At 46.1% G+C, this 64,009-nt stretch overlaps 1 protein-coding gene across 1 annotated transcript; it reads right to left on the bottom strand.

The window, feature by feature from the left end:
• Nucleotides 1-12,684: 12,684 nt before the first annotated feature.
• LOC149328416 (lipase lipl-1-like) lies at nucleotides 12,685-55,341 on the bottom strand. Its single transcript, XM_089558993.1, has 9 exons — nucleotides 55,317-55,341; nucleotides 53,658-53,933; nucleotides 39,336-39,450; nucleotides 35,087-35,237; nucleotides 33,090-33,182; nucleotides 23,758-23,910; nucleotides 21,719-21,790; nucleotides 19,514-19,582; nucleotides 12,685-12,939 (listed from the first exon to the last, which is right to left on the bottom strand). The coding sequence occupies exons 1-9, from the start codon at nucleotides 55,339-55,341 to the stop codon at nucleotides 12,685-12,687; spliced, it is 1,209 nt and encodes a 402-aa protein (XP_089415119.1).
• Nucleotides 55,342-64,009: the final 8,668 nt, after the last annotated feature.

A 64,009-nucleotide genomic window follows, 5' to 3' on the forward strand; every position in this document is an offset into this window, starting at 1 on the left:
TAGTACCAATTCAGAAAAAGGGTGATCTAACATTGATAAGTAACTATCGCCCAATATCGCTAACATCATCGTGTTGTAAGATGCTAGAACCCATCATGTCCAATTGCATTACTAAGTTCTTAGTGATAACAGTGTTCTTTCACCTGCGCGGCACTATTTTCGAAAAGTATTTTCGACTGTCACCCAATTAACATCGGTTATCCATTACTTTGCGTCTATTCTTGACAAATATAGCCAAGTGGTTGTAATATTTTTAGATTTCACGAAAGCATTTGACCTTGTCTCCACTCCAAACTCATTGAAAAGCTTCTATTAATTAACCTTCCTTCCTTCGTTGTTAATTGGGTTTCTGCGTATCTCACTAATCGAAAACAGTTGATAGTATCGACACTCACCGTTCCCGTGAACTCTAGGTTACCTCGGGTTTCCTCAGGGTAGCGTTTTAGGACATTTTTTGTTCTAAATATATAATAATGATACTGTGAGCATAACTACGGAACCCGTTCAGATCTGACAGTTTGAGGATGACTGCATACCGTTCAGTGAAGTAGCCGGCCGTGATGATCAGATATCCCTGTAGAAAAACCTTCAAAATCTTCGTTCTTGGTGCAGTCTTTGTGATATAGAACTGAATGCTAACAAAACAGTGCATATGAAAATAACTAAGAAATTAAATACTCTATCTTTTCCTCATATACTCGGGTCCTAACTACTAACCGAGGTGAGGGAATACAAATATCTTGATATCACAATAACCAATACCATCAACTGGAACACCCACATTATTAACGTATGTAACTCGGCTTTTCTTAAACTCAGCCTTCTGCGCCATAACCTTAAACAAGCTCCTCCCAAAACTAAACTTTTAGCCTCCACATCACCAATAAGACAAAAACTTGAGTACGCATGTAGTATCGGACCCTTACACCAAAACTAACATAGATGCACTAGAAAGAATTCAGCGTAATGCAGTCAGATTTATGTTTCCCAAGTACCACATTACAGATTCCCCGACAGCTCTAATGAAGCAACATGACATGCAAATGCTAGAAATGAGAAGAAAAATTCAAAAGCTGAAATTTCTTTTGCTTCTCAAAAATAACCTCCTCGTAGTGTCTCTCGAGCTTTATGTCACGCCAGTGACGACACGCAGAGCATGACATCGTCACGCTGACTCTCCAACTCTCTACAATGCGGGAACTAGCGTCTTTAAGTATTGTTTTTTCCACGCACTATACAAGACTGGAACAATGTACCTAAGTCGATACTAGCCAGTATTGATTCTGTTGAGCATTTTAATTATTGTCATGATCGTGGTGTTGTGAATTATATATCGTTTTGTATCGTAATATTCTTCTTTAACTTTACTCATATTGTATTGATGAGTAATTTCTACACATGTTCTCTGCATTATTTGTTTTGAGAATGTCTTTATTTTATGAGCTAACCATCCTCTTCCATGACTACTTCTTACAGCTGGGTGACTGGTTTGGTATTCTGTGCTCTGTTTAATAATGTTTTCTATATTTCTGGTTGTATTGTTCCGCTGTATTATTACTATTTGTATGCCCCTCCTGCTTGGGCCACTCCTAGCCTGCAGTATTGTATAGATAGATAAATAAATAAATAAATAAATAAATAAATAAATAAATAAATAAATAAATAAATAAATAAATAAATAAATAAATAAATAAATAAATAAATAAATAAATAAATAAATACATAAATAAATAAATAAATAAATAAATAAATAAATAAATAAATAAATAAATAAATAATCGACAGGACTCAATTTTTGCTGTAAGAGCCAATATTCAATTTATGAAATCCAGGAAGAGGAATACCAAATAACAAAGGCGATGTTCCCGGCCCCAGGGCGATGGTAGGCCAGTTAACAAACGCTACACGTGTTGGACTCTGTTGGCATTGGGACGATAGAAAAAGCCAGTAGGACAACACTAACTAAAGCTAAGTGACATCAGCACTCAGGACCTTCGGCATAGTCAGCTGACTAACTTTTAGGACAGGATAGAAGAGTGGAAGAGGGCATAAAAAGCACTAGCTAACCACACTCATCCACTGGAATGATTTTGAAACCAACTTAGACAATTTTTAGGGAGCCTACGCTACTCTTTAGCAGTGGAATCAGATTTGTAGTAATTTATGGCATCGTACGGGGTACTCCTTGTAGGGATAGCGACATGAAATTTTCCTCTTTATTTCGTCACAAAACGTCCACAAAATGACTAGTGCGCCAGAAAAAGCTGTTTATTTGGAGGCGTTCGTACTTCGTCGAAGGCACTGAAACTAAAATGATTATTTTAGTGCAGCATGCATTTTGCCACCAGACTTCACCATGCAGGACCATTATAACCGTTAAACGATACATACGCAAGAGACGAGAGCGTTATTGGGCAAATGCATGCTGTCGATGCCTTGTGTAAATAAACTCCATGGCGGAATACCTGAAACCACAGCGGCTTGCACATCAGCATCAATTAACCTGCCAATTAAAAGTGCTTTGTCAGATGAAGGTACAGATTTTCACACTTCAAAAAGTTTCCCGTCTTAAAACACATAAATATTAAAGCAGCACCGCAATGGCATCCTCCGTACCGATTAACAGATTCCTCATGCGTTGCAGAAACCAGTGAAGGAAGAAATATTCAAATCGGAGCACGCAAGCGAAAGTTATTCCTCTTTGAAACTTAAAAATAAAAAGATCAGATGAAAAAGCTTTTTACTCACCCAGGACTTAGATTGGGCGCTACCAATCGAATCGCGCCTAGAGCACACGCAGCAGAAGCTTGCATGAAATTCTTGTTTTGCCGGAGCAGCCCACTGCAGCGAATTTGAAGGTGTCGTCCCCCCGTGTACGTGGCGCCGTAAACAGGGAAAGAGTGACTAACAGCCACAGAAGCTCCCCGATGCTTCTTTCCTGGTAGCATTGGACGGGTGTCGGCTGTCCTCCGTCTGCTGTCTGGCCTTTGTGTTCACATTTCTGAGCAAGTCTTGTTGATTGGCTTTTTTTGTTCCGCTACTTTCTTGGTGTGGTTTGAACAGGTTTGAAGCGGAATATATGGAAAGTGTCGCCCTATAGCGTTATTCTTATTGGTATTTGTTCGCTTTTACTGTTTCTTTCCAGTTTTTATGGCATCCGAAAAGCTTTCAGTACTCGGAGGCATAATATTTTGGATGTACTTCTCGAGTATACGGCAACAATATTCAAACTGGACGCCCAACCAATGAGAGAGGCAGCGCTCATTATGCATGCCACTTCATATCCGCTACCGAGAAAAGCCGCAGCGTTGCGGCACCATACGCTCAAACGAGCATTCCTGGAGGTGATTAAAGTATTAAATGTTACAGTTTAGGCCATCTAAAAGTCTCTAACAAAAGATCCTCAAGCCATCCCTCACCCTTTCCCTAAGAGTTCTGGATATACTAATTCGGAAATAAACATTTCGACGTAGAATATTAATGACTGGCTTTATGGGCCTGCGCTCATCTTTGCATAACACTTTCCTCTCCAGGACTTGTCTCGCACCAATGCCGAAAAAAAAAGCGCGCAAGTAGAAAAGAAAACAGAAACAAAACACAATAAAAAGAAAAAGCGTGGAGGTAGCTATGCCCACTATCGAGCACGGAAGAAAATTAATCATGCCGCTATCTGAAATTAAATAAAGGTCCAATGAAGAAACGCTCACAGGGAAGCCATCTTTTAATGTCATCAGGAATGTCCCAATAGTTAACCTCGCTATACGGTCCCTGCAGCCCCTGAAGTTGTAGATGTTTCTTTCTTTTTTTTTGGTAATCTGCATGGACTGCTGTCTTCTAAGGTGGCCCCTGGGCCGTCGTCAAATTGTTTAGTGCAAATTCAGTCCAGGGGATCATTCATAGTTTGCGCCTGTACCGGTATGGAAAATAAACGAATTGAATTGAATTATTTGTTGATTATTCCTCATAGGTCCACAAGGAGCAATACATGAGGGGTGGCCTGACAAAATGGTATTACTTCAGACGTAGATAATCTTAGACGGCAGATGAAGTGAACGAAATTGACAATGGTCGCCACTTCGGATGAAAGGCCATTCGAGTGGACTGTTTTAAGGAAAAAAGACTGCTCATATGTTACAGGGCGAGACTGGTGTGGCTACACGGCATCAGGGAAGGAATCACTGGATATCTGATGAGCGCTTGTGGCACGGGGGGCATCGTGTTTAAAGTTGTGGGCTTATCTCTGACTGAAGTAAAGAAGGTAGTTCTGCGAGGGCAGGCTCGCGTGAGGAGATGGAGCTGAGATTTTAGTGCAGAGAGACTAGTGTGATAAGAGTGGTCTCAGAAAATGAATATGGCAACACATTTCTGGACCGATTCAATGGTTGTGATAAGGTTAACATAGAAGGGATCAGAGGCGGTACATGCGAACTCACGTTTTCGACGTATAAAGAGACGGGGTGCTAATGAAAGGTTACGCCGTAAATACCCTAGAACTTGATTACCATAGAACTTGGTTTGCGGAATTAGTCACATGATGAATATGAAAGTACTGTGTTCCACCTTTCTGAAGTGGAAGCCAACGGACTTGGAGGAGCAATCTGGTATGATAGGAATAGTGCAAATTTTGAAACATGTCGCAGTGATTGCACCGGCGATGGAAAGAATGAAAGAATGTTTTAGTACTGTTTAGTGACATAAGCCAAGTGGTGCACCATTGAGAGAGGGACAGATAGTAACGGTGTGACTATGAAGCAAAGAGTGCCGCCGATGATTTCCCTAAAATTCCCTTAAGAGGTGCAACTCTCGTGCTATTTTTTGCTCATTCACAACAAAAAGGAGTAGTGACGAGAACATCTCCCGAATGCTTGTGTTTACAATCAAGACAGCGCCGAAAAGCGATGGCGGCTGATTTCCAGAGGATCCTTCGGGGTGTTTGCGGTGGCTTACAGTAGACAGAGCCCTTTAGTGTTCTCCGTGGTCGTTCATCTCTAGTACGAAGCCATTGTGAGGTTGTTTCGCACGTACCTGTAAATGTTCTGCAACTGTCGCACCAGCCCTGACTGTCAAGCCAGAAAGTGATTGACAGTCATTCGGTACATTTATGAAACTTCACATATTTTGAAAAAAAAAGAAAATATGTCGGAGTGGACGCTGGCTTTTCTGTTCTGGAAACACTGGCAAGTTTTTATATGCGCATCACCAACCGCGGGGAAAAAAATCCGCAATTGCCCGCAGAAACGTTAACTCAAATTTCCGGTGTCCAAAAGTATTGCGTATTGAGTTCCTCTCCCATGTAACAGTTTTTATATTGGCCAGACTGGGCAGTGCCTAAATCAAGGCTCAGGCAGCACCGCAACAATGTTGAGAGTGGAGTTGCTCGTAACCTTAGCGTCCATTGTCAGGATTGTAAGTTCATCCTGCACTTCTAAAATTGCTGTTTTGTTGCAAGAAACAAAGATAGGCTGTGTCGGGAAATAATGGGGCCGCAGAGATAAAGAAGCAGGGTAATAGGTGTGTAAGCAAAATTAGTAAACTGGCAAATTGATTCTTGAAGCAAAGCAATGGCGCAGTATTTGTCTCACATATCTCGGTGGATACGTGAACCGTGCCGTAAGCGAAGGTAGGAAGGTGGGAGTGAAAGAAGAAAGAGCGGAAGAGGTGCCGCAGTAGAGGTCTCCGGAATAATTTCGACCACCTGAGGATCTTAACTGACATCGCACAGCACACAGGCCCCTTTTGCGTTCCGCTTCCATCGAAACACGGCTGCCATGCGTATGCCTTCAAACATGTTACAGAATCGTGATGGAGCAGCGCAAAGGACGGAAACAAGAAACAAGGAAGGACGAACACAGGCGCTATCAACTGAATTTTTATTTCGAAATACCATGAACATGTGTTCGTCCTTCCTTGTTTCTTGTGTCCCGTCCTTTGCGCTGCTCGACCACGATGCAACAGTACCAACTAGCCCAGCAACTTGCTCTTCTGATGTTACAGCCTACTATCAAGATCGCCATCGCCTGTACCCTCGACCATGTAAAGGCCTCAAGAAGGTAGATAAGCGGCTCCTTCTCCGCCTTCTCACCAATACATTTCTGTGCCCGGCAGACCTGAAACATTTTGCCCCTCCTCTAGTGGCAGCTGTACGCAATGCGCATTTTGCGCTCCGCTTCCTTCGAAACGTGGCCGCCCCGTCTATGCCTTCAGAGATATTACAGCCTACTATCAAGATAGCCACCGCCTTTACCCTCGACCATGTAAAGACCGCAAGAAGGCGGATGAGGGGCCCCTTCTCCGCCTTGTCACCAATACATTGTTGTGCCCGGCAGCACTAAAACATTTGGACCCCTCCTTTAGTGGCAGCTGCACGCACTGCAGTGTGGTGTCTTCTGACACCTATCACATGGTGTGGGGCGGCCCCTCCAATCCGGCCATTCCCCCCATCCCAAACCCAACCCGGGAAGACTGGGAGGCCCAACAAGCCTTAGTCGGGTGCGCCAGGGCGGCGCCCTCCGCCATTGGCGTGCCATTCCAGTGATCTCCATCTGGTGCTTCTAAGGATCGGTGCCTTACGGGCTGATCCAAATATACCTCTTGTCCCTTCCATATAAATGTTTTGACCGCCACCACTCCGACGATATTTTTCTTTGAAAAGTTTATTTACTTGATATGTGATACTTAGAAATTGCTGTCCGGAGAGTTTTCGGCTGCACATGAGAGAGAGAGACATTACCGTATTTACTCGCATATAGGTCGACCTTTTTTCAGACATGTTGCGCCTAATTAGTTATCGATCTATATTCATGACCAAAGAACCTCGACCTATATTCATCACCAAAAAGAGAGAGAGAGAAACTATATAATGAAATACAGAGAATTTATCCGGCGTTTAAAAATCACTGGCATGCTACTCTGCGTAGGCAGGGGAATCTGGGAGATAAAGACAGAAGGAGAGCAGTGTGGAAAAGGTTAAAAAAAATTACCGACGATTACGTTACTTCCTATCGCGAAATTTGAGCGCAGCAAATAAGCTGTTTCACCTTTTCGATAGATTGAGGCAAAGAAATCGAGCAACACATGTATGCGCTATCACAGATTTTTTTTTTATTTTTCACACGTATTCGCAATTTCGGCTCGGGCGGTGCACATATACAGATCCGCCGCCACCGATCTGGCTCTCTGATTGCCACCGCACAGGGATTGCATTGGAGGAGGAGCGAAGAAAGGAATTAAGTTCGAGCCGGCGCTTTGACAACCGGAGACTCGCAGGAAGAGGGGGGAGGGGGGCGGCGTGTACACCCAGCGGCAAACGATGGGGGCAGAAGCGCGCGCAGCAAGCGGACAACACGATAAAGGGAGGAGAGAAGAGATAGCAGCGACTGACTGATGCCGCTGACGCCGATAGCGCTGGGGGGATGAAAGGGGGGCGGAGCTGGTTACGAGGCCGACGCCGACGACGACGCGTAACACTGGAACGGACGCCAAAGAGCTGCGCTCTAAAACGAAGATAAAATGCAGCCATGGAATGGGTACTAAGTATGCAACGGTGAGTATTAATGTACCCTATGGAATGATGGAGTGTATAGTCAGGTGAATGGGCTGACGAAGTGCACTGCATGAAGAATGCATGAAGGTAAGGTGCAGGTGAATTTAGAGCTTATCGAGATGTCCAATGTCTTTTAAATGTGTAAATAGAAAGTTCATTGCAAGTCTCTGTTGCCTAAGGCTGGCTAAGGGACCTAAAATTTTGTCCATTGTTAGGGGCACCGGGCAGAGCTTCTGCATGCAATGTTCATAGTACGCACGCTCGTTAGCATACGCAGAGCACTCAAGCAGGATATGTTCCACAGTTTCTATCGAGGCACAGTTGTTACAATGCGGACGGTTCATTTGTCCAAAACTGTATCGCAAGATGTTTGTATATCCAGCATTGAGACGAAGTCGGTGGTAAAGTGTTTCCAGATGACGAAGAATTCTGGGTGAGAGTCTTGATCCAAGATGTGGGTCGATTGAGTGAAGAAATTGGTACTGATGAGTCGGCAAACTCAAAAGCCGATACGTTTCTTCGGAAGCAAATCTTTCAGCCATTTGGGACGCATCAGATTTCGTGAAAAAAGGTCGAATGAATCTCCGATGTTGATGGGCCTTACGGGCCGCTTCATCTGCTTTTTCATTAGCCAGTTGCCACAGTGAGCAGGTACCCACTGAAATGTTATGCAGTGGCCTGCGGCAATAGGTAAATGATGTAGATACCCGATGTCCAGGAAAACTGGCTGGTGATTCGTTTTCTTCAGCAGGTTGGCCAGGATTTGCAGAGATGCTTTTGATAAAGCAACCATAACCCAACGGAAGGTGGTTCGGCGCAGGATGTAAGAAACAGCTTCCTTAATGCCGTGAAGCTCAGCTGTAGTAGAGGATGTCCTCCGCTGCAGCCGGTAAGAAAGGGCATGGCCTGTTGAGGGCACATAAAGGCCACAAAAAGAGGTTTCTTTAGTAGTTGAACCACCGCTGAAGATATGGGTGTTCTGCATATATTCCTCGGTTAAGTAGGCGAGAGTAGCTTGCAGAAGCGCTGCCTGTGGCATGCGGCTCTTTGCATTCACACCTGGTACAATCTTCTTCGCCTTTAGAGGAGAGAGTGTCCATGGAGGAAAGGCCAAAGGTAGTTGTTTCTATGTCTGATTAATAGTAGCGAGGGGCAGGAGCTGCACTGCCTGGCCAAAGCTAGAGTTGCTGTTAGTTAGGTGGACACGATGTAGGAACTGCTTCTTCCCTTGCAGGACATGGCAGAGATGGGTACGCATAGTTTTCTGGGCGGCAATAACCTCTAGTGAGAGACATTCAGCCTCCGCTACTGTTCCTGATGTGGAGGAACCCTTTGGGAGGCCAAGGCATAATCGCAGGCAGTTGTACCGTGCTGCAACGAGAGTTTTTTTTCTTGATGTAGATTATCTCTGAAGCACAGTAGCCCAAGGTTCCCTCAACGTAGACTTTTTCAAGCAGAAGCAATGAGCAGCAGTTCCTACCCCACCGCATTCCCGCCATGAACCTGAACACTTACGATGCTGCAGTGATCCTCTCGCGGAGTTTTTGATCTGAGGTGACCATGACAGATTATAGTCGATTACAACACCCATGAATTGCTGATATCTTACATATGGTAGCGATCGTCCGCCTAGGAGCAGCGGATGTCGGGTCATCGTTTTTCTTCTAAACGCCCTTGCAACACTATTTTCTGGCGAGAGACAAAGACCTCAGGAAGCTAGGTACATCGAAACGTGCAATAGCGCTCGCTGAAGACGTTGCTGGGTAATATAGCGCGAACGTGATGCGGTCCAGATGCAGATATCATCAGCATAAATCGTTATGCGTACCCCTCGCGGAAGGTTTCTTCTTATGTGTATGAGGACAATATTGAACAGGAGACGGCTGAGCACCGCTCCCTGTGGTACGCCCCTCTCCACTGCGTGAAAGCGTGTTGGACCGGCTGGAGTGGCCATAAAAATTTGCCGTTCTGTTCTTTTAAACAATGCCCAATCCTATTGTATAGCTTTGCTCCACGGCCAAAACTAGCAAAGGCTACGAGAATGGCATGATGAAAGACAGAGTCAAAGGCAGCCTTGATGACAATGAAAACGACTGTCGGGATGTACCCAGCCTGAAGGTACTCCTCAAGTGATGAGACGAGGGTGATGATATTGTCAGTCGCAGACCTGTTTTGACAGAACCCTTTCATTTCCTGGGGGAAGTCATTTTGGCTTTCCAGAAACCAACCAAGTTATGCGTTTGCAGATCATGTGCTCCATGAGCTTACCTACGCAGCTCAGTAGGGCAATGGGCCGGAATGATGCGTAGCTTGTTGGCTGCTTACAGAGTTTCAAAACGGGCACAATTTTCGCCAGCTTTCATTCCGTGGAGACCTCACCAGCCATCCAGGAAGAATTGTAATACTCCAGGAGTCGAAGACGGGAGGTGTGGGGTAGCTTTGCAATGGCGTTATAGGTCACCTTATCATGACCCGGAGACGTCTGTCTGTCTGTCTCCGCTATAGCTGTGGATAGTTCTTCAGTTGTGAAAGGCAGGTCTAACGCTGGCACTGCCGCCTTTGGGATGCCTGATTGACCATCTGCAGAGAGTGCCCTGACCCTGCCGACAGTAGCCTGCAGTATTCTTCTGAGACTTCTTTTATAGATTTTTGTTCGTGAAGGGACAGTGGGAGTTGTTGAAGTGGCGTACGCATACCTCTAACTATCCGCCAAATATTGGTTACTGGTTTGCTCACATCCAGCGTAGAACAAAAGTCACGCCACTTTTGCCGACTGAGTTTATCCATGTATCGTCGAATGTGACGTTGTGCCCGTCGGCATGCACGTAGGTCATCGAGGCTTTTTGTGCGCAGAGATTTCCTTTCAGCTCGCCTGCGTATAGCGCAAAGCCTTTTAAATGTGTCATCATTTGAAGGTAGGCTATCATTTTTAGCTGTAATTTGTGTACTCGCTCTCAGGCAATACGCCATTGTCGGTGCTAATTCCTCATTGCGAGTTGCCGCAGTAACTCCTCTGCTTACAGCGTCCTTGTATGCGTCCCAGTCTGTAGATTTTATAAGGAATTTCTTTGGGTTCCTCTGCGCACGGAAAGCCGATATGAGGATTGGGTAATGGTCGCTTCCGCGTGTCTCCAAATCAGTGCACCAGCCAAAGTTGTGGGCGAATGAACTTGTGACAAATGTCACGTCGATGCTGCTGGTAGTCGTCGGGCCTCGGAGGTAGGTGATGCAGCCGTCATTTAATGGCTGAACTGAATGCTTGGAGAGAGGGTTTGAAAGCTTGGCACCTTGGGCACATGTATGTGAGCTGCCCCAAATTTGATTATGAGCATGAAAGTCTCCGCAAATAATATGCGGTGAGGGCGTCCTTGCTATCAAGTTTTAAAGTCTCAAAGCATCAAATGGCGTGTCTGGCTCAAGATATACTCCAATAAGAGTGTACTGTTGTCCGGCAATAACTGTGACAGCGCACATGTATTCATTGTCGATGTGAGGCGGGACATCAACCGATGAGGCCGGGATATCCTTGCGAAAGCCTACCAGCAATCCGCTGACGTTATAAGGTCGTTGCGAATGATAGAAATAGTATCCGTGCAGTCGGAAAGTTTCCTCGACGCGCGATTCACAGATGATTATGAAGGGGAGGCGGTACGCTCGCACGAGCTGTCGGAAATCTGAGAGTTTAGAGCGTAGCCCGCGAGCGTTACCAAAGAGAGCAAAAGTAGCGAGCTAATGGAGTTCTGTTGTCACACCCACCGTTTCAAGCAGCGCCGGCTACACTGGCACTATACTTTGTATGGTCGCTTTGAATGGCAGGAGATGTTAAAAAAAAATAAATTGTTGTAAGCGCCGAACCCGAACTTTCCATGACCCAGGCGGGAATGCACTTCTAAATGCACGCACCGTGTCCTCTGCGATCAGCTCCGGCTGCGAGCAACGGTGCGCTTGATCGCGGAGCGTTTGCTCGCGGAGGCCACCTCGGCGCGCAGGAGCTTCCAAGTGCCGTCCATGGATGGCGCCCGAAGTCGCAGTCTTCATCATCATCATTCCGGTGCACACAGCAATTCGCTGTGTGCACCCGCATTGCTCTTTCGCTCATTTCTGCGGTCTTATCGTGGTAGACAGCATAGGAAGCAATATATTTTGGCGTATAAATAGGTACCAAAACCAGTGTAATATAGTTTATAGAGAGGTCGGGATGAAAACAAGAGCTCCGGCATCCATGTAGAAGCCGTAGTCACACATAACACAAACATAAAAAATGAAAAAGTTGCGTCAGTTAAAATACAGCAAAAGTGGTAGTTCAATGGGTCGACTTATATGCGTCGACTCTTATTTGAATATTTTTTTTTTATTTTTTGGCGAGCACAATGCATAGGGGTCGACCCATATTCGTGATCGACCTATATGCGACTGAATGCGGTAATTAATAAAAGAGAGGTCTGCCTGGTTATGGCCAGAGCATGAAACTTCAGATGGTGCATATGAGTGTGCTCATTGCGACACTTTCCATTTAGTTATTCGATTGCTTTACGTTTATTAATACGCGTATATTTATTTATAAACTCTATTTGCTAGTTCACTCTTCCATTGTTCCCTCTGCTTACTGCTTTTTCCGTGTGCCGTTGCACTGCTTCACGTCCATCATGAGTGCATGTTCAAGAGGAGCTTAATCCCCCCGGCTGAGGTAAAATACGTAAAAAACATAAGTGTTCACTGCGCTCGCGACGTTCTCTGGTTACAGCTTTATTACTTGAAATGCTGGCGGAGTGCGGAAAAAGAGTGTCGCAGTCCCAAAGCAATCATTTTAGAGACTCAAATAGTGAAAGGCGACAGCCGTGCATAGGAGCTGACATCACGGCAAATGCAGGCGTTGCGGTAGACTGAGGCGGGCAGCATTGTTGACACCGGTCGAAGCGGGCACGCTGACTCTCATTCAGCCCACCTCGCAGATTTGCCCCAAAGCGATGAGCTGACCAGGCAACTGGACATCGCGGATTTGTGAATGGACGTATTTGGAGAGGATTAAGCATAATGTTTTATTATTATCTTCAACATGCACCAACTTCTGCGAACGCTAGGCGACTCACTTTAAAACGGCAAACTCTCCGAGTGCACGGGCGGAACTTTAATGTCCCCTCTCAGGATCCTCCTTCAGCGCGACTTTCCAGAGTGTCGATCATTGGCTGGTGGAGGAAATTCGTCGCTCGGTAGCCGAAGGGAAAGTCTATGTGGCGGAAGTCCGCTTGCGGTAAGATATTGTTGAAGAGCAGCCTTGAGCCCAACCTCTCTACCAGGCTAGCTACGTCGTCTGGGTCAGCGAGTGTGTCTCCTTTGGCCGAAAACAGTGCCACGGGAACGGTGATGTGCTCCAGAGGGTAAGCAGGAGGCCTGGTCTGAAAAAATAACCACGCCCAAAGTGTTTCATTAGGCACAGTCGTTACCTATGAAGAAAAAAAAGATTTCACGAACCAAGTAAATACTTAAGACATGCAAAAAAAAACAAAAGGGCATCCATCCAAAACCGTCACATTTCCTGGTTCATATCTAAGAAGCCTATCTCTTTATTCGGTACATTTTTGACATTGACATTTGGTACCACCTATGTCACACAGATTGGTCGCTGCTTACATGGCGGATTAAGAGAGCGCGCAAACAATGTCCCAGATTATACCAGCCACGCAAGAGACAGCATGGAAATGCAGTCCTCAGTGCCAACAACGAAAAATGCTTGGCACGTACGCAAGTCAACGAAAGCGAAACCGAGCGCGCCATCGCGTCGCTTATCGTAGAAAGAGATACGGTTCTTAGACATGGACCAGTAAGCGTGACTGTATCGGATTAATGCTGTCTTTCGCGCCTAATAATGTGAGGTGTAAGTTCCGCGCTCTGTATGTCGCTTCTTACCTTCTTGTCTTGTTTTTCACGCCATTTCCTCGGTATCATAATTAGCCTTGTTTGTGTAATTCACGAAGCTTCAAGGCAGCAGTTGTCTGGTTTGGTTTATGCGGTTTAACGTCCCAAACGACTCAGGCTATGAGAGACGCCGTAGTGAAGGGCTCCTGAAATTTCGACCACCTGGGGTTCGTTAGCGTGCACTGCCATCGCACAGTACACGGGCCTCTAGAATTTCGCCTCCATAGAAATTGAACCGCCGCGGCCGGGATCGAACCCGCGTCTTTCGGGTCAGCAGCCGAGCACAATAACCACTGAACCACCGCGGCGGTCAACATTTGTCTACTGGGACAGCAAGGACGTGCAAAATGGTCAATAGAATCGATCACGGCTAGATGGAATTATTTTGTATATCGGGAAGTGCGAACATACTCTTTGAAATTTCCGTGGAAAGTATAACACTATTGTTCACGTTTATCGAGCTCAGGTTCAGTGGGACAATCAATACCTCGTGGTCCTGCAATTTACGCTTTCCCTAACGGCGCTCATTGATAATTTTCAGCGCGTGGAGAAGGTTCGGTGGGCAACCTTGGGCACCTACTGGCAGAGCTAGGGCTCTGAAACTGTGGAACGAGGTGAAGTTGGGGTGTGGCGGAGAATGGCCTGCTGTCTGTGCCCCTCATTTTCCATGCCACATCACCGCCATGAGGTGTAGCGGACGTACTAACTAAAGAATAGCACCCATCTTCACCTGGCGTGCTTCATAGCTTTCGTGAAGCAGAAGGGCAGAAGACAACTGTAGTTAAATTTTAACTATAATATTGTAGTGTTCGTTGTATTCCCTATTGAAAAATCCGGTATCGCGGGAAACCGAATTTTACCGCAACATATCGGTTTCATACCGGTCCGGTATCACTCTCATACCGGCGAGACCCGTCCGGTTTGATGGCTAAACCGGTTCATACCGGTCCGGTATCGATCCCAAACCGGACAGACTGCTCCGGTACGGAGCTCATACCGGACAGTCCATTCCCGGTTCGAAGCTCAAACCGAACAGACCAGTCCGTTACGGAGCTCAAACCGGACAGACTAGTCCGGTACGGAGCTCAAACCGGACATACCAGCCTGTATTCAGAGCGATATGTGCTGCGGTTTTGGTGCTTGGTCTGCAGATTGACTGTTGTATGCCAGCAGATATTTTTTTAGGGGAAAGGGGGGGGGGGTTCAGCGTGCGCATAAGTGCGATAATCAACACATACATGGTTTTGTTGAAAGGGCTAGGAATACAAAAGGGCTAATCGTGAGCTTCGCAGTGGCAAAACATGCAGTTTGTGCATGAAAGGTGGGGGCTGCATGAAGGGGATTTGGCCGGCAACCGCCATATTGGTTTCCCGTGCAGCACCCTGACAAAGCCAGGGCGGCTGTGTGTGGGTAAACAGCTAGTATACATCCGTCAGCAGCCTTCGTAAGTCCTGCGCAGATTACTCTGGATTTCACAGTGCAGAACTTCACGACTGGCTGATAAACATGGCGAGCCTCCGGTGACTGCGCCAGAGGCTCCAAAAGGTTTGTTACTGTCGCGTTCATTGCAGCAGCTTTCTTAATGTTCACTAGCGGCAGTCTGTAGCGACGCATCGATGAATAAAGAAAATTCTTGGTTTTCGTGCAGGAATTCTTTGCACTTCTTCATCAAACGGTAGTCCATTGATAACGCAACTTGTCCAAGCGCCATCGCGAGCGGCCCCACCCTTCACTCTATCAGGGAGACATACTAATCAAAAATCGCCCAGAACATTCCTATCGACGAAGAAAAGGTTTATTCAACGGAGCCGGCAGCTTGGGGTGTTCCCTTAAAGGCGACGCTTCGTGCTAGCTAAAATATACAGCGCTCGAGAGAACAAAATAAAAACAAAAACCACCTGTAGAAACCTTACACGAGTAACCCGTCGTTGCGCAATTTTTTTTTAAACTTTTTTCTTTTCTCTCATCACCGCCTTCTCTGCTTTTCCTGGGTCCGAGTCGGTCGCAACCAAAAGCCTGCTCACCCCTGGTTTTTCTGTCGGCCTTTGTTCCTTCCCCTTGGGCTCCTCTGTGTCTGTCCTACCCCTCCCAGTGCCGTTCCCCGAAACGGCGCGGAGGCGCTCGCTCTACAACCCACGACCGAACATTTTTTTAAGCCGCCCTCCCGACCATGCTCCCCGAGAGGCTTCCATGAAGTGGCGAGGAAGTTCCGATTCTGCTTGTTCACTGTGCCAGGTCGCTGCGCGGTATGCAGAAGTGCTCCCCCACCTTTCCTGCGTTTGTTTGGAACACGTTTTTACTTCTCTCCTGCGGCTGGGTTGAGTGTCAAGCGATGAAGGTATCTGCGAAAACACGCTGGCACTCGCTCGTTGGCGTTGAATTTGTGTTATACAATTTTTTGCGCCTTTCTTCGTGTTGCCTTGATCAATCCATGATCAAAGATGACATCGCCTTTTATGCGTACGTCCAGTGCAAATATGGTGGAACCCTAACATCCTTGTCTCAGTGATGAATGACTTCGCTCCGAAAGACGTGAGTGGTGAACATTTGACCGGTGGAGGGCACGGCGGTGAAGGCGGATTTTATGACAGCGACGTCGTGCTGCTAGGACGTAAGTACGCATTTTAAATCACTCTGTTCTTTAAGTACTGCCTCCGTCTCGGTTATATGCTCGGCGTCATTAAAAACGTTCTAACTGACCAGTGTCTTTTTAACTAAAACTTTGTAGATTGCACAGCGTAGAGGGACGAAATAGCGCAAAATTTTCTTTCAGTTACATACCGAAATTGCTTGTCCTTCATGATAACACGACTAAACTAAGCTTTATAGTTTGTATTCTTTCTTTACAGAGGCATATGGTGTATACGTGCGAGAGCAATCATCGATAAGCGTCCTGAGGGGGAGCGGCTCAAGACTTTGAACAAACATCACGCATCGCATCGATGCTGCGGTATGTGCCGTAAATAATGGAGGATGACCACGCAAGCATCGGAATCGTCCGAGCAACCTGTTTACACACCAACAATGTTACGACGCAGATTTGCAATACATTATTGACTCAAATATGGAAGGCGTGAGGTACATTCACGATACTGAGCATTCCCAATGCTCAGGGCCTGGCGTCTTGAGACGCCTGGCTTGTCTGTGGCTTGTGTGGGCCCACGAGGGCCCGCAATTCAGAGCCGCGTTTGTGCTACTGGGGTATGCATTTGTAATTATTGCATACAGGTCCACCTCGGGAATGAAATTTTTATTCCTTCGGCAACGTGGGCAGCAGCTATGGTGGCACCCAACGATTCGCGTTTCTACAAGGACGCAGCCATTGGACGACTCCACAACTCCTCGAAAGGAGCGTTACAGGGCAAGCTTGCCATCGGAACCTGAAGTCAGAAGCCTCCACAGTGGGCAGAAAGCCAATGACCCCTGAAAAGCTACAAGCCATTGGCCGCAAGTTGCATGTCACAGTGCTCAATGCATTATGTTGCGTGTCAGTGCCCAATTAAAAGATAAGCTGGGGGCATTATGTACTACCAATCATATTTCTTTTCTGCAGGTGCTTTTGACTACTTCATTGGCCAGCACCCTGTAGAGACCCCAGCGCCGGTAGATTGTCGCGAAGAGTTAAATAATTACCTCAGTGACCTGGTTCAAGACATGCGAAAAAAATAAACATCTTTTGGAGTTTTTGATGCATTATAATACTCACGAAGCTACCAATACTTGGTAAAAGCTGGGAGCAAATTACACAATTGCACATCGACTGCAATACGAGTCGCTGATAATCGCAGATTACCAGTTTCTGAGGCTCTGTATATTGCAGCATTTGGCATATACACTTATGGCCCCAGTTTTTGGGCAGATTTAGTCCAAGTGGGATATATTTGAAGCATTTTATTCCTGCCTTTGTCCTGTGATACAGGGCCCTCCTGTATAATACGGGCCTAGCCTGTAGAATACAGGACTGTCCTGTATGCCTGTATGAATTTTAAACCGGAACCGCATACCGGGTTATTGTACAGGATTTGCGATACCGGATTACCGGAGTATCCTGTACAAAACAGGAGAGTCCTGTATTATACAGGACTGTCCTGTTTTATACAGGATATTCCGGAAATCCGGTATCGCTAATCCTGTACAATAACCCGGTATGCGGTTCCGGTTTAAAATTCATAACGGATTTTTCAGTAGGGGTAGCAGACCTTTATTCAGAGGTAATTTACATGCCAAGCATACTGAAAGTGTACCCTTACGATGATTAGATATTTTACGCTAGGCAGTCGCAAGTTCTCCAAAGCACCGTCAGCAGAGAGCAGGTCGCTGCAAGAAGGACGTCAATGGCAACGGTGATATTTATTCTAGCTTCCACGTTGCGGATAAGCTTATAGAGATTTTTTGAAATATCGAAATATTATTATACATCGAAATAATTCGCGAATCCATTGGATATGAATGCATCTCGGTTTGACAAGTGGTTTCTGCAACCGAATTTTTAAGGTCAGTGCGTGCACAAATATGCTTACAATGCCGAATGCGAGCGCATTCCGGGTAGTTGGATTCCTTAATCATATCAAGAAAATATATTTTAGCACTGCCTATTCGATTATGGGTAAAAGTCGTTTTGATTAAGTGTGAAGAAGGTGTACATGGGACATGGGAGACGCTGTAATGAAAGGCTGCTTTGAATTTCGACGCGCTAGGGTTGTTGACCATGCAATACATCGCACATCGACCATTTGTTTCTGTAGTTTGGCCTCATCAAAATAGGGCCGCCGCCGCCGAAATTCAGTTTCTCCGCCTTATGCATAGCACTCCAACTCGTAGCCGCACTACGGCGTGGGAGAGAAGTAGGGAAGAGAGAAAGAGCATTATACGGGATGATAGGATTAAAAGTAATCCAGAACCTTGAGGAACAGTGCCCAGAAACATTGCAAACTCATCACTTATTTCTACTTCCGGAAACAAGTGTGTAAACACGTCTTGTTTAGTTACTATGAGTTGTGTTGGGTTTAGTGGCGCATAAGCATCTAAGGCTATAATGCGCCAAGCTGAAGTTACTATGAAGTTTTATTTAAGGTGGGCCCCGAAGTTTATTCAGAATGTTTCAGGAACAAATTCTATCAGCCTCTGCTTTACTGAAAATTTTATAACGCACGCGAATTCACCATACGCGCATTGATGCAGTCTAAAACCTCCAAGGTATGAAAGTCTTCGTGTTACAACTATATTGTCATATGCGGTTCTATAAGATCATGGGTTCAGAAGGGCACAGATGATTGCGTCTACGGTACTGTTTGAAGTCTTAAGGATTTGTCGGCATCGTTATACGGACTTGTCCATGCTCCAGCTACAAAGCTTTCAGGCCTAATATACGTTTGCCCGGCCGAAACACAGCTGCTAAAGAGAAATAAGATTACATTTCGGGATGTTCTTTAAGGAATTTCAACGGACTAAAGAGGGGCCAGGTGCAATCACCTCTTAATGGACGAGCTTGTTTGGTTAGAGCACATGCTGTACATGTTAAGATGATGGTTTCAGGCTGTTTCTTTTTCCTTTCGGCATTTGCAGTTACATGAGAAGCTTAGTGCCCCACGGACACTCTTATAGTTATACTAGCGTTCTCATGGCAAGTGCGTTCTCATCAGAAAATAAACGAACGCAAGCATGGACAAGTCAGCGCTTGTGTTCGTTCGTTTTCTGACTGCGCAGCCATGATTTCTTCTCAGCCATTAACCATCTAGACCGAATCGCCACTCTTCAATGTCATCGCGCTATTTTTGCTTGCACAAGTTGTTAATATCGATAGCCTTCAACAAAAAGCGATATATTAAGTAACATTCTGCTTCAGTTATATGCACGTTCTTCTGATACCAAATACATAATTTCCAGTAATATTTCAACAATATTAGCGTATTTATTATGATAGTATACGCAGCTAAGAAAGAGAATACGTTTACTGATACATGATACGGCCATCGTGGAAGATGTATTGAAGATTAAGTGCTTTTAGAATTTGTAAGAGCTGCAATAAATCAGGGCAAAAATATTTTTCCTCACCTGACCATAGCGCTTCTTATTTTCCATGTACCCGTAGTCATACATGACGAAGTTCTTGGTTCTGTAGACCTGAAAATATTTCCTGTAATGTTTCACAAACTACAAACGAAAGCCACTTGAGATCCTGCACGTCAAGCGCCTTTTTAAAGGTGAGGGAAAGACCTCACGAGGAAATGGTATTATCTGCAGGTGTTGCTGATCATAAATTTTTGATTGGATGTTTGCAACCTGAATTTGCTAAAGAAGTGTCTTACTTGAAATACATTCACTGGTAACCCTCTCAGAGTTATCTTAACCTGAGTAGACAAAGATAATGTTTTTGGCTGTCAGGCAGATATCACCTTCACGGAGAAAAGAAAAACCTGAGGGGTGCAGCCGGTCACGCAAAATGTCATTTGTTTTGTCCTTTGTGAAGCTCAAAACTGACCTTCAGTTTCCAGAATAATTTCTGCCCGTGCAGTGACAAGTTACACAATCTGCGCATGAGTGAATGAATGGGGTACATGCATAAAACATTCAGTTTTGGGGTGTAATTCTGTGGAACGTTTCAAACGGCAGATGAGAGGATTACAATTTATACACAGCCTCTTAGTGAAGCCCGGCACTCTCACTTTAATTTATTGAAGCCTTGTGAGCCCGTTGTCATTACAAAAGTTGGGAGCAAGAACAGTGCATAACATCATATTGATATCAGTTTAACAGTAAGAAAAACAAAAAGCAAAATAACAAAACAGAGCAAAAAATTTAAGAAAGCTAACATTGTTAACTAGGACGTAATTTATTCTGTGTTATTGTTTTCCTCCTTTCTATGTTTTTTCTCTTCTTTTTTCCGCTTTCCTGCACGCCTTAGCTAACAATGTATGTGTAGGAGTCATATTTGTACCTTGCTTGTTTAATTACCTAATGTTCGTTAAATTGATTTAATTTTTTTGTAACCACTCCCCTCTGTAATGCCGTAATGGCCCTGAGGGTATAATAAATAAATAAATAAACCGCCAGGAGCCCCAATAAAATGACTACATTCTTTAACGTCATTAGAATCTAGTTCTTAAAATCAAATATTTCTTTATGCTGCTCGAAAGCATATGTCCTGCCTAAGCAAGACTTCCGGAATTGCGCATTTACAGGCAGGCCAAATCACAAGGGTAGGTTTCTCTCAGTAACTGTGGCATCCTTGGCGGAAAGCCTGATAAAAACGTTAAACACTGGTGTTAAGCACCGCCGTATAAGGGAGATGACGAAACGCAACGCGTCTTCAAGTTGAACTTGCTGCACTGGACAAACTTGGCCAACTCTGCAAAGTTGTTATTGACGCCAGCAGCGGAAAACTGTCTCGCCCAATAAAACACGACAAGCTGTGAGTGGCCTGCAGAATCAATGTGGTCTACAGAACTCCATTGCTAAGCGGAAATTTCTACATCGCCTAAACTGGTAGTTGTATTAGTGCTCAGGTAATGAAGCACTGGTAGACCGTCGAGGCACTAATAAGACCAGGGCCCTCAGCTTCACACTGTAAACGTCGTATGGATCATTGTGATCCACTCTGTGAAGAGACACGCGTCCTTTCTTTGAATACGCGCCAAAAGGGACGTGCTCGAAGTCTCCCTTATTCAACTAAAAGAGAGTCGTGCGTGAACAAGCACTCTTTATCGCTTCCTTTGTCACTTTATAGCGTTATGCATGCGGTTTTTTGTTTGATCCTCTAGGAAATCCTTCTCTGCCTATATGAGTGTCCATTTTTCCTAGAAGGAAATTAGTTTACGTCGAATATTCGTGGTACATTTCTCTCTGGCTTAGTCTTTGTCAATATTCACTAGTTGTTATCCCTCTGAGTTAGAACACCAACTAGTTTAGCTCTCCACTCTCAACACTGCGTTTAATAAAAAATAATACTCTCTATACAGCTCTGTCTACTAAGCTGCCGTCCTTATGGAAAGAAAATTAGGAACTTTGATTTTCTTTACAGAGATATCACAAATTTAGTTTTCCTTCCTGTGCGATAGTGAGCACCATACTTTATTTTTGTAAAAATAAAACATATACTCGTCGCTTTTTGTTCATCCTATGTTTATGGAAACAGCATTTGGTACTTCGTGCCACATAGACAACTCGTCTTTCCTGTAGCCTGAAATGACTATGACTGCACCTCCTCTGATTATAAAACTGCGTGAACTTCAGCACATGGTACTTTACTGTAGTCCTCACCTGGACGAAGTGGCGAAGGTTCTGGTAAGAGGTTCCTATGGGATAGTGGTTGAGATATACCGGCGTCCTTGTCTGAAAGAAAGAACCTGGGCTAGAAAATTTCTAAGTGATATCGCTGGCACGATGGGTTGTGGGGCCACATTTTCGAGCGCATTAAACTGTTTGCATTCAATATTTATAGTTACATTATCACACATACATTGCGGTAGTGTCCATAAAATGGCTTTTTGAATTGTTCACTTCATATTTGTTTAGTTTTAATGTTGGAGCAATTGGGCACTGTGAAGCACTTTATTTTACGTGTTAGATGCGCATTATACATCACATTTTACCTGCTCTTTGTTGGACTGAAGAAGCCACAACAGTTTGCTGAAAATTTCTTTTTATACAGTTCCGAAGGACACTTCTAGCTTTAAGCAACTTTAAAATCCTGGCTTCCTTCTGCTTGCGTGTAACGTCTTAATTAATTGAAATAAGAAAAGACAGAAGCTGAAAGCAGCAAAAAGTGGGAAAAGAAGGTGCAAATGCCACAAAAGACGGAGAGGAGGCACACTGCATTGCACACTGATGAAAAGTTTAGACTGAATAAAGAATAGTGTCGCATCTCCTGCAGTCTTGCCACGATTAGCGCAGCAGGAACACATGTACGACATGGCGGTGCGCACTGCTTTCTTCTTTTACCACATTTTTTTACCAGACCATTATGGCAACACATGTCACTTCACGCGCCGCTGGTACCTCAGTGTGAAAAAGTGGAGGAGGACGACTATAGATTGACAACTGGAGGTGTTGGCCCTGTAATGTATCCGGCTGACTGCTACAACAGGGGACGATCAAAAACTTGAGGGTACACATTAGCTTCGCATTAAGAGTATGGCCTGATGTCTTTAATCGGTCGCTTAAGCGGCCTGGGATACTCTTTGCATATCAGTGCGCCTACGTTCTGCCTACATGCCCCTCTATGTGGAAGTTGCCATTTTCTATTCTACATTCAAAGATCCCGAGCAGTCCTCATACCACAACTGGCGCAATGGTGAAGCGGTTAAGCGATGAGCCACTTTCCAGCAAGTGCAGGTGACTGTTTTAAACACAGCCAGCAGTTGGTGAGACCCAGGCTGCTCTTGCTGATCAACCTCTCACGACCAATCTTTAACTTGCCTGTCACATGCCACTGTGGTCAGTTTTCTCACACTACAGTGTGCGGCATGTGATGACATCCTAGGAACAGGGAACACAGGTGGCTGGTTGTCCACAGGATTTTTTCGCTCACAAACATTCCGCTGCTGTTCACAACGGCGACGACGACGGATTTTCTGTAGAATAGTAGCCTTAAAGCAATAGCGCCAAAAGGTCACATGCACATATTGCGTTCTTTATGAGGGGCATGAGACCATGCATCCCTTAGAAATCTCAGAAGGGCTTCCAGCGCACACAACACTCGAGCTACGGACGCCAACAAGAAACCACAGTACGGGCACTGTTTCATGCCGCAATGTCCGTGGCATGTTCTCCCACTTCCATTCGTGTGCGTTTTGGGTTGTTTTAACTAACCTGATCATGAAGTAACGGCAACTCAGGTTAAGCTACATCTAATGCTTCATTCTGGTTCCTTGAGCATTTTTACGCGACCTCCTAAAGCAGCAGTGTCCGGGTCGTGTTCTAGGGCAATTATATTTATTTACAATGTCTACGCCTGTGCGTTTTAGAAAGGAGTAGTCAACGACCACTCCCAACTTGCAGGTGCGTGCTCCGAGGAAGTGCGATCGTTCACATGGGTGCTGAAAAAGATTATTCCTTTCTTAGGCGAGGTTTCACATTATCTGAAGTGATTGGAATAATGTTTTCGTTTATTCTCTTCACGTAGTGTGGTGCGCTTTGTGTTCTCGTTTACATGGTAGAGAACATCGCTTTAATTTTTACCTCCCGCACTCATTTTGCTGCCTTTTGTAAGTTAGAGAGCGGCATTGCCTTTGCTAGGTATTTATTCACGCATAGGTTTGCTGGTTGTCACGAATCTGTCGAAACAGTAAGCGCCTTACATTGTTCAGTTGCTCTGGACTCGACAGCAGCGTGATGGCCAGGAGCAAAGGGCACGGCTGTCCTTGCAAGACACTGCAGAGAAGCTCTGTGACCTCTCTGGGGGCACTGGGTAGGTACAGGTACCCACTGTCTCCCAGTGGATCGAGAAGAGACTGCGAGGGAACAAATTGAGGTGTTGGATTAGAAACTAACGACTGAGACGAGGCTTTATTATATAAAACGACATTTACAAGAGGACCTGCATTTAGAGGCAAGCAATTAATCATAACAGCAGCCAGCATCAAACGGCACGAAATCAGTAGTGTAAACAATTTCATCAGGATATCGCAAAGGGGAAAACTGAATAAAAAAGAGTGTTGAGAAACTATCGGAATATAAGAGGTCGGTAAAGTGTGCCAGAGCTGTGGCCAATGACACCTGAAAGGCCCAGCGGTCTGCAGGTGAAGAAAGGATTCTCTTAGCTGGCAGATGTGGCCATATGCACGGAGACGATTTAGGGCCTGAGGACCGAGGAATTGCGAATGACGAAAAGAACGTAGTAGCACAGTTATTCTGAGAGAAAGAGATGAGGAAGCATCTAAGGAAAAAATAAGAGGGCAGAGAAACACTGCATAGAAAAATTATAAAAAAACAGGAAGAGTAACAACCTAAAAAATCTCAGATGATTAGAAATTACTACAAATTCGAGGCAGAAGGATGTGATACATTAACGAAAAATATGAAAACCAAACGTACGAGAAGGACCTGGAGTTTTCGCAGAGTGCAATGACTTCAAGGTATGCGAAGGCATGCTATCTTACACTGCGCACTCCAATTTGTTCTTTGAAAAACCTACTCCTTTAGAAACCACATCTTATGCGTTAAGCGTAAACTTGACAGAGTGGAAAACCCGATAGCAGAGACCGAGGTAACAAAAGTTAGCTTTAGTCCCACTTGTCACAGCGAGTGTAGTCAACTATGGTACAACTATGGTACAGCTTGACCGACCCAACCGGCGATGCACTTGGTGCAGCAGCGAGGCGATTGAATGCTCGCTGGACGAGTGAGCCTTATATCTCCTTGCAGCTGACATGTGACGTTTCTGCTTTTCTGTGCAAGCATGCACACGTACGCGACAAAGTTGACGTTCTTAGCTGCGCCGTGACTGAGCATCACGTGCATACGGAGTGGCCCGAGATACTCACCTGCGCACAAGAATGCGACTACGCGGCGCGACCCCGCCGCTTCTCTCAGGCATTCAGCTGCCCCCAGAAGCGGCACCAACGGGGTCGACCAGCCAGAACCACACTAGCTGAGCCGCCGACCCACGCGCCGCTCAAAATTGAGCTGCAGCGACGCCATGAGAAGTAGAAGAACGAGAGGCGAGATTTTGAGCAGCTGCCGCTGGAGGGACTGAAGCCTAGAGCAGTGACGACATCCCAGTACCGGTATTCAGTCTTGCTAAACGTAAGTATAAAAGCTTTTGGCTGCAAAAGGAATAACCTCTAACATCGTCCAACAGCAAACGGTTGAGCCGTGCTCTTTCCGAAATTCGCGGCTCCTGAACCTGTCGGGCAGCGTCACCTGGAGTTGATAACTTGCACTTTATCAATAAGACTGAGCGCAATGCATCGGGTTATTTTTGGTATTTTTGCTTGAAAGACCTTAAGGCATCTTAATTTTTTCGCTTGCATAGTAGTCACTGCTTCTTCCTGGATTTCAACAAGTTTTCAGGCCAGCGAGTCTAATGTTTTCAAAAAGAAGATTGCCACAGTGCATTGCAATCAGCAGGGCTGCTATCCGCAAAAGTGATTGCTGGTATTGAGAGAAATATCATTAGTATTACTGTGGTGAGAAAATTTTTAAAATAAGCGCAGTGGTCTCCATTTCTAGGTTTATAAAAGCTACCCATCCTCTATTTAAAAAAAAAAAACTTTCACTGCTTCCGCTGCAAGCCATCTAGAAGGCGCTGCAGTCGTCGTGCCTAGATATGAATAGAGGCACGATACTAACAGTATGCATAGTGTTCTCAATGCCAGAATTTGCACGTTCCGACTACCAAAAGAAAGCAAGAATGCAATTTGGAAAAGTTAGGGTTTCAATAGATTTGTCGTGTGTCTCAGTGCTGCAGCCGGGTATTCGATTATCAGGACAAGAAACTTTGGATTCTCGCAACAAAACACATACTCGATAAAAATATCTACACGGTCACTTTAAGCAACCGAAATAAAAAGAAATTCAGGGGGCACTTTGACTGTCTAAAGTGGGTAGAGGCGGAAGCGTTTCCCGCACCACCTTCGCTGTTTCTGTGGCACTGGTGGCGTCACATACAATTGAGTACTAATTACGTAGGGATGACAAATCACTAATTAACGGTTAATTACTTATTAATGCCTGAATACTAATTAACTGCTAATTAATGACGCTTCAGCTTCGCCTTTAGGATTGGAACGCGACAGCGCGTTGTAGCGCTGCCAGGGAGTCCACGGAACGCCACCACCCGTTCGGCCCGATGCGTTGCCCTTTGAACGCAACGCTTTTTGAGGAAAGTAAATGGCGCAGTATTTCTCTCTCACCTCGGTGGACACCTGAACCGCACCGTAGAGGAAGGGAGGAAGTGGGAGTGAAAGAAGATTGATAAAGAGGAGCCGTAATGAAGAAAATGAAAATTGTATTTGAGGAAAGAAAATTACGCAGTAACTGTCTCACAAAATTCAGGGGGACATTTTTTTTTACCTTAAGTGTGGTCACTGATGTGTGATTAGGATGTTAAGCTCCGCCCCTAAGAGTGGAACGCGACAGCGTCTTGCAATGCTGCCAAGGAGTCCATAGAACGCCATCGCCCATTCGGTTCTACGCCTCGCTCGTCGGTAAGTTGGTTTTTGAGGAAAGGAAATGTATCTGCCTCTCATTTCTCGGTGGACACCTAAACCTCGCCGGAAGGGAATGGAGGAGGATGAGAGTTAGTGAAGACACCGTATTCACTAGACGCGCCTTTGTTCATTCCAAACCATAGAGCTGGCATGGCGGAGTGGATAGCGTGCTCGTCTCTCACGCCTAAGACCGGGGTTCGATTCCTGAGCTCGACCAATTTCTTAATCGCTTTTATTTATTCATATGGCCTGACTAGTAAAGCTAATTAGGCTAATTGGGTAATTAAGCAATTAACTAAGCTCAGTCCCACTTACTTGGAGCATCACTATACGATCCTTTAAATTGGTTGTATGGTTACTAGCCAAATTGCAATTGGCCCCGTTTGAAATTCGCGCACTGTGACGTCACGACAGTTTCCCCCAACTGAAAAGCGTGACATTTTCTGTCGACAACTGCTGCTTACAACGATGAGACATTAAAGGCTTCCGCCTTAATACTGAAGTGGCGAACGTTATCTATGGTTTATGAGACAGCAGTTCACAGTAGACGAAAGAGGGTCAACACACAAAGTTCTAACTACCTAATGGCGGCATTTCTGGGAGGAACAGCTTGTGGTGTTGAAGGATTTTCAGTGTTCGAGAAATCATGACCTGGCCATATTGATTTTTAAAAAAATCTTTTTGTTGCCAGAAACAGTCACTTCACATATTCATGAACGAGCTGGTTCAATTGCCTATATTCGTGCACCTAAAGATACGGAGGAAGCTAATAATCTCGTATAAAATTTGTATATCTATTGCCTCACCCTGAAGTTGCTGCCACTTCAAGCACACTGCAGATGTAGTACCAGTGTACATCAATGTACATGAATTTACACTGTGCAATCTACAAGCAGATGTACCTATGTATCGGACTATATAGGAACTTTTTTCGCAAAGCGAGGACGCAGCTAGTCAGCACCCATTTTCTATCTGATTATTGCTAAGACGTAGTCGCTAGAAACCGATTTCAAAGGAAAGTTGGAACTCAAGGAAAAACTACTGCCTTAGGGTGGTTTGGAGCTCACTACAACTGGATGAACGCAGCGTGTGTTTACGCACTATTATGGTCCAGTGTTTCCGGCGTGGCGCTTATGACAGTGAAATAATGTTCTAGTTACATGAAAACTTTACGAAGCCCTTAGCAAGCGGTAACAAAGCCACGTAAAAGAAACAACGTTAAGACAACAGCACTAGAAGGTAGGCGAGGCTCACCATGTGACTAACAGAGAGTTCCGTGCCGGTTCGACGGCACTGTGGTTATCTACTTTTCTAATATGGACAGTATCATTTGGCTGGAATGGGATCTCGTTAAAGTTAGATTCAGAATTCCGGCATTTCATAGAAGGTTTCGAAAAAGTTGTGCAGTCTAGTCATCATGGTTATCATCAGCCTGACTACGCGCACTGCAGTGCAAAGGCGTCCCCCCAGTCGTTCCAATTAACCCTGTCCTTTGCCAGTTGCGGCGACCGCATTCACGCAAAATTCTTAATTTCATCGGTCCACCCAACCTTCTGCCCCTCCTTCTGCACTTGCCTTCTCTTGGAATACACTTCGTTACACTTAAGGACCAGCGGTTATCTTGCCTTCGCATTACATGTCCTGCCCAAGCACATTTATTCCTCTTGATTTCGACTAGGATGTCATTAACCTGCGTTTTTTCCCTCGTCTACTCTACCCAGTTCCGATCTCCTAAAGTTAAACCTATCATTGTTCTTTCCATAGCTCCCTGCGTCGTCCTTAACTTAGGCTGAACCCTCTTCGTTAGCCCCCGTTTCTGCCCCAAACAATGAGCTGATTGATATAGTGATTTTCTCTCCCTCTAAGCGTTCATAAATATTTCCCAGAGGTAACAATAAATCTGCTTCGTCAAGGTGTTTGTATGACACCCCGGAACAACACTGCATCTTTTCAAAGGCCAAGTAACGCTCAATTGTTTATGGAACCCAGAAAGAAAGCAATTAACCAAAGACACAAAAATGCCTGTTTTCTGAAGCTATATTTCTAAACAGGAAATGTCTTCCTGCCCAGCTTGTACGTGAATGCGATATTTTTCGCTCCCGTGCAAGTGCATTATATCGCTTCAGCCCAAACAACTACATTGAACGGTAGACTTCATTTCTCTCCAAGCCAAACTACAGACCGGTACTCCTCGAACCACTGACATGAATGCCATATACTGAGCCGAGCCGTTTAGTCAAATGAACTACCTGGTCCTCACTGGGCGTGTCTGCGCAGAAAATCATTAGATTATCTGCTTAAATTAGTACCTTCAGCTCGTTACACAGAATACAAAAATAAACAAAAAACGCGGATGGCACTACTTCTTCATATAATTATACGTAACGGCTCTAAAAAAAGGGCGAACAGAAGGAGCGATAACGCAGCCGCTCTTTTTAACATAACAATAGTCGCATTTTGTGAAAGACCGCCAATAACAATAAAGCTGGTAGAGCAGTATTCGATAACGGACTAACTACTCATTAGCATCCACGTAGGCACAGCCATACAGCTGCAAAGAAATCTATACAACTTGCACATAAACTTCGCAAGTTAAGAAAAATTCGTTCTGGTCCGGGACGCACATAACTTCTCGACTGTGACGTAATTTCATGGCATCGCGACAATGGAGCTCTGGTATTTGCCTTGCAATGGCAGGACGGCGCTTTTAAAGCAAGGCTTGCCAAGTAATTTAAGATCTTACCTTAAAACAGCACAAAAGAGGCGTACAAAGACACTGAGGATACACACAGAGTGCAAATCCCAATTAGTGCGAGATCCAATGCTGGTAGATCTGTAAGGTTAAGCGCCAAACTCTTGAAGACGGCACTTTCCACCGGCGACATCATTCAGGTGCGAGCCAGGAGCCTCACATTCAAGCTCATGTAGGTTATAGAGGCTCTTCTTTAATTGCTTTTCTTCAGCCTTTTTTAAGGGAGGCATTATCTAACATATTTCAATGGCTATGCCTCGGGCTTCCTGCTTTCTGCAGTGCCCCAATGTCAGGTCGGCGAGTGTAGTTGAAGAATAACATTGCCAGGAAGGGAAAAAGCTGTTTCGATTGCTGTTAGTGGTGTGATGGTTCTTGCCAAGAAATTACAAGTTAGCTGTTCCTGCAGCTGCGAGCTTTGCTAAGCATCAGGAGTTGATCTTGAGAGCCATGCTCGTTCATTCGCTGTTAAAACATAGCCGACTGCAGAGGGGCAATGAGGTCAAATTGAAGTGGTCTTTATCGTTACATTCCAAGTTCTCACGCGAAAGATGTTACTTTCTGTGAAAACTGAGCTGTCATAAGCTAGAAAGATGCAAAATACAAAATATCGGTGTAGCCATTACCGCCATATTCCGCAAGTAAGCAGCGTTTTGCCGACACCACAATTTTAGCGCAGGTCTCTGAGCCTATAGGCTACACCGCCGTTAAGTTGAAAGCGACGATCGGAGAGCCCCCTTTGGTGCAGGAATCATGACATTGTATACAATGGCAGAATATCTTTCAATTTAATTTTCGCCGCAATAAATTCCTTTCCTTATGCTCCTAAAAAACATCACACTAGACAGAAATACCCATAGGATAGAGTTCTACTGAGAACAAATATTGCACGGAGTTGTCGGTAGTGTTCCTTTAAAGGGAAACTGAAGCACTTTTTTTGAATATCGGGCTGGCAGTGGCGTCCTATAGTTTTTCATGCTGTATACTGGAATATCGCATCCAAATATATCAAAAGCAAGCGCGAATTGTCTTTTTTAGCCGAAATATGCGGCCTGTGCCGCGGGGCACGCCGCGCGGCGCCCCGCCGCCCGCGATTGGTCAAGAGAGGTCGTGACGTCACTTTGAGGACTGGAGAAGCTGCCGATGCGGATCCGGCGCTGCGTTGAGTGCAGATCGCAGCTTTCCGTGTCGTTGTAAAAGCGAATACGGCAACTATTTTTTTTTACTGACCTCCGAAGAAAAGGATACTACAGTTTGCTCATTCTACGTATCGCCTGAAACCAAAAAAGACACAAGCAAAAAATTCTACGCTTAGCACAAGCATACGCCAGCGTCAAAGACGCGATGCAGACCATGCGTAAAAGGTGTCAGAACAACCTCGGCTCGTATTCTCGGAAAGGAAGGGGTGCGAACAATACTCAAGTCAATTACCACCACGGTCGCCTCCTGGCTCGCCCGGAAGAGCGTCATCCTAAAGAGAAGGCCCAAAGCACTGTGTACAAAAATCCTGTTCTCAGTACCCGGCGTTGCAGGTTGGGGCAAGAAAGTATTTCAAGGAAACGATGAAGGAGCACAAAGTTGGTGTCAACATTAGCGAAGCGCAGTAGCCAAGCACTGCGAGGCATGTGACCACAAGATAGTGACGCAATCATTGTGCGCTGGAAACCAAGCCAAATACGCGCACAAGGGTGCTGCTTCACTCGTGGCGGGTTCAGCAGATGCCAGAATATATTAATCGCTGCCTCGGAAACGTTCGCCTTTCCTAGATTTGCAGTTTAGGTTCAGTGAAGTAGTTGCCAACTATATGTGTGTTTAAAAGCCAAGCTAGCTGCAACTCGCCCGCTGCCACAACTTGATGAAGAAACCGAGTAAGGTTGCGGTGTTTTTTTGCAAAAAGTCGGTTGACATTCATTTCTCTCATAAATTTGCATCCGAAATCAACGTCGAACGCTTTCATTTTAATTTCTTAGCTACGATTAAACGAGATGCCGCATATGAAGAGCTTCAATTCTTGCTTGCTTTGCTTTATTGTGCTTTGCTCTGCTTGCTTGCTTGAACACGTCGAACCGAGTATAAAATCACTAACCAAGCGTTGCTGAGCCCGTCTCAGGTGGTCTGGCCGCACCTAAGCTGAGGAGAGCGACACATGCTTAAGCCTCTATAAGGTTTCTTCAGGGGCTAAGTAAGCATGTTTCTACTTTTAAAAGAGGCGCTTCTTCGGAATGGTGACACGCCTCTCATACGCGAGAAATTCGAAGGAACTGTGTCATGGTTCAGGCACGCCTTTTCGACAGAAATCTCCAGAGGTCACATTAGGGACAAGCTCTGCATGTAGCCGCTCTTACGAAAGTGCTTCGAGCAGAGTAGGCTTGCTTTGCTCAGCTTGAATTCTTTGTCACAGCAGCGAGCGCTTGCGCTGCGAGCTTTTGATCTTGCTAAAAACAGTGGAAGACGACACAGTCTCGGCCGTATTTGTTCACGGACACAAATGCTGAGTAGTACCTCGTGTTGAATCTGATTCTCAAGGTCGGCTGACACGCTTTGTACGTCACAACGAACGCAGCACGAGAAACAACGCGCGCTGAAAGCTCGCTCCGGTGCGCCGCAGTATCCCCGGCTCCTCTACGTGACGTCCCATTGGCCGACATGGACAAGGTTTCCCTCTCCGCTGTTCTCCTCTCCAACGCTCGCGCGGGGCGCGGGAGATTTGAACATCGCATATTTAATTGGTGATTGCGCCACTGTTTTAGCCTAAATCAAAAAAATAATTTCACAGACGTCATCAGCAATGACACTACTTCAAGACCCTAAAAAATTAGCTGATTCGAAAACCGCCTCAGTATCCCTTTAATGAAACGCAGTTAGCGAACGCCGAATTAGATCGCGCTTCGGAAGCCTGTTGGCAAATAAACAAGATGATGAGGTTCGTCCGCGATATAAGTTTGAGTTAAACCGTATGCGCCTTAACAGAGTTGCACTAAGTAATGCACACTAGAGCAAATTCAACTCCGCTGTACAGAAAGCTTCGCATTGCTCTCAAAGCTATGCTCATTGGCAAATCTTGAAAGCCTCTCATAAGTGAGTTTTAGTTCCTTAATAAACAGACTTTCACATACACCCTTTACGGCAGGGAAACGCATCCAAAAAACATTTCCCATGTGTCACCGTGGATGTGACCTTGACTGTGTTCCCACAAGTCCTTGTCGTCGTCGCTGAGGATTCCGGCGGTCGAATCAAAGGTCGACCTGCCGAAAGAATAAGACCTTTGCTTTTCGACAGTCTGGAATCTGTTGTGACATACGTGGCGAGTAGTCATCAGGAGTCTGATGGGTCCCTCTGAAGGTGCCATTTGCAGTTGAAGTTACGAGAGTTGATTGTGCCTTGTGCCGGCCACTTATCGGGTCCGGCATGGAAGACATCACGGCCTGCATCGGCGCATGCCGTCACAAAAACGTATCGGCGGCTGCTTTCGGTGGGTGGAGCGATCGCTGTCTACATTTAGGCATCGGAATGAAGAAGGTGCCTGGGGCGTTCAAACTTTGAAACTAAAGTAATAATCTCCAGCATTATTTACTGGAACACAGAACTTCGATAGGTCGGTCGACCTTATCATTGCATCTTTCAGGTGCACGTCCAGAGCTTTCCAGCTGCAATCTCAGAAAATTTTTGGTGCCCGCATATGCCATCACTACAGTCACGGCAACGTAGGCGTTCAGTAAACGATACTCACAAATAATAGATCGGAGATACTGATCAGTTGTGGAAAAGGAAACTTCGCATGGCTGAGGTTCGCTACTGGACCATAACCGAGCAAGATATCGACCTGCAAAAGAAAGAGCGTTCCGCATGATGTGACTTCACAGAAAAGACTTCTATGCCCTTTATTCTGACGACGGCCCTTTACATTAGGTGTATATGAGAGGTAAAAAAACCTTGCAAAGTACTCAATCCTTGTTCCCTAGAAATTACAGCCATATCGAAAAGTCGATCATAGAAGAGATTCGTTGTTTCGTAACCACTTTAACTCTAAAATGGAGTAAAAGTTCTTTTCGCAGCATCAGGCACGTCAGAATTTTAAACTCCGAAAAGATGACTCATTAAACATGCCATAACATTTCTGAAGAAAAAGCGCCCACTTTATTTGTTCTAGTTAGATGTAACGCTGAAATGTGATATGAGGATACATTGGTTGAGAATCCTTTGATTAATGTATTGCACGAATTGCTTTTTACGGCACGTAATTTAATAATTACGGCTATAAATTTTCACCGCAATGCACACCGGTCAGTTCTGAAGCCTCATGGGAAGGAAGAAATTGATACAATTAACCTTAGAAAACATTTTTGCTCGTTTTGAAGCAGAGCTCAAATAGAAATTGATAGTTATTAATGAGTACTGGTATTATTAAATAATATGAGTCCAGAAGTGAACTTAACAAAGTTAGCATGCCTCAAATAAATAAAAAATGTAAACGAAGACATGCAGTTAACGATGACACTTCTTCCCAACACTATAGTGCCTACGTTTCCGGAAAGCATTTTAGTAATCGTGATTATATCCCGGTTAAATTTGCCGCCTTGTTCTTAATAGAAAGCAGATATCACGTAGGCAGCTAATATTCACGACTGTTGTAGAGATTTCTCTAAATGCACTCAAACTAGCCGAGGTGGGTAAAATCTTGTAGCATTTTGGCATTTAGCGTGAGGAGTTAAATAGCGTCCCGAGCGCTTGAAGAGCATTCTGTGCCAGCACAATACAAAACGGGTCCCATGCCCAGGTTCGGACAGCCGCTAAAAGGCAACTGTGGAGGATATGTCCCTCCTGCCTCAAGCTAAGTTGTGAAAAATGGGTTTCAAAAGTAATGAGGAAACAATTACAGAGCAGCAGAAACCGAAACTGGTTGCGACCAAATATGGAGTCTCGAACACCCAGTTCCGTCACCGTTAGGAAGAGTATCAACAAAGCTCCAGTGAGCGTGTTCAGTGGCTAAAATAGCAAAGGTAATCTATAGCTTGTCTGAATATTGAATATCATTTGAACCAAAAAGGGAATCGAAGTTTTCTCATTCAGAAAAAATAGAGGGAATAACAACGAATTGTTTATTCATGAAGTCACAATCACGAGGCTGCCCGAAGAAATCGAGGTGTTGTCGCCATGAAATGGAAAGCTTTGAAATTAATTTCCCTAGAGGTAAAAGGGTGACCGGTTTTGAAATCTTTCGCCAAACATCTTTGATATCGAGAAGCACCTGCGATGAAAGTTTAAAATAAAAAAAAACATTAATTCGCCTTGCAACGAACCCTGCGGTGGCTGAAAAAAATATTCGCTGCAGTGTTCTACGACGTGGATCGTAGCCTCTGTCTCAGCTCTGGCACACAAGGCGGAGCTGTTAATTTGAAGGCCTTCAGAAAAGAACAGTCAAGAAAGCAATAAAACTGAAGAGTTACAAGCACTGTGCACCTCTTTTAAAAAGATGCTAGATGTCATTGGGACAAAAGAAAAAGCTATGTATAAATTAAAACTCAATGAAGGCTAAAATGTGCAGCCTAAAATACACTCCCATCATTACTGTGGAACCGCATGGACCCAACGGCGTTTTCTTTTCTTTAGTCCGAACAACTAGAACAGAGCGTTAAATAGGCAGCCCTAGCTGAAATAGTAATAAGGACTATAACGTCACTATTTTCTTACGGAGCACCACATTCTTCCTAAGACGCACGTACATACCTTGTCGTTGTACTCGGGCCTCGTGGACAAGAGGATAAGGCTAGCAGTGAATCCCTGCGAGTAGGCCAGCAGAGGTAGCTTGTCCACACCGGTGGCGTTGAGGGCGAGGTCGATGAACGCAGCAAGATCGAAGCGGCCGATCTCGTCAAAACTGCTCCAAGAGATCAAGACAAGTGGAACGACCGATGAAGGCGTTATTAGGGCATTTAAACTATTGGCTCATGAGAAAGGGCACACATTATCATATGTGAGTGAAAGCGTCTTCGGCCGTCTCACTCTCCGGGGCAGTACCCGCGTCTTCGCAAATGGCGTCAGGATGAGACGTTTATAATGAATCGATATGCTCACAAAGACTGGCGAAACACCAAGCCATTTCTGTCTAACGTGACTGAACCCGAAACTCAACATTACATGCCGATGCTGTATAAGCCAATCACCTGCGGTCTCAGCGTGATATAGTAGAAATAAAATTTTTTAAAGCGAAAGCTTCACTACGGGACCTCGTGATTCAATCTCCGTGTGCCTCGTTTCCACCTTCAAATGACCTTGAGCTTCGAACGCAAAGGAAAAGCGCAAAACTGGCGCCCTGGGACGGTGGACACCTTACTCGCGGTTTACGCTACGAAACCAATAGAGCTGGAGCTTGGAAAGCAAAGGAAAGGTGCACACCTGCCCCTCTCGGAACTGTGGACAGCTCAGTACGTGGCGGTAGTAACAGATTTGCGCTGCATGCGTTGGCATTGACAACGTTGTGCCATAAACACGGCACTGAAGCCATGGACCGTCGGTGACTATTGTGTTCATTGGCGTTGGCGTTGACAGCGTTTTACACTCCGATGATTTTAAGGAAATAAAGTGCGCATAACTAGCTCCCTTGGTCACTGGACGCCTGAATCGCGATTACAGTTACTTGAGGCGATGAGTGAGAGAGATGTGAGCTGCGTGCGTTAACGCTGACAACGTTGTGGCCGACACACGGTACTACTGCAATAGGCCGCTGTTGCGACCCGGGTAGCATGGCCGGAGAGCGGTGATGGGACGAGAAGGATGGCAGACTGGGTTTAGAGGAAGGTAACGAAAACTTTATACACTTATTTACATTATTTACAAAGGGTGACGAGAATGACTGTCAGTGGAAGGGAACTTCTTCGTCGACCGGAGTCGACTGGAGCTAGGACGCTTTTCTTGGCCACACTCGCAGCCGAGTTAAATAGGGTTCGGATTCCCCAGATTCCTGGCTGTGGAATAAAGTTCGAAGAGCACTGTCCAATCGGATGGACCGAAGTGGACGCTGGTGTTGCCACCCACGGCAGGGGCGGTGCGGGCTGTTCCACTCTCTCGCAGCTGGGTCGATGGAAGGGGTAGATGCTGACTAATCCCACACGGCTGCAAAGGAATCTCCCGCAGTCTACCTGAAGGTGAATGAACTTGCTTCCCCGCCGGATGTCCAGCACACGAGTCGAGGACACAGCCGTCTTCAATTAACCGCCAGCGTGACTGGCGTCTCCACGTCGCCTCCGTTTCCGCTGTGGTTGCCGCTGACAATGCCTCCTGCGCCTCTCCTGCCTTAGCCGCTGCTGCCGCGGTCACCTCCGCTCAAGGAAGTCCGCTGCCCTAATCCACTTAGGCTCGGAGGGGGGCATCACCAGCACCCCACTGCACCACCGCCGTTGCGAGGTTGTCGGCCTCGTCGATTGTTCACGGTTGCTGCTTGATCGGGCCCACGTGGCCAGAAGTACGGTCATGACACCGCAGAGTTCATTTGGTGAGCAAACTCTCGCGATCAGCCATCCGCTACCACCAGCCATGTTGGTAGAGTGGATGTGCTGCCTAGCCAGCGTCCGGAATGCACTCAACGTTAGAGACGCCAAGCCGCTTATAGTTGCACGATACGCTATAGCTTTCGCTCTCTAACCATGTTCACCAGTAGCTGAGCCGCAGGTAATTTTAATCTCAACACCATAATAATTTTTTACACCACTGCTGCTCTCCGCAGTGCCAATCTGCTGCAGTGATTTTACTTTTAATGCAACAAGTGCTTGAGAGAGTTTCACAATAGAAACTGTTTCACTGATAAAAGTGCAGCGAACGTGTGTTTGGGACCGAAACTACACTGCGTCTTTCAGTCAATAGTTTTATCAATGTGGCTTCAAGCAATTTAGGGCATTTTACTCTTTAGTGGCATACTTTCTGCTGGTAATAAGGCCTGCAAGGAAAATAAATCTTCTTATCCTGTGGGGCAAACTTGTGATATAGATGCGGATTTTATAAGAGCGTGTTGTCGGGCTAGTTGGTTCTGCATAGTATATAAGTGAAATGCGCAACGACTTAGACAGGACACAGAAAGGAACACATACAACAGTGCTTGTGAACTGCGCTCGTGAACTGTTGTATGTGTTCCTTTCTGTGTCCTGTCTAAGTTGTTGCGCATTTCACTTATATACTATGCGGATTTTATGTCCGTGACAATCCTACGCGCCATTAAGAGTAGTGGTTTCCAGGAGTGAATGGTACTGTATTTCCCCAAAAACCAGTAATGCAAAAGAAATAGTGGGAGATTTTTTGTAATGTGAGGTACACTGGCCACAGTCTCGCCGTTCCGCGTGCTCTCTTGCTCGACCATACTGCGCATGTGCAAGGGGCAAGCGACGTCATTACGTACAGCTGGCGTTCAAGCCGCGCGCGCTCGCCGCTGCGGGCTACTGCTCATACGCGAGAAGATTGCACCGCGTGTATAAATGTATGCATGTCTGTGTGGCTGGGAAAAACGCCAGCTGCAATAACACAATGAACGCCGATAACTTCAGCGCCGCGTTTCTGGCACAGCATTGTCAATGCCTGCAGCCCACATCTCTCATCACCTCACGTGCCTATAAGCACAACTGAGACGTACACTGACCCAGAGAGCTACTATTCGAACTTGCTTGCCTTAAAATTTTCGGGGTGTAAAACGTTCTGAACGCCAACGCCAATGAACACAACGACCGCCGATGGCCTATGGCGTCACCAACGCGGAGTACAAGACGAGAAACCATATGACATAAATAATCGCTTCACTACTGATACTGCACATTGTCTCGTCTTTAATTTAACTATAGTTACACGTACCCGAGTTTCAAGGGTTAACAGGGGAGAAAAAAGCTAATACAAGCTTAACCGAGATAAACCAATACCTCACGCTACGTATATCCTGGCCCAGCCGATCTGCCTGCTAACTTTTTTCCACTGCTGCTATCTTGAGCGCCGATCAAGCGGAAAGTATTAACAGCTGTTATTTCAGCACACAATAAAGAGTACCACTGTGGCTGTTCCACTTGTTAGTTCGTTCTAGACATATGATGACACTTGCTCACATAAGTTCTTTAAGCTCAGCTGTTAAGCTGTTGTCACCTGTGCTCGCGTTCCTCTCATTAACTATGATTTGCACGGCGTCTTTCGATGGTATCCTGTAAGAATTGTGGCTAGGTTATAGCGGTCATAGGATTATAACTCGCTAGCTAATGGTGACGTCTGATGGCACGTGATCTGCTACTGTCCTTACACTACCGTACGTTGCGCGGACAACACGCCATAAGCTTGCCCCTCTAAGGAGGCGAGAAATTAATTCGTGCTAGCGGGCAAGGTTATTTAATGTCACGAGGTATTGCTGGAGAGAGGAGCTGAGGGTTGGTGCTCCGGCAGTCCTTATTGTTGTTATGCTCGTGCTCGTTACGCATATGTCATAAAACGGATCTATGTGCGCAATGATTACCACAGCTTTCTAAGACAGATTCATTGCATGAAGTTGTTTATAAATGTGAAACACAAAACTCCTTCGCTGTCCTACTGCTGTTTTATCCCGCGTGCTAAAGGCCGAAAAGTAGAACAAGGATAAATAATCACAACCAGTTGGTCCATAAAATACCACAGGAATATGAAAATTAATATATTACTGGAAATTAGTGTCGACAGACGTGACAATTCTTACACACTGCCGCGCACGAAAGGAGCTGAACTTATCAAGAAGTTGGATTGTATTCTAATTCAGCAAAATTAATATTGATCCATAGTTACCGTGAAGGAGATGCTATACTTCTGGTTAAGCTTATCAGCATAATACACTGCATTAATTACTCGATCGTTAGGAGGATGTAGGCCTACGCAGTTATTTTAACAAGAACAGAGTGCTGCCCACATTGTCAGTAAAATTATCTCGACAGCGAATCGCGCCGTATTAGCGAGCATGAGCGTTGTACGTAAGACCTCTTGCCTCCATTGCCAGTAGCGGTTGTCTTCCTGCTTCAACTCGAGGTGGCTGGCACGGAAATCAATATCCCTCGTGTTCATCGCCCACACGTCGTAGCCAGCGTCGGCCAGAAGGAAGCCTGTGACAAGAGCACCGGAACACTGAAGCGTGTTTCAATTACTTGGTAATTTTACACTTGTTTGGACACAAATTAGAAAAGAACTGCATGTTTCTCATCCAAAAGGAACAAGTGGCAATGATCGCTGGCTTGCAGCGTTAAGTGGTGTAGGCAATATAAATTGGCGGCCTAGTTGCTCCAGTACATACTTGAGCTTGTTGGCCAATCGGTTCCGCGTGCCCAATTTACTCGAGTAATTCCTTAAAACAGCGCAAAAGACAAGGACATAGAAATAAAAGACACACACAGCGCGGAGTAATTTCCTCTCATTATAAACACACCCGGAATTTGCCTATTAAAAAGAGGATTTTTCTATTCTCGTAATAGACGCACCCCATTCTTTTGGCGCTTTCTCATCTGCTGATTATTGTGAAGGATCGTTCTTTTTCGAAAGCCGAAAGAACTGTGGAATACTATAAAGAAGAACATACCGAATACAAAAGCTATTATATCGTTTGGCGGGAAGACCAGCAAATACGAATATTTCAGGTTGAATCTGAGAACGAATAGAAACAAAGCCTGGATGAAGAGGTTTCTTCTATCTTCGGACTGAATGCACTGAGCTGGCACGAGTGAAATCTAGTCCGCTCTTTAGACAACGTAACTGGTCGGTGGGTGAGTTCACGGGCCTCTAACAGATAAGGTTCCCCATCTGCTCAAGCGCAAAGAAACCATGCTGAATATTGTGTGTATTTTAGTCTCAAGGTTAATAGGGCTGGATGAAATATTTATTCCCCCAAGGCTATTCTTGGTCTCGTTCTTGCCGCTTCAAGTTTCCCCTTACGCACTAACGCCCCCTCCCCCCTGAACTTTAAAGGATTTGTTTGGGGAAAAATGAGTGTATTATGTGAGATAATACGGTACTTGAAATATCTTAGCTCCGATTATCATCGTCGAATGATTTTGTGTAATATTGCTGTTGGTATTAGCTTTGTAACGGTGTTTTATCATGACTGGAGTAGGCAGCTAACATAACAGTAACACGGGCAAAACGCCTAACCTCACGGGTTGTGAGCCCCAACTATACCCGTTAAAATGGGAGGCCAGCGGCTGCTATGGTAGCAGTCTTGCCCCTGTATTCTTTTCGTAGCACACTATAGGTTCTGCGGTCATCCCTGAGTGCCTTATCTGCCGGAAAACTGCGCGCCTCGTGTCACAACCATAATAATTTGAAAAGTGCTTATGAAAGCCAACTGCAGTAGCGCTTCCTTTTTTGTCAAACTGAGTACAAATTGTGCTTTCGAAGCAGGTTTACGTTCAATGATTATCGTAGAACACGTATCCATTTGAAATGAATAAAAATAAAGTAATAGCAGACCATCGAACAACTCTATTGTGGGGTCTCGTAGAACATGTATCCTTCGGAAATGAATAAAAATGAACTTATAACAGACCACCGACCAACTCTGTGGCGGGGCCTTGCTCAAGGTGTGCCCTTTTTACACGAATGGTTGTATGAATGAGATTTAATAACCAAAGAAGTTGTTTAGAACAATTTAATCATAAAGAGTTTTTTGGAGCCGCCGCGGTGGCTCAGCGGTTATGGTGCTCGGCTGCTGACCCGAAAGACGCGGGTTCGATCCCGGCCGCGGCGGTTGAATTTCTTTGGAGGAGAAATTCTAGAGGCCCGTGTACTGTGCGATGTCAGTGCACGTTAAAGAACCCCAGGTGGTCGAAATTTCCGGAGCCCTCCACTACGGCGTCTCTCATAGCCTTAGTCGCTTTGGGACGTTAAACCCCCATAAACCAAACCAAACCAAAGAGTTTTTGTAGTGAAATGGTAAAATGGAGTACTGAATAAACACTGCTGTGTGTCTCCCCATATTGAGTTGTTTTTCTGTGCTGCTATAAACTTGACTATTAGCAGAGTTTACATCATTTCTTTTTGACGCGTTATTCAATACCAGGAGAAATTATTTCAGATTTTCGCTTCACGAAAGACCGCACTGTAAAATCCATCGGAGCCACGTGAGAACTGATGACCTCACTTCTCACGTGGCTCCAAGTGGCTGCGATAGACTTTTGGGGACATGACATCCATATCTTTTTCACGTGGTTCCAATATCTTTTCTGTGTATCTTAGAGGCGATTCCTAGATGGTATGCTTTACGTCATATGGAGTCCGTACGAATTTCATCATCATCATCATCAGCCTGACTACACCCACTGCAGGGCAAAGGCCTCCCCCATGTCTCTCCAATTAACCCTGTCCTTTGTCAGTTGCCGCCACTGTATGCCCGCAAACTTCTGAATCTCATCCGCCCACCTAACTTTCTGCCATACCCTGCTACGTTTGCTTTCTCTTGGAATCCACTCCGTTACCTTTAAGGACCAGCGGTTATCTTGCCTTCGCATTGCATGCCCTGCCCAAGCCCATTTCTTCCTCTTGATTTCAACTAAGGTGTCATTAACCCGCGTTTGTTCTCTCACCCACTCCGCCCTCTTTCGATCTCTTAACGTTACACCTATCATTTCCCTTTCCATAGCTCGCTGCGTTGTTCTTAAGCTGAACCCTCTTTGTTACCCTCCAAATGTATCGTCTGTATAACTCAATTCGACAGTACAGTATTTTCTTCGCGCTTTCCATCTGCGCTTTTTATATATGAACTCTATGGAAAGCCTGCAATGTTATGGGAATCTTCAAATTAAACATTACATAAAGGAGATTTTGAAAGGCGGCAGCTTCCAGCTTTTTCGTAGCACGCTGTTGGTTCTGCGGTCATCCCTGAGTGCCTTATTAGCTCGTGCCTTTCCATCCGGTAACGTGCGCGCATCGTGTCACATTCATAATAATTTAAAAAGTGCTTATAAAAGCAGACTGCAGAAACGCGCCTTTTTTTTCAAACTGAAGATGAATTGTTCTTCTATAGTAGTTTTAGGTTGGATGATGATCGTAGAACACCTATTCATTTGAAATTAATAAAAATGAGCTTATAACACACCAGCGACCAACTCTGACGCGGGTAATTCCTAAAGCTGTGCCTTTTATGCACGCACGGTTGTATGAAGGGCATTTAATAACTAGAGAAGGTGTTTGGTCCTATAACTATTCCGTCATAAAGAGTTTTTGTAGTGAAATGGAAAAAAAGGAGTACTGAAGAAAAACTTCTGCGTGTGTGTGCCCCTCTTGGGCTGTTTCTGTATGCGGTTGCAGGCTAGACTATTAGTGGAGCTCACGGCATTTCTTCTGAGTCGTTACCCAATAACGGGAGGAATTCTTTAAGATTTTCACTTCACGAAGGACAGCACTGTAAAATCCACCGCAACTACGTGAGCACTCATGGCCCCACTTAAAGGCATTAGTGGCTCAGATAGGTTTTTGGGAATACAGTATCCATATCTTTTCCAAGTGGTTCCAATATGCTTTCTGTGTATCTTAGAGGCGATTTCTAGATGCTATGCTTGACGCCATATGGAGTCCGTATGAATATAGACTTTTCCAAATGTATCGTCTGTATAGCTCACATCGACAGTGCAGTATTTCCCCTGTGCTTCCGATGTGAGCTGTACGGACGGCTTGCAAAATAATGCGAATCTTCAAGTGAAACATTTCTTAGGGGAAGTTCTGAATAGCGGCAGCTTCCAGGAACGCGCTGTCGCTAAAATTTAGGGCCGCCTAGTGATCACTGCATCTGGGCGAATCGGTGAACGCGGGAGTTTCTTGTTACGACATGCGACTACAATGCCAATACTAAGCCCCTTCTCTCTGGGGAAGATAACTTTCGCTCAGAAAGCGACCCTCTGGCCGATAGGCGGGTTTACAAACTGCGGCTGCCTCAGCATGAAGCCTGCTTTTGCCCAAGTAGTGTACACTGCAAATAACCTTTCACCGAAAAATGGCTTGAAATGCCTCTTATACAATTTAGCATTGTTATTTCTACTTTGAAGAAGTAAATATAAAAAATGAGCGGTGATATTCTGCAAGAGCAATGTACAAATGCGCTAGAAATTAGTTGACCACGCTAATGACTCATTGGCTATTTTTCATACCACTGCAAAAACCTTTTGTTGGGCATTGCAAACAACTTGTTTTATTCACTAAACTTCTGCTAAGCCACTGTCAACACTTTCTTGATCACACCGCATCATTCTTGTTCTTTTCTTGCCTTTAGTCGCAACAGTTGCATGTTTAAGATGCTCTTTAAGACATTCCAAAGCATCGTCCATTGTTCCTGGTTCATGATTCGCGTGCGGCCGATAGGAATGGGCGACGCGCGTAGGTTTCGTCGGCGAGCGCTCGGCAGCTTTTCATGACATCAGCGGAGGCAAAGTTTTTATACGCCCTCCGCCAGTGGGTTGCTCATGCCACTTATGATGACGTCATAGAAAGTTCCGCCGGCACTGCTGCTGGCTTGCCGCGCAGGCTATGTTCACCTCGGCCAATCAATAACACAGCACTCGTCGTGGCTACGAGGGTCCGTTCTCGCTTACCACGCGGAATTCGGAAGTTCAAACACGTCTCGTACAACTTTTTTCCGGGATTTTTGCTCTGCGTGACACAGAACGACCGCACTCAGATGGCTGAAATCGCTCACCGCAGCGAGTAATCCTTGTTCAAGAGAAATCAAAAGTAATAAAGCTCATAAGTGCGAAATCGCGATATCGCTGCCATCGCGATAGTGCGATATCGCTGCCATCCCCTGCCCTGGAACATTCATGACTGCATTGAACACCTGTACTTCTTAAAAACCCACCCCTTATGTAACACCCCGCAAGGGGTCTTTAAGGAAAATAAAGTGATGTGATGTGATGTGAATAACGGGCGGATGGATGCAGCTTCCGCCGCTGTCAAAAGCATGCACTGTTCTATAATGGTTAAGGGGCCCACGGTAAGGACGAAATTATTATGCCAGTTGTAAGTGGGCCTGTATCGTAAAGCTGGCGGGTCTGTTTTCGCAGGTGTACATCCAGTCGTGTTGTGTAACTCGTCCAGGGGACACGAACGCTAAGAGCGCAAGTGGGACACGTTTGTAGTGCGGCGTGCGGCTGCTTGCAGCATATTGTCCACGTCACGTCCTACTGAAAAAACAGCTGTTTAAAGCAGTAACCTCATACAGTTTTTGTTATACAAATATCATTCAGTTTAAATGATAGTGGTTGACAAATGGAGGACGAAATTATAATTTCGGAAAACTGAGCGGCATTTGTATGACATTTGTATGACACTCGTATCACATTAGTATGTATGCAAAATCGTATGAGGTTATAACACCATACTGCTTTTTCCGCTGGGATGAGACGCGAAATTTCAGCCTGATACGCAGCTGTAATGCAATCGCGCGCTCCGGAGTTTGCGTTCGTGCGCTCGGAGTGCAGATGGCGTCATTGCTCTGAGGTGTATGTGCGCGTGTGTTCATACGAACAGGCGTCTACTCGCGGCATTAAGTAATTTTGCCATCCGCTGCAGCGCACGCGACCGCTTCGAGTCTAGCGGCGTGCCACCACATCGCTTTTGCTCCCCGAGAAATTCCCTCCTAGATATGCCCAGAGCGGCAGCAACAGTTTTACACCTAATAAACCAAACATGTCACACTGATTGCGTTTTATTACTAATATATGTAATGAATGGCCCTGCGAGTGCAGCGTTTAGGAGAAATAAAGCAAGGGAACCACTTCAAGAGGACAACTCAACTCACTTTCAATGTACAATTGTTTTTATCGAGTTCGCAACAGCTTATGCTCATTTAGAAACTAGACAATTACGCACGTCGACGAGAGCAGACCCGCATTCTGCAGCACGTCCTCCAGCTGTGTTGGCACAAGAAGCTACCGCAACGTGCGCGCCTGCCACGCCCTCACATCGACGAGCGGTGAGTGGGGCTGCGAAACGAGGAGGCGCCATTCCGGTTACTATAACCCCCAAACATTCGGAATGAGGGGGGCAGTTGCGTTGGATTAAGTTTCAACTGTGGTATGGATGGGACACATTTTTGCGCACATTGTGCCTTCCCGTTTGCTGCGTGTTGGCAGCGAAATTAATTTGCGTCTGTATTTCTTCCGCTAGAATTACTAGGACGAATAATTGTACAAAATTTAAACAAACAGCATGAAACATAACAAAAATATAGTAAATGTAGCAAAGACCCTACATATAATTCACTTCACGAGGATGAGTTTCCCTTTATGGCGAAAGGTGATACGATAGCGAGCATTATTTAAAAGCAGGAAACAGGCCCCGTGTGGTCTGATAAACGATCCGCTCCTCGTGAAGCTGAAACTTTGGTTTTAATCAAGAAAATTGCACCAAACAGTCAAGAGAACTGCTTGTGAGAACAAAGATATGGGCGAAAGACCACAACTTTAAGTTCCTACGGCAGCAAAGTCCGAAAATTTACGCCCCGCGTACAGAGGAGGATAGTGCTTGGCGTATTAAATCACTGAATGAACAAGATAACGTGCATTATACTAGAGACCATACAGTACATAACTTGCTAGTTCTGATTTCTTAAGTTATCTACTATGGCTGATCGTAGTTACACAGCGCCGAATGAAGCTGGGGCAGTGAGGCTTATTGGTACTGATTTTCAATTGTATTTCAAGGTATTTAATGCAAATGTGCAGTCTCTTACAAGTATGAGCACTTCATTAGCGGCACTTCTTAGCGAATTGATTAGCCGATTTGACAGGGTGCGCCATCAGGCGTACTGCGAGGAGCTGGGGTAGGTCTCGCAGGGCCCCAAACGGCGGAGCCTGTCAAAGCTGCTGCTGCTCTGCTCGCTCAGACAGAAATTTTCTGCGACGACTTAAGTTTTTTGCCGATTCCGGTTAATTCAGGCAAGCTACAATGTTTAAATTCTAATGGAAAAACGCCGACTACATAAGCTCCCCTGCGGTCTGTGCTTGAACCGAAATAGACCACTGGTTTGCACAGGATAATTTTTTGGAACCTGGACAGATAAATACGGAACGGCCTGTTAATATATACATATAGCTAAACTTAAAAAAAATGAAACCAAAGTTTTTTAAAACACCCTTCTTTCCTTCGAGCATATTTTATGTTCTGATCGGTCATTAGTTTGGCTTTATACCTGGGCGTGGTGCGAGTTCATTCCATGAGAAACTCTCGGATTAACTGCTCTCATGACATGATTAAATCTTTTCACATAAGCCCTCCTCCTAGATCTACAAAGCATTTCACACCATATTCATCGCCACCACCAGCCTGACTATGCCCACTACAAGACAGAGGCCACTCCATCAATGCAAACTCCGTTATCTCATCTACCCGCATAACTTTCTGCCGACCCCTGGTACGCTTGCCTTGCCTAGAAATTGAGTCTGTTACCCTCGAGGACCATGGTTACCTTTCTTTCACATTACGTGCCTTGCACAAAGCCCACTTCTCCCTCTTGATGTGGACTAGGATGTCAATAACCGGTGTTTTATTCCTCACGTTGCCCTCTTGCTGTCTCTTAACTTTACACCTATAATTTTTCTTTCAATACTTTGCTGTGCTTTCCTTAGCTTAAGTTTAACTCTTTTTGTTAGCCTCCACGCTTAGGCCCCATAGATCAGTACCCGCAACATACGGCTGTTATATAGGCTAATGCGCCTGGCAAATGCCCACCATCCCTTTCATACCCTTTTATAAGGGCAGCTGTTGGGCGAGTTGGTGACGATCATCTATAGTTACAGCGATGTGTTCAGCCGTCTTCTCTTGTTTTGTCTTCCGCGCTGTACATATGACATATTCTCCTAGTCATTTCACTAATGTGATTCAGATCTGCTGTCACTCCCTGCCCTAAATAAAAGTACTTTCTTACCATTTACAACACCTACAGCACAGAACAAGAGAGGACGACAGAACAATGCGCTGCTTTTTTATATCACATTCAAATGACCCTTTGCACCAGAAATGAAGTTTGATAAAGCAAAGCATTGGGCCAGTTGGGGACAATCTTTCATAGTTACACAGGGCTGTGTTCTGTCGTCCTCTTTTGTTTTGTCTTCCGAGCTGGAAATATATCATATAATGCTAGTTATTTCACTGTTGTGATCCGGTTATGCGGTCATTCCCTGTCCTAAGTAAACGTATTCTTGACCCCGTACAGCACCTCACTACGAAGTGTAAACTGCTGTTTTCTTCCGGGACTGTTGCACATTGCTTAGGTTTCTGCGTGTTAATTTTTAGACCAACTGTTCTGCTCTGGCGGCCTAATTCACTGATGATTATTTACAGTTAACCTCCTGAGTGACTCAGCAAGGCAACCTCCTCTGCGAATCACATACTACTAAGGTATTGCCCATTAACTCTTATCCCCAACTGTCGCAATCCAGGCCTCTGAACACCTTCTGTAAACAGGCGGTGAATAGCATTGGCGAGATAGTGCCTTCCTGCCCGACACCCTTGTTTATTGGAATTTTATTGCAGATTTTACGGAGGACTATGGTAGCTGTGCCGTCTTTAGAGATATCTTCCAGTATTTTCACATAAGACTTATTGATGACTTTATGTAGGCTATAGCAGCTGTGAAGTTTTTATAGATATCTTTCAGTAATTTCACATGCTTTCTGCACCCGGCTTCCGCATGGTCTGCATGACTATTGAGGTTTCCACTGAGTCAGAAGCTTTCCCGTAATCACTGGAGGCTCTGTATTGGGGCTGCTTATATTCTACGCATTTCTCCATCCCCTGATTGATGGTGTGAATACGGCGTAATGTGAGTACCATTCACGAAACCATCTCTGATTGTTTGGTTGATTGAAGTCTAGGATATCCTGCCTCTATAAGCAATTACCTTAATCAATAATTTGTAGGCAGAAGACAGTAAGCTGATGGGTGTAATTCTTTAAGTCCTTGATATCTCATTTCTTATGGACTGCGTTGATGTTAGCATTCTTACAAGCTTCTACTGTTACCTGATCCTCAGCAGCGGTTTTTTCCCTTTTCAATGCTCCTAAAGGTTTTATACTTCCTCTTTTGTTACTGGCGGGTTGTCCCAATGCTGTGCTCTACTGCCTCTCTCCCTAATGTCCTTTTTACATTCACTACTGTATAGATTTGTCTAGAGTTATTCAAATACATCAAATCTTTTATCCATATTCCTATTGACATTGCCCTCTTTGCCTCAAAACTAATATATCTTGTTTGTGTCAAGGCGTAGTTTCCTGTTCACCGCTTTTAGGCTACATCCTTTTTTAGAGCATGCACGATTGTTTCGTACTAAATTTCCATATGTCGGCTACCTTGCACTTATGATTACCTTTGATAGCTCTGCCTGTTATGTTCTGCCCGTAGGGTTAGATGGCTTCATGCCTTCGCCTTTCCTAATAAGACTTTTGCAGCACCGTTATTCGAACCCCGGCCCTCTTGCACGCGTGGTTGATGCGATACCATTGCGTCATAGCTCCTGACCATCAACTACCTGGTATTGTATGCATACTGTTTTTTTTTAGTTTCTGCAGGTCTTATCACAAAGTTCTCGAGAAATGAACATCGAATGGTCGCTTCGATGATAAGGGAGTTTTCAGTTGTAAATTGTCGCTGAAAGCAGGTGCACCTCGAGAGTTAATTTTATTGTTTTCACTAATGACTTGCCTATGGCAATTTCTGAACGTTCGGGGTTCCACTATGCCGACGGCACTGTATTACTAGCTTGTCATCGCATTATTCTCAAAAGGCCACTGGTATGCTGGTAAAGGACACGTACGTACAATGCAGTGCTTCAATTCACTGATATGAAACTGCTGCCAGTGTCTGGTAACATAACTTCATATTTGAGCTGTCCACTTAAAACTATTGTAGTTAACGTGCCTCTCTATTTACAGGAGTTCGACTGCCTTTCCTACACATGCAAACCCTCTGAATATGCGGAATTATTTAAATATCCAGATGTTTCTCTTGGTAGCAGCTTATGTTGGCAACACCGCTTACTTTATGCTTGCTCAGAACTTACGTCAGTAGCACAGGTGTTGTTCACCATCAAATATGTTGTGCGAATGCTTGTAATGAATTTGATTGTGCACTTGTTGGCTTAGAGTGTGTTATGATACCGTATTACTGTCTGTTCTGTATTACTGTATTACTGTCTGTCTGTTCTGTTCGGACGATTGGAAATTATGGGTAGACAGAATTATAAACATAATAATACAGTAACAAAAAAGCCCCATTGGAAAAAAAAACATGGTGCCCGGCAGTGCGTGCTATAGAAATTGCTGCTTGGTCTCCAGACTAGGGCGCACTCAAACCAAGTGCCGTCATGAAAGCGCGAAACGCGAGCGGGGGGGTTGCGAGATGCGTGAGAAGTCTGGCGGTGAAACCCTCTCGTGCCACTCCTGTGCACGAGTGAGAGAGGAAGGGATGAATGACGCGGCTGAGCTGCTAAGTGACGTAAAGAAAATAAGAGGGCAAAGCAGCAGTACGAGAAAATGAACAATAATGAGAAGAACGCAAAGACACATAGTAAGCTAAGCAAAAAGCGTTAATGCAATCGTGCTCTCAACTCGTAATGTAATTACCTGTTTCCAAATAGTCGTCCTAAAAATCTTGACTAGAATTCTCCCGCGAGCTACGACATCCGGATTTCAAATCTCTGGTGACTGGAACTGTTGTTAAATATTTTTGGAATTTCGCACTTAAACACGGGACTATATATATCCACGCGGGAAGTTAGAAAACTCCTTCGTTATGGTGCTCATCTTTCTGCCACAGTATGAAGCGGCTATACGCTCTGCTTATGTTCCGAATTTTTTGTTTTCAACAGGTTGCGAGAACAGATTTTTCCAAGACCCTTAACCCACCAGGGCAGAGTGTATTTTCAAAAGTACAGTTAATTTTTTATTGCATCGAAACTAATGATGTAATTTTTTTCCTTTCGAGTAGGTCATATTTTCGTCACCAGGGGATCGACCGACGCCCTTTAACTAGCAAAGCGTGTTTTCCCTCCTAAGTATGTCATCTTTCTTGGCGAAACTTCAGGGTGTTTTTTTCCCACCAACTGTAACGGTAGTCGCTGGCTTATAATTTTATCGCGAAAGCGTTTATGTGGATATTATGCTAGTTTCAAGTATAGAGCAGCAAGCAAGATGAATGTAAAGAATAAATGCTTGGAACATCCTGCATCTTTGGAGTTTTTTGCGTTATGATGAAATATATACTGCTTAATTTCTATAGTACGCTGGACTTTCCTATGTGCACAACGGCGGCTATCTATTCGAGGTCATATACCTTATAAGTCCTTCCAATTTTTCGCATAAAAACACTTTGTCTACTCAGCGAGGCCACAAAGACTGCTGTAATTGTAGCTAGCTATCCTGAATGCCATGATGACGTGATTTTAATTGGTTGCAAGAAAGTTTTATTATAAGAACTGGATGTTCGGCAGTGCCGATGGCTGCTGTTATGCATTTCACACCCACTGCTTAATGTCCTTGAGTCCGGAAAGGAAACTTTTGGAAACGCATGCTGTCCTGTCGTTGCCTGAGGTTATTCAATGCTTAGTGATTATTTCGCCTTTTTTTAGCAATTTTTTTACAAGTTAAGAACTTCTTGCAACGCTCCGCCGCGAGGAATTTCGAGCTACAGGAACCGTTCGACAAAACTGGTTTGTGATGTGTCTACTCGGCCCAAAGAAAGCAATGAAACAAAAGCAGCATTCATTCAAGTCTAAGGACAACAGTGTAGTCAATATACCATGCAACTATAACAGCATTAAGCCTACATGTTTTCTAAAGCGGTGGTTGCATACAGCATATGAAAAACGGCACATTTTTAAGCCGAAACTCCTTTTCATTCAAAACATTGGTATGGCAGGTGTCGACCTTTCGGGTCAAGCCATCAACTGCTCGACATCGGCATCAGGGACATAGGAGGGTTGGATGGCTGTTGAGATGAAAGCTCAACTTTCTAATTGTGAACACCTGAACAATCTACCAAACTGCTACAGCCCCGCCACGGTGGCTCAGTGGTTACGGCCCTCGGCTGCTGGCCCGAAAGACACGAGTTCGATCCCGGCCGCGGCTGTTGAATTTCAATGGAGCCTAAATTCGGGAGGCCCGTGTTCTGTGCGATGTCACTGCACCTTAAAGAACCCCAGGTGGTCGAAATTTCCGGTGCCCTTCACTACGGCGTCCCTCATAGCCTGAGTCGCTTTGGGACGTTAAACCCCAATAAACCAAACCACAAACTGCGGGAGACCAGCCTGCGGACTATCTTTCCTTTCGTAAGAACTTTACTCGTCGTTACCTAGGCCTTGATGTGCAGCAACCAGCGGTTCGCAGACACTCTAGCTCAATCGTGCTGATGCTTCTTTGAAAAAGAAAAAGGTTCCCGCGCAAATTTGAATGATGTGGGGCCAGTATAGCGAGAAAAGATTCATGAGTGCCAGCAAGAAGTGTAATACTACCCTGCATAAAAATAACGGACATATTAACAAAATTCACGACACCAAGTAGGAGCGGAGCGAAGTAGCCACATGGCCTGTGGGAGGGACCCAGCGCACTATAAAAAGTGCACCGTGTAACGTCGGAACAAGTGAAGCAATCGTGCCGAAGTTTCAGTGATCTGTTTTTCTTTATAAAGGACCATAATGTGCTAAAAATTAAGAAAATCCTTTAATTAGATTTTTCTGGGTCCCTAATGGGTTAAAGTCAACGTAAAACACCGTTTGAAGAATGAATAGCGGAAATACAGTTAACGTTGAGAAATTTTGTTTGTCGGCACTATATTTAGTGTTTTTAAGTTTCTGTTTTTCTCTCTGAGCTTACCAATTTTTACCGCGGTGTTCATTTCTTAAATTTTTTTCTCTTCGGCATATTCCCACGAATGACGGGGTTTTTTAGTCGACACATGTGTTAGAAGTGTAAGGCCGAGCTATACAAGCCAACTAATGACTTTGACTAGCCTGTTCGTGTCGTAGTGCTCTTGGTGACAAGGCGGCAGAAACTTACTATATAAAAACAAAATTAAGCTACATTCTGTACATTTATCTAGTTTCTAGACGTTTATGATGGAGAAGTGCAGTACTGCAAATATATTAATTTGTGGACAAAAGGTTGTGAGTGATGCACGCCGCCTATTAGAAGTGTCATGACCATGCCACCTCTAATAGGCGGCATGCGAAATATCAGCTCTCTAGTCTTGAGGGCTTGCGTGAGAAAAGTGGGACATATGCACCCCGTTGCCTTGTGAATGCATGTGAAAAACTGGGTCATATTGTAACGTGGCGGCCAGCCGAAGAATGAGGCGTGATGAACCATGAACAAGAGATGATTTAATGGCCGCTGGCCTAGCGCGAGCGCTCCGTCCCGAGCCACTGCCAGCGTCGTCTTCTTCGTAACATTACCCGGGGCCACCGAGCGATCGTCCCGATCGTAAACAAAAGAAGACGTCGATGAAGGGATGGGCGAAACGGCTATGCACCCTGGCCAATCCCCCGCCGTGGGTATGTGCCATTCAGCCCGAGGACATCATCATCATCAACGGTGGTGATGAGCTTCCAGGCGAGAAAGTGGCAAGGTGGTAAAGTGCTGGCCGCCACGGTAAATCATCTCTTGTTCATGGTTCATCACGCCTCATTCTTCGGCTGGCCGCCACGTTACAATATGTGTCCCACTTACCAATGAAACACAATCGTTTCAGAGAAAAGTGTTTTTGTAATACTCTCACAAATAGAGTTCCTTCCTGCGCGCAGTCTAAGACTGAAATTCTTTACCATTTGAGATTTTTAGTCGGACGCTTTTGTAGAAACGTTTCAACGTCATTTTAACCATTTGTAGACTGAAACAGATATCTGTTTTGAATGCTTTATTGATTTTTCTCGTTTTGTCCTTTTTATATCTGTATTATGTTCAGTGCCTCTCCCGCTTGGGCCAAATGTGGCTTGCAGTGTCACTGAATAAAAAAATGATGCTAGTGTAGCCCTATAAATGAGAAAAAATGCAAAACCTACTTTTTATGACAAATCAGTCAAGAAGTGTTAATGCTACAACCACTGGCTGCCGGCATTCGAGCAACAGACATGGGCACGCCTGAAGCAGGCTCCTTTCAGTTCTGAAAACGCAGGTGGCAAGCTACACAAAGATGCACTCCACAGACTTTGCATGTGAATCGTGAATTAATGAGCGCCATGCATGCTAGTGAACCATTAGGTTTTTTTTTTTTCATGGGCTTCGAGAATACTTCATATTTGCATGGGATACACTTCCGGTATATTTCACCAAATTCTCACCTGGGGCCTGGGACGGGAGGTTTACGAACCATGTCCCAGACTCGGCAAGTATTCCTGGCACCAGAAGAATGGGCCTCCCACGTGTGGCACCTTGTGTCGTTGTGTTTCCGTTGTCCTGGGTGTTCGTGCCCACCCTGTCCACTTCTAGGATGTAGCCGTCGTCCGTATTGACCGTGAGTGTCTCGCAGGAGTAGCCGAAGTCACGTACCAACTCACACTGCGAGAGTGAAAGCGGGCATGCGACTTGAAACGCACCGCTCTTTCGAATTTCGCGTACTGTGCACAACAGGTTATATAACCAGTAACTGTTAAAATTAGAGTTCGATATATAGAAATGGCTTTTGAGGCAGAGTAATAACAGAAGTGCAGGAAGCGAGAAAAAAAAAGGTGTATCATGTTAGCTCTTAAGTAAGTAGGAAAATTGGAATAATTAACCTGACAACTACTGTAGTTCAAATCCTGGCTCCGGCAAGAGATTTGCAGCTGCGGGTCAGCAAGAGCCATGTGAGGCTTGAAAATTTCGCTACTGTGGCACAATATAAACTGTTTATCTTGTGCGTCATCCGAAATCCACGCTGCTTTGAGTGCACACAGGGACGCCTATACTATACGTATCTTGGGACGCACGTGCAACTTGACCTTTCATATCGCCACAGGAGTGGTGCGGTGCAGTTTAATAAGTGTGTATGCTCCAATGCATGCACATGTATTGTGCCTTGAGAATGTCTGCATCAAACAGAGGAGAGGCATATAGAAAAATATCACAGCAAAGTAACACACGCGCGTGTTTTGCTACCAGGAGCTTCGACTGTTGCGTAATAGCACGCAGGGTTGCACCATGGATCTCCTTTCGGACTAGCATCCAATGTGTATGAAGGTCTATGAAGGTCACAGGGTAGATATGCCTCCTGACCGCGGGTCGTGCATTGCGTTGCACTGATGTTGAAAATAAGTGATTCCCATCAGTTCTGGTCTGTGGGCCGTCCCAAGTGGTCGTCACTTTATTGAGCTTAGCGGCGAACGCTCCATTGATGTCATAATAGTCTGCTCCTGTGTCCACAGTTAACGCGCGACCGTTGAGAACCACTTCGGTTTCCAGTCCGGTCTCGGTTACCTCGGGTGCTGTAATCGTGGCTTGGATGGATGGAATCTTGGTGCGCTGCTGCAATCGTGCTTTCACTGGGCAACAACGTCGGTCTAGTTGGGTGACGTAATTACCGTGCTTTTCTTTGACTGCGACATTGGCGTAGTGGGTACGGTGCATCCATGCGACTTGGTAGCGGAGGGTCTTCGGCGTTTCGCTCGTGAGCAACTTCACCTCCAGAGGTTGCTGTCTTTAATGTACCATGGGGCGCCTGGGAGACCGTCTTTGAGCGGTCGTTGCGTAGCTGGCACGTTGCGATGGAAATAACACACAAGACGGCGAAGGGGATGTCGACTAGCGGCTGTGCGTGTAGTCGGCGTCGCGCAATTATTCGTCTATACACCGGGGCGTCTGGCCAGGTTGTTGCGGTGCGACCGTGGAAAAAAACGTATCCTTTTCTTCTGTAGCCGCAGTGCCGTATAATGTGGCCGGGCTTATAGCAGTGGAAGCATAGGGGTCGCTGCTAATTGGGGGAGCTCCGGAGGTCTCCTTAGCGGACCCTGCGGAAAACTAACCGGGCAGGCTGGCGACTGTGGTCATTGGGGTGGCGCATATTTTCCATACGCAGGCAGGTGAGAGGCCTTTGAGCGTAGGTGATGTTCAAAATCCAGAGGGTTTAGAACGCTGAGGTTCCTGATGCCACACATGGATAACACTTTGGCAGTAACGACATTTACTGTTCCAGGAAAGTTCACTTTTAAGCTACCGCTATAATGATGAAGTGCTATTAACGGAGCTACATATCCTGTACTAGCGCAGCGGTTAGAAATTCCTGATACACCTCCTCCCCCCCATTCATCTGCAGTTCCGGGTCTGGCCTACCTGTGGCCACTGTCTTTCACAAGGCTTTGAAACAACTTCGGCCCACGTGTACCCTTGCCTTTCCTAGGAAACCTTGGATTGCTTTACCAATCGGTTATAAATGTGCCCCGTTCATATCCATTTAATCCACTTGGTCTGAGCTAGGTATAGTTAACTCACCTTTGTTTTCTTATCCACTCTCCTCTTTTCGTGTTTCTTAACGTTAGAGCTAAAAGTTTGGCTTGCATAAGTCGTCGCGCTGTCCTGAGTTTACTTTCGGGCGTACGTTTCAAGGTGTCAGGTCTCTGCCACGTATGTGAGAACTGGATATATAAAAGTTTTTCGTGGTGTGTTCGTAGTAGGTCTGGTTTAATAGTGTTAAACGTTCTAAAGCGACAAAGGCCGTGAAAGGAGCCGTAGTGAAGGGCTGCTGATAATTTCAACGACATCTCCTTCTTCAAAGTGTTCGTAGATCGCGCTGCACACTGGACGAAAGAAATTCTTTTCCACGGAATGGTGATCGCCGCGCCCGGGATCTAACACGCGTTTTTCGGTCAGCAGCCGAACGCATTAACCACCGAACAACCGCGGTGGTTGCCTAAAGAACGAGAGCCATCGAGATCCAAGAACTATTTTTCGTTTTGAATGAAGGCTGTAAACAATATCAGCAAATTTTACGGCCCAGGGCAATTGACCTTAATTTTCAAGAAAGCCTGCATTGCTCTGGAGAAAAAACAGCGCACCTTAAGAGGTAGACAATGTCACTTTTGCAATTGCGGGAAAAATGAAGATTGGAGCCATATGTAACAAATCATAGGCTTTTGTCTAGCATCAACCTTTCTTCAGTACCAATAAGATAAAGTTTCTGCCTGAGTCTGCAGAAAAAAAAAATTGGAGGTTACACTCAGCTCTGCCCTAAATATATTGCGTTATAGTATGACTACCCACACAAGCCGAATTGCTAATTTTCGACTTCACATTAATAGATCCTTTGGGTGTTCTCATAGCACTCCTGGCGCAGTGGTGCAAAAGTTAAGCGACGTGCTGCTCCCCAGCGCTGGCAGCTAAAGCGACCGGTGCGGCTTGTTCTGTTCCCGAGCTTCTGTTCCCGAGCAACTTTCCGCAGCCAGTCATTTTTTTAACTGCGACCTGCCATGGTGGCAATTTGCTCAAATCAGTTCGGAGTGCTGTGATGACGCCAGAAGGTCACTTCACATAGGTCACTGACCCCGTTCCTTCTACGGCTGTTTTTCCCTCAAAACATCGAGGACGGCGCCTGATTTTCTGGACAGTGGGAGCCTAAACGTCATCGCTTTATTGTGTTGATGTTTTGAAGAATGCATATTTTTTACAGCAGAAATTCATATCTTGTATTAAAAGTAACCATATCTCTTCATCATTTGGGGTCTTGAGTATCTGTTCTCGCTTCGGCGAGCGCGGCTTCGGCCGCTTATCTGTTTTTTGAGCAGCGTCCGCTCCGGCGGACGCAGTTGTTGCTGCGACGCGCGTCTTTCCTTTCCTCTCTCTCCTTCCTCTGATCTTTTAACTCTCCTCTATCTGCACGTGTCAGCGGTGGTGGCTTGGCTCGAGCCAGTAGCAGGCCCGTGCAATTTCCTTTTCATCCTTCTCTCAATCACAACAATAACAACAATCATCATTTGGGGACAAAGTAAGAACCTGTGCTAGCTTTAATGCAGCTAGAACGATGATGCAGGAGCACTGATTTGAAATATGAGTCACTCCGCTGTGTGAAGCCCCCAATGACGAGTTTGCAAACAACAGAGAACTCTGTTTCTGGGCCAGTGCTATTCTTTGGCCTTAAAGCGATGTCAGATTCGGTCCAGATTTTAAGCAAATTTTGGTAAGAAAGAGCGTTAACCAGCCTCATGACAGATGAGTTGTCAGCACTCAAGCAAAAAATTGCTGTGGTTTAGCTCAGGTTAAACCTGATTGGTTGCGAAAGCTTAGCTTGCTTAGCTGCATCTGATTCTCCTCGTTTTCTCGAACGTTCTTCCATGGCGAGACTCCTCGAAGAGGGCGGCACGACCGCCTCCGCCTGGCTGTGGTGGAGAGAGCAAGCTTACTGACGCGTGCCGGCGTTCTGGAAGATGTTAAGCTTCGCCTGTATGAGCGGAACGCGACAGCGTCTTGCAGCGCTGCCAGGGAGTCCATAAAACGCCATCGCCCGTTCGGCTGTAGGCCCTGCTCGTCGGTAAAATGGTTTTTCAGGACAGGAAATGTATCTCCCTCGCATATCTCGGTGGACACCTGAACCTCGCCGTAACGGGAAGGGAGGAAGACGGGAGTGAACGAAGACACCGTTTTCACTAGACGCGCCTTTGTTCATTCCAAGCCATCATGCTACCATGGCGGAGCTTTTGAATCCCGCTCCGCCATGCTAGCTCGATGGCTTGGAATTTTCACCGTCTTCATCTGGTCGTCTGAATGGGAGCGCTGCAGCCGGACCGGCCTATTCAGACAGGTACCGGACGGAGGGCTGGGACTGGGCCATTTGTTTTTGCGGCAGCTGGTAAATCGTTTTTTGTTTCTTCGGGACACAAGAGACCCGTTTTTGCGCACCGTATCCCTAGTTGGGCTGCGGCGCATGCTGCCGGAGTATGTAGTGTCTGCTACTGAGGTTTACTTTAGGATCAGCGGCTTTTACAGGGAAATTGTAGCGAGTGTTAGATTCCTTTCTGGCCGGTTTTCAGATGGTTTTCTGTCGACGGTGAAACGGAAGAAACTGTACCGTGCTTTGTGCGATATAGTTTTCCCAGTGCCCTTGTACAGGGCCTTGTACAGTGAAGGCCGTGGCAAAGATATTTTAAAGAGGGTTAAAAAAATGCAGTTGCCACCAGGAACAAAAACCTTCTTTTTTAAGTTGCTGACTGGCACCTTACCGGTTAAAAAATTTTTAGAAGGACAGGAATTTTTTTTACCCTGGGGACCTCATTGTTTAATTTGCTGAAAGCCGGAAACAATATACCACGTGTTTTTACATTGTTGGTAAGGGGTTTATTTTTAGGATGTATTGCAGTGAGCCCTAAAGAAAGAATTACCACTTGACACGTGTGGCATTCGGTACTTATCTGTAGAAAATGAGGATGGGGTATCACTTGACTTCATAATGCTGACAGCCCTCCACTGTATATGGCGCTCCAGAATGTCAGGCTACCACTGTGACGAAGACGCAAGACCTGCCCGAACTTACTTCCGGGAAAGCATGGACTGCTTTCTGGTCATCCAGAGAGCCGCTGCGGAGCCTCCGGGGTGGCTCTCGAGACTAGAGCCGTTGTGCAATTTGCGTGAATTTTAATCTGACGAAGCCAGATTCATGCTGGCTGACCACGACAGTGCCGTGTGTATGTATATAGCGCTTAGTGTGCTTCGTTGATTGTTTTGTTGAATGTTATGTGTGAAAGCCACGCAATAAAGAAAAAAAAGCTAGCAAGGCGGAGTGGTTAGCGTGCTCGTCTCGCACACCGGAGGCCCTGGTTCGATTCCCCATCTCCACCAATTTCTTACTCGGCCTTATTTATTGGGTATTTTATTTTATTTATCAGGCACCTCACCATTCCACCAATGTCATGGTCTGCGGTCACCTGGTGGTGGTGGTGAAAACTTTTATTTTGGGAAAAAGAGTTTGTGAGCCACAAGTGGCCCCGCTACATGGTCGGCGTCCCTAGTCCGGGACACCGCACGACGAGGCCCCGTCTCTCGCCCGTTTCACCAGAGCCCTTTGGGACTCAAGCGAGGAGCAGTTGAGGAGGGCAGTCTCCCATGCCTCTCAGGAAGGGGTAGGGGAAGGGGGGAGGTGGGGATTTTGAGTACATGCCCACACCATGTTTTAAGATATCACAGGTCTCCCCACTGTGTGGGCATCGCCCATCCGTGTTAGGATCGTAATGTTTTATTATTGCAGGACAGAGTAGAGTACCTGTCTGCAGGCGCCTTAAAGTTCGCTCCTCCGTCTTACTCAGCCCTTTTGCAGGGGCCGGGAAAAGGGGGTGGTTGTCGCTATAATGTGTTAATATTTCCCTGAATCGCAGCAGCGGCTGGTTAGTCTCCGAGCCAGAAGAGCTGGGATGAGGAGCCCGGTGAGTACGCGCTCGGGCAGCCGCGTCAGCGGCCTCATTACCTCGTAAGCCCTGGTGGCCAGGAGCCCAAATGATTCGTTTGGTTGTTGGATCAGTGGCAGTCCGTCGTAGAATACAAGCAGCTAAGGGGGAGATCTCCCCTGCCAAGTAATGTTCACATGCTTTTCGGGAGTCCGTGATGATTATTCTCGAATTGGCGTGGGCGGCAGCAAGCGCTATCGCTACTTCCTCGGCCCGCATTGAATTCGGGGCTCGAAAGGAGAGTCCATCAACGTGCATTTCCTGGTGAACGACAGCGGCCGAGTAAAATCCCGTGGGCGATGGCCCTGCTACGTCAACATAATATACACCGGGTCGGGAGCCGTGTTGTCTCTCAAGAACCCGAGCCCGCGCTTGTCGTCTGTTTTCATGCATGTCGGTGTCCATGTTACGGAGAGCATATGGCGCCATATTACTGGGATACGCTCCGCCTCCTCTGGAGTGCAGTCGTGTTGGATGTGTAAGCGGTTTAGCAGGCGGCGCCCAGGAGCCGTCTGCGTGAGCCGCGTGTATTGGTTCACGAGGTGGGCCTCCCGCAGCTCCTGGTAGGAGTTTAGCACCCCCAATGCCTTGAGTTTGGCATTAGAGGTAGCCACCGGGAGATCCAGGGCTCGCTTAGTTGCCTTGCGGATGATGACGCCTATTCGCGCCTCGTCTTGCTTAGTAGTGCGGAGATATGGCACGGCGTAGAGGATCCGGCTAGTCACGAAGGCATAGACGAGCCGAAGCGCGTCCCTGCCCCGCAGACCACCCCGCTTGTTGGAAACGCGGCGGATCATGCGCCCTACCTGTTCGCCTACTCTCTTGAGTTTCGCAATAGTGGAGTCCGGTCTGAGTCTCTGGTGAATGAAAAGGCCCAGAATACGGAGCTCCTCCACCTCTCTAATAGGACCTCCTGACAGAGAGATGTGTATTGCTGTCCTATCCTTTGGGTTCGCTCTGACATGCAGAAGCTCTGATTTCGCTGGAGCACATTGGAGCCCACAGTCATTAGCATACGCATCGACTATGGAAGCAGCCTGCTGAAGGCGGTCCTCCATGTCCCCAAGGCTCCCCTGAGTGGTCCAAATTGTAATATCATCTGCATATAACGCGTGTTGAATGCCTTCCACCCGGGCCAATTGGCTTGGGAGGCGCATCATAGCAATGTTGAACAGGAGCGGTGATAACACTGCTCCCTGAGGGGTACCCCGTGCTCCCATCATGTAAGGGCCGTATTCCTCGCCCTCAATCCGAAGAAAGGCCTGGCGATTAGACAAGAAATCTCTTACATACGCGTAGGTCCTAGCCCCACAATCGGTAGAACTCAAGTTGGCCAGGATGCTTCCGTGTTTCACATTGTCGAAAGCCCCTTTCAGATCAAGGGCGAGGATGGCTTTGTCATTGTGTTGCATAGTTGTGGGTCGTATTACATCCCTGTGCAGCTGGAGAAGGACATCCTGTGCAGACATGTGAGGGCGAAACCCGAACATGGTGACTGCAAAGAAGCCCTTACTCTCCAGGTATGGCGCTGCGTGAGACGTCACTCGGTCGCGGCATACGGCATACGCAAAGCTCGGCTCCTGCCCTGTCATATGCTTAGAATATTTACAGCTTTCTTGGGCAAAAAATATTGAATATTGTAAAGTTGTCAGGTACTGTTATGCAGATATAGCTACTGAAGGTAATGTTCCATTCTTCCGATGTATAGAAAATCATTCTTTAAAGTTTTGCCTCGATCGTATATAGCAGTTTCGACTGCCATAGCCAACCAATGGGGAACGCTTAACAGCAAAAAAACATAAAATCCTGCTGGTAGTAGATTTGTAGATATTGTAGGATGGGGGTTTGTTAAAGGCACTGGGACTTCAGGAGCAGGGTGGCAACAGTCCGTGATCGGCGAAGGCGAGAACACAGCACGCGCAGCGATGGCCATGCCACCGCTAAGCAGAACGGTCGTCTTCGTCTTCACAATTGCCCCCGGGGAGAAGAGGAGCCAGCCTGGCGACTTAGGGCGCAGGCAGGATGGCTGGGTCGTAGAACGGCTTGAGGCGCTGGACGTGAACAGTCTCGCGTCCACGGCAGCGGCGATCAGAAGACGGCACGAGAGGTTCGACTGTGTAATTAACTGGAGATGCATGCTCCAGGACACGGTATGAGCCATGGTATTTGGTGAGAAATTTTGACGACAGGCCCGGAGTATTTGTCGGAACCCAGAGCCACACAAGGGAGCCATTGGGGAAGTGTGGCGTTGTTTGATTGAGGTCGTGGCGGGATTTCTCTCTGCACTGGTTGCCAGTTGTGAGAGCACGGTCGATGCGGCGACAGTCTTCGGCGTGCTGGGCGGCTTCAGATAGAGGCGTATACTCGGAAGCGTCGGGTTGGTACCGCAGAATGGTGTCGATGATAGCAGAAGGGTGACGGCCGTAAAGGAGAAAGAAAGAAGAGAAGCCAGTAGTGGACTGCGTTGCGGTATTGTACGCATAGGTTACATACAGAAGCACAAGATCCCAGTTAGACTGGTTTGAAGAGACGTACATAGATAACATGTCACCGAGGGTACGGTTAAAGCGCTGGGTGAGACCTTTGGTTTGCGGATGATATACGGAGGTGGTGCGATGAATTATATTGCACTTGGTGAGCAGTGCCTTCACAACATCGGATAAGAAGGCGCGGCCTCTGTCGCTCAGCAATTCGCTAGGGGCGCAATGACGAAGGATGAATCGGTTTAAAATAAACGAGGCAACATCGGAGGCTGTGGCAGCTGGAAGGGTGGCGGTTTTGGCATACCTTGTCAAATGGTCAACCCCGACGATAGCCCAACGGTTGCCGGCCGAAGTGTACGGAAGGGGGCCGTATAAATCAATGCCGACGCGGTCAAATGGGCGTGACGGGCAGGATAGCGGCTGCAGTTCTCCAGCAGAACGTTGAGGAGGTGGCTTGCGACGTTGACGGGTAAGGCATGAGCGCACGTATTTGAGGATGAAGGTGTACATGCCACGCCAATAATATCGTAGCCGGATGCGAGCGTAGGTCTTGAACACTCCGACATGACCACACTCCGGGTCAGCGTGAAAATGGGCGCAAACGTCCGAGCGAAGGTGACGAGGAATAACTAGCAACCACTTGCTGCCATCTGAGCTGTAGTTGCGGCGATAAAGGAGGTTATCACGAATTGAGAAATGGGAAGCATGGCGACGAAGAGCACGCGAAGGAGAAGCAGCCGCAGGGTTGGTGAGGAAGTCAAGAAGAGAAGAGATCCATGGGTCGGCACGCTGCGCCGAAGGCATGGCGCTGATGTGGAGCATCGGGGAGGAGGCGTCTAAGGTTGAAAGGCTCGAAGTATTGGCTGGAAGTGGGCACCGCGAGAGAGCATCGGCGTCTTGATGTTTGCGGCCAGTACGATACACGACGCGGATGTCGTATTCCTGGAGGCGAAGGGCCCACCTCGCAAGGCGACCGGATGGCTCTTTCAGAGAGGAAAGCCAGCAGAGGGCGTGGTGGTCGGTCAAGACTTCAAACGGGCGGCCGTAGAGGTAAGGGTGGAAGTTGGTAAGGGCCCAAACTATCGCCGGACACTCTTTTTCAGTGACCGAGTAATTAGATTCAGCCTGTGTGATCGTGCGGCTGGCATAGGCAACGACGTATTCGGCGAAGCCAGGTTTGCGTTGTGCGAGTACGGTGCCGAGGCCTACCCCACTGGCACCAGTATGTACCTCGGTGGGTGCGGTCGGGTCGAAATGGCGCAGTATCGGTGGGGCAGTGAGGATACGGCTCAAGGAATCGAAGGTGTCGTCACATACTTGGGACCATTGCGAAAGATCGCAACTGCCGGACAGAAGTTGTGTCAAAGGAGCAGCGATTGAGGCAAAGTTGTGTATAAAACTACGGAAGTAGTAGCGCAAACCTAGGAAGCTACGCAGTTCTTTGATAGAAGTAGGTCGAGGTAACGCAGCCACAGCACGAAGTTTAGCCGGGTCCGGACGGACACCCTCCTTGGAAACAACGTGGCCTTGGCGAGCGGCAAAATGGCACTTCTTTAAGTTGAGCTGGAGGCCGGCGTCAGAGAGGCAGGTCAAAACGTGCTTCAGGCGGTAAAGGTGAGTGTCAAAGTGAGGCGAGAACACGACGATGTCGTCGAGGTAACAGAGGCAGGTCTTCCACTTGAGACCACGCAGAATGGTATCCATCATCTGCTCAAACGTGGCGGGAGCATTACAAAGACCGAAAGGCATTACAGTAAATTCATATAGGCCGTAAGGTGTTACAAAAGCTGTCTTGGGGCGATCGGC

This window comes from Amblyomma mixtum, chromosome 9 (genome assembly GCF_055824585.1).
Source record: "Amblyomma mixtum isolate Tamu chromosome 9, ASM5582458v1, whole genome shotgun sequence".
Classification (NCBI taxonomy): Eukaryota; Metazoa; Arthropoda; class Arachnida; order Ixodida; family Ixodidae; genus Amblyomma; species Amblyomma mixtum.

What these genes read in the sequence shown, in the direction of transcription:
- LOC149328416 (XM_089558993.1), bottom strand. Translation starts at nt 55,341, where the DNA reads ATGACCACAGTCGCCAGCCTGCCCG. An exon ending in ACCTTCGCCACTTCGTCCAG is followed by an intron (nt 19,583 to 21,718) that starts GTGAGGACTACA and finishes AAATATTTTCAG; the next exon opens with GTCTACAGAACCAAGAACTT. An exon ending in ATAAGAAGCGCTATGGTCAG is followed by an intron (nt 12,940 to 19,513) that starts GTGAGGAAAAAT and finishes TTATTTTTTCAG; the next exon opens with ACCAGGCCTCCTGCTTACCC.